Source organism: Lepisma saccharinum, chromosome 2 (genome assembly GCF_977018435.1).
Source record: "Lepisma saccharinum chromosome 2, izLepSacc3.1, whole genome shotgun sequence".
Classification (NCBI taxonomy): Eukaryota; Metazoa; Arthropoda; class Insecta; order Zygentoma; family Lepismatidae; genus Lepisma; species Lepisma saccharinum.
The window spans coordinates 156,050,319-156,122,407 of NC_139230.1; positions in this window are offsets into that span (position 1 = coordinate 156,050,319).

A 72,089-nucleotide genomic window follows, 5' to 3' on the forward strand; every position below is an offset into this window, starting at 1 on the left:
ACTTTAAACAAATACAAAGGAGCACAAACAACAATGAATTTAAGATCATAAAAAAATATCACAAGGAATAAGAAAAATTTACCTGAGACGAATAGATTACAAATGACAAGCGCGACGGGAGTTTGGTATGAAGTTCGAGTTGAGTGGGCGTTTTCAAAATGTCGACGAATTTCAAGGGCGTTCTCTAAATCAATCGGGCCGTCACGTGTTAAGGTTCACACAGATGAATACTTTACTATCTCTCAGCTTCCGGGGTGCATCCTGGCGTCTTTATGGGCGATTGAAAACACATAGTATCCACACGAAAGGTTTCCTTGGTCGCGACGATGAAGATGCAGAAAGCATTCATACACCTAGTTAACCGGCTCCTCTTCCTCTCGGGATCGGTGGATCTCCGTGGTATGGCGCGGTTCGGACGTCGCATCTGAGCGGTCGTTGTAGGCGTCGTCGGCGTCGTCGGGGCGTCAACATCCCTCTCTACATCTCTCTGTCGCGGCTGGTAGGCGTCGTCGGCGTGGCTCGTCGTCCCTCTCTCTTTCTCCGTGGCGGGTAGGCATCGTCGGCGTAGCTCATCTTTCTCTCTCTCTCTCCGTGGCGGGTAGGCATCATCGGCGTAGTCTCGTCTGACATCGGGCGAATCGACGTAACGCCCTCATCTCTCTTCTTCCTCTAGCCCGCCATAGTTTTCGGTGTTCCTCGTTTCTCAAAAATTATAAATGGCGTAAGGTAATCACGGAAACACGGTTTCGCTTCAACTTCCCCCAGCGGTTGAGGTAGGCGCACTCGTGTAGACTTACTTCCTATCACACACACTGGTGTTCGCACAACACAACAAAGTCCACTGTACACGAAAGGTAGCACGAAGGTGCTCTCGTTCCAAGAATCGCGGCAAAACTGTATATGGAGAGGTAGCACGGAGCTGCTCTCGCTACAAGGATCGCGGTAAGACTGTGTATCGAAAAACCATGTCCTTCGTTTTATTTGGATTTTGAAAAAGGACGCTAGGCGCACGTTGGAGTGACGCTTCCGGAGAGGTTATTCCACCACGCTCTATTGTCTCCAAACTAGAACGGACCGTGTCCGAAGTTTACTTGTGCGGATTAAGCTTCCGCCTGGCTGTCGCCCATAGCTCAATTGCAATCGCTGTCCACAAACTGATCAATTAGAACCGATTTGATCTGGCGTCCGTAATTGTCGCTTGATCGTGACGAAACTCCACACATCCGTCCTTGCACACATGCCGCTGCGCTGGTATAAGTTTCACATGGATCTGACCGTTGGAAACCGAGATATTTAAATGTTTGTCATTACGGTCGAATTTCCTAAGCTTTAGACGCATAGCGTGACCCTTCAGGTGCTCACTCTTAACACACGCGAACGTCTCGTTCCTCCCGTCGGCTTGGCAAAAATCAAATATGTAATCTTACAAATTAAAACACTCAACACTTTGAATCAACACGTCTTTTTACCGCTACATACATGAATAATAATGATAATAATAATAATGACGGTAAATCTGACTGTCACAAATTGGGTGTACTACGTGGAGGGGTCACCCCGTACACCCCCATGATTGCACTGTACTTGTAAATGTTGACATTCACAATTTAAGGAAAGTGCATTACTAACAATTTCTAAGTTTTACGAGAGGATTTACAGTTAACAGTTTTGATATCCTTATCCTTAAAAAGAATTAATACTCTTTAAGATACGAATTTATTTCATATGCGTATTTGCGTGACATTTGTAGTGCACTTATTGCATATATTGCAGAAATGTTTTAGACAAGTAATAAAATTAGCTTGAATTTGTACTTTACAGGGCCCCTCGTAGCTCATTTTTTAAAGCGCTCTCGTCCTTAGTGCAAGCGGTCTCAGGTTCGATTATAGGTGGGAACCATCAAAATGTCGGTGTTGACCCAGCAGCATAAGGACAATTGAAGAGCCACTTGAAAAACATGGCAGAGCGCTCCGTCCCCAGAACCCAGAAAATGTTGGTAATGAGTTTTATGCTTCTTCCTCCATTTCACACTTCTTGCCCATGCCTCTCTTCATCTTGGATCGAAAGAACACAACTATCTTGCTTATAACAGAAAATTGACTTACCTGTATTCTTCCCCTGACCCTTCGTTTAACATTTAAGCACTCTAGTACTAACTGTACAACATTTTTCTCCTTGAGAGATATTTAAGGGGTTCTTGTACTCGATACCTCTGGCGTAAAACATTCATGGTATTGCCTTTTTAGCAAAATTTCCATCTCATATTTATATTGACTGTAATACATTTTATATTCTTCATGATGGGAACAATTTAAAAAAGTAGCATTGCTAAAGAGCAACTACTTACACCACTCGGGGTAGACCAGTAAGTATGCACTATCAATATACCCTAGAAACAATTTTATGAATATATCTCTATCTCTATCCGTTGGTATGATCGTAAATCAATGACTCGATGGGGGCAGTAACCAAGACAGATAATCAGAGAAAGAACTCCTCATGTCCCTACAAAATATTCTATGATGAACGTTAACGGTATGGAGGTCTTTCAAGAGCAAGAAGTAAATAAGAATCGTAGTTTGTTCTCGTAATATTAGTGAATGGTGTGTAGTATTATGTAATAACTCATTACATAATATTTTCCGTAAAAAGTAAATTGCCACAATAAACAAAGTGTGGCGTGTCATTTTATACTGGTCCATCTGAATACAGGTTGCAAATATCTTTACGACTTCATGCTACATATTTAACATATATTTTAGCTGCAGTAAATAAAAAAAGTTTAAAACCTAATTTCAGAATACCATTTTTATAACAAATCCACAACACTTCTGTGCTTGTCTGCATCGGAGGCAATGAAGTTGATTTGCTCCTTGACCAAAATGCAAACCATGTATTCAATTTTTTGCTTACACGTTTCATAATTATTAATTAGTGATAGCCTATTGAATCGATATATGTTTTAATTTGCTTTTTAATAATGTGAAGAAAATTAATTGTACAAGTGAACAAAAAACAAACTTTTTTTTAAACAGTGTAACCTTAATTGTTTGCTTTTGTCAAAGACTTGAAAAAAAAAAAGCCTATGAATTCGGGAAACGTGATACTTGTGGGTGCTTATATGACGTCAATGCAACGTTATCGTATTTCTAAATCCATATGAATTTATTAATCAAACAGCTCCACATGATAACAAAAAAGTTCTAATTAATTTGTTTCATATTCAAGCAAATTATACACTGTTAATTGCAAGGATAATTTTCCTTTTCATTTCGTGAACATATAGGGTGTCGCCTTAAAATATCGAAAAATCTTTCACTGTGTTTAGAAGACATTAAGATAAATAACTTCTTGAGGTCTCGCTTGTTGAGGCATCATGTGGACACTAAAATCCCTCGGAGTGTCAACAAACACTTTCCTTGCATATATGCAACCAGGTAGCGCAGATTCAAGGTTACAACGTATGTGTATATTATCCTTATATTTACTTTTAATGGGATCATTACAACGCAGAAGTGTGTGTCTGTGACTGTACAGACAAATTGCTCATCTAATATAAAGAAAACGCTTGAGACCGAAGGAAGTTCGGCTGTAAACAAGATCTCGGTTACATTTTTCCTTTCTTACAGGGAAGTTGCACTCTTCTTCTTAGACGGATTCGAAGTCAGAATGTTGTAGGTGCGCCGTCCACTACGAACGGTTGCTAAACCTTGATCGATCGGTCCTGTAAGAGTCACTCGTCAACAACATTTCGCATGAACTTCCCCTCGCTTTCGAACTCGATCCCATTCAGGCTTACATGGCGCCCGTGCGCGGAGAGCTTACTTGAGGCTGTAATCTCAAATTTCATTCCTGTAGCGGAACTTTTTGGTGGAGATGGTGGTGTTTATGACTAGAAAACTGAATATCGCTGTGGCATTTTTATTTTTATGTAAACTTTGGATGAAAATGCAAGGAAGTGGTGTTGCTACCTTGCTTCCTTACAGCCCTCAATAATAGTGGAGACTAAAGAAGCTTTTGAGGACAGTTCCACAACCCTGGCGTTCTACCGCTTCCATTTCAATTCGTACTTTTGTTTTTAAATTACTATTATTTCTTATTGTACAGTCAAGACTAGTTTACTTCAGCAAACAAAAGGGCCACACGTAATCTATGCTTTAGTAGCAAGACCTTCGATGTGAATCTATTACTAGTTAGTGGGGGAAATTACATTTATTGTAATCATTTAAAATATCAAGTTTTTATTGTCTGTTCGAGGGAGAGAGCTTTACAAAAACAGCTACTTGCTCTCTGACACCACTGGTATACATGTTTTAAAATGTTACATATGTCTACACAACAACAGCATAAAAGTAAATAGAACCACACAAGGTAATAAATAAAGAAGGAAATTTAATCACTACAAAGTGTATAACATAAATAATCACAAGAAATATTGCTCAAGGGCAATTTATAACTGACAAGTAGCATTACACACCATAAAAGAATGACACTCCAGATTAATTCTTAGAAGACGGAATGAAGAAAATGTCCCTGTTACTCTTCCAACACCAACTCTTTACATATATAATGCACAAAAGATACTCCCAGCGCTGGGCATAATTAAGGATAGGCCCAAAAGATTCCTCCATGACTGAATGTTTACTTTTCCTGGTATTGCTTCAGTAAGACTTCCTGATCTGCCAAATTAGCACGTAAAATATGTTAAGTAATAAAAATAATTCAGATCAACTTTGGTGTTAGTTATTAAGCGTGAACGTTAATGGGTTTTACTAATCAGAGAAAAATTTTGACACTAATTTTAAAATTTCCTATGGAGCTTTCGTCGAAGATTCATTTCTGCATTTCAGCAAGTTTATAATAATCAGCACGATTTATATAAGGGGATTGATTCTAAATTACAAGGGAAAAAATCACACAATTTGTAGATAATTGGCAATATAATACAATATAAAGCGTCACATCGTTCAGCAGCATGATTGTGCTTTCTCGTCGTCACTTTCTCTTATGCTTGAGCAGACCTCCGTGGCGGAATGGTTAACACAGTGCACTACGACTCCAGGGGTCTCGATTTTGAATCCCGGCCTGGGCATGTGTGTTCTCTGTGAGTGTACCTTCATCAGTTTCACCATATCGTAAATCATCCTCATCTTCGCCAATAACTAAAAGTGGTAGAAAAGCGAAGTAAGATAAACTAAATCAATCAATCAATCAATTGATTCTTTACTTGCCATTGGATTTAATTTGCTACTTCGAATTAAAACTTAATTGTATTGATACTTATCTCTACTCATTCAACGTTCCAACCTCATACATTTTGGCTTCATTTCAGTAATACGTGAGGGATCGATCATCTATCTAGATTTACAACATAATATTTCCATTTCTCTTTCATTCTGAATTATTATCTTAACACGATACCAAATTATCAATTCAATTTACCTGCATCTTATTCATTTTACACTCACATGCACATATAGCAACGTGCGTGGGGTGTAAAATATTATGATGTTAGGTCCACCCTTTTCTATAATTTCTTAATGCATCGCTCCAACTACGTGCTTTGTCTTGCCTATTTTTATGTGAAAATATGAAACTTCTGCCAAGTTGTTTTTTTTTTCCTTCATATTTTAGACTCTTATAAATTGCATTTTTCCCTCACCATCCTTGCTACAGTCGACCTTTCCAAGGATGGGATATCAAGATACTCTAGTCATAATTCATGCAGGTGGAGACAGGGTCGGGACTGTAAGAACTGTTGTGAATAATGCAGTTTTCTTGAATTCGACATTGTTGAGGAATTGGGAAACTCCGACATTGGTCGTGCGAGGAACATTGCCAAATTGCGTCGTTTGTCGGGTCAACTTTACACAGGCCACTGTCTCATGCAGACTCAGCTACACCATATACCAAGGCTTTCTGCAATATTCTCTTCTCGAAGATAACGAACTTAAAAATCCGGATGGTTTCTGGAAGTAATTGATGGCGATCCCCCTAAGAAGCAATTTGGAAAGCTTCCACAACAACGACATTAGGAAGATTTATTTTACCATACTGAAAAGTACATGTTGACTGCGACATAAGAAAGCAACCTTTTGAAGTCTTCTTAATTTATTTCAGAATCTAATTTAGTTGTGGCCACAGTAGTTTTGCAATTGGAGGAACTACGGCAACAAGGATTCTGGATCCAAATTCCTGGTAAGGCAAGTAATATTCCTCCTCACCCCTTTGTTATCATAGGTCCTGTACCTATACCATTCACGGCAATGGTTAACCTATAGATATAAATATGAGGCTTAAAACTAACCTAAATTAATACATCTTTTTCATTCCGCCAATGGTTTTGCAAATGTAGCAACACCATTTAGTAATCCAGGCTCACTGTATATTGCGATATTCAACGGTACAGGCATTGAAGAAATGTCACTTTAAATCATACCATGTCTTGCAGTAACTGAACATTTACTCCGATAACTCAAATTCTTGTAAGTAGCATCTTGGTATTAGTTATAACGTGACGACACATATTTTAACAGTGCGTAATTTCTGTAAACACATTGACTACAGCATTTATTACCTTTTCTTGAACACCTTTCAGCCACACGACCCGAGCTTTAATGTTCCAAATTTTCTTTGGCTCTTCTCCAACATCCTCTGTGAAAGATGAACAATAGGTATTTGGAAGGAATGGTGAGTGTTTCGCAGCCCTAAGAGTGCTGATTGGAGTGCCAGTCTCCTCTCCCGATGTGAGTAGAATCTTGGAGATAAGCCAATAAAACATGGGTGTCTTTTTTTCTACCTCTCTCTATCTCGTATCTCATTTTCATTGTGTGTACGCCTTTAAGTTAAGGTCAAGAGTATTTCAGAATGTTGGACAGATCCATAAGCTGAAGCATAAACGTATACACTGTAACGGCATACTGAAGCCTGCTGGAAGTTTCTTTCGGAAATTTTGCATTCGAGGATTGGATGAGAAACTCTATATCAACTTCTTCTTCAATGACATCAGAACCTACTATAGTTATGGAAATAAGGGATTAGGTACCGACCACAAATAAACAACAAAAATTATCTCCCTGGTTACACTTGTATTGTCTTATTTTACTTTGGCAATCTCGACGATGAAAATGAATGATAATAAGAATTAATCAAGGCACACCCACGTGCAAAAAGGAACACTAACAAGGAATCGTCGGTAGCGAGATCGTGAGCTGTCTACTAAACCAGCTCACCCACTAAGGCGGCTCTTTAGTTATAGAATAATTAATTGTCAACATATATTAATGGTATATGAAGATAAAGTTGGCTGGTTTAAAGATTTGCCATATTCTAACCTAACACAATATATGCTTGTTTCTATTTACCATTTTATACAGCCGTAAAAATGATAAATTCATAGTAGCAAATGTCTCACTGAATTTTTGTACAATAAAATTCATATGTAACATATTAAAAACCGTCAATACTTTCATAACACATCCAATATGATTACCGTCGAGCAATTTGACATCTGCGCCACTATAGTTGCATTCAATACATTACTTTACTATGTGCTGCCAGAACCTTTGACATCCACATAATTATGTTTCCTCGCATGTGACTCTATTGACACTGATAGTCATATACTCTGTATCTGGAATCTGTGGAACAAGGCCGTGCATAACGGAAGAAAAGGGGAGAAAGCGAGTTAACGGAACAACGGAACGGAGTGCTAGCTGCACTCAATTATCCTCTAATAACGAGTTTATTGGTCGAGCCCCGTCAAGTCGCTACTTGCGCAGAGAGATTTCCGGGACAGTGTGTAGTGGATTCTGTTTTGTGCGATACAGTAAAAACTACATAATCTTTGTTGAGGTTCAATTTTCTTAGACTAACGCAATAATATATATATCCTCTCGTGCCTTCAAAAACAGCAGCATTTGCACTCCAAAAAAAGCTTGATTCGGAATTTATACAGAGACCCTATCATAATTTTCGATCTTGTTGCAAGATAATATTACCTGCAGATGAAAAGTAAAAACTGAATTTGTTGATAGTTGAAGAGAGGGCATAATATCTTCTTCATCTGTGAGAGAACCGACACATGCATGAGTGTGCATGTTGCATGCATAATGGCACCGCTACAGGCTTAACTACTAAATCACTTTTTAGTCTAACGCCTTGTTATTCTTTCGCAAACGATATCTCGACAGATTCTGAGTCAATGATAAATGAGTAAAAAGTGTCACAGAAGCAAATTCTAACATGAGCAGCATCGCTTTACACATTAAGGTGACCAGATTTTAATAGCAACAAAACGGGACATTTTTCATATTTTTTGAAGGAAAAACACATACGCACGCAAAGGGAGACAGACAGGAGAGAAAAGAAAACGAGAGAAATTATTTTCGAATTCTTGTAGTTTCCCAAATTCGATGAATTTAGAACAATTGCTCACTGAATTTCCAGTTGTAGTTTTATGAAAAGTAAATAAATTATTATTGAGTGTCCATTCATCAATTTAATGTAATCACCATTCATCATCACCACTCGTCATGGTTTGCCAAAAGCAAAATAATAAAAATGCAAATACAAAATACAGACTGAAGAATGAAACAAAAGTGCTTCGTCAGTTTTCGAGTTTTTTTGCGTGGCTGTATACATTTCTACAAAATCCGCATAATACAATTGTTCACTGCATTGCCAGCTGTAGTTTTATGGCAAGTAAATAAATTGATCAACTTAATCTATAATAGACAGACCTTAAAATATTTAATAGAAAGTTCAGTGTCTCCGCGTGAGCGTAGTCGTTAGCGTCATCGCCTTGTAATCAAGAGGTCCCGGGTTCGATACTCGGTGGAGGCACATAGTGGTTCGGATTCTACTTTAAACTATAGGTCCAGTCCCAATTAGCCTTATTGTGCATAAAGTGGAATTAAAACACCTACTCAATCAATCAATCAACTCAATTTAAGAGACATTTCATGACAATGGAATCTTTATTGCAAGAAAATTGTAACGCAGATTGAAGAATAATTCTCGCAGACCTTCCTCATAGTGTAGTGTGTAGTGACAATATCATGGATTCGATTCTCATTATGGCATATTTCAGAGGCTCGTATTCCACTTAACTGTAGGATAATATCTCATCTGTGCATAAAGGGGGCTTAAACTTTCAGAAACTTTTGCCCAAATTGGTCCTCTTTGCGTCCGATGCAACCAAGGCTGGTTTGAGAACTGGTTTATGCAACCCAACTAAATCCACCGTTAGCCTGGTTGCATAACAATCAAGGGGGTAAAAGCATTACGAATTTCTCTCAAGAGTTCGTTCACGCCACTGCTTCCTTCGCTTAAACCGCGTTGAGTGTAAAGTGTTGACCCTTCTGTGCTTGTCGAACATTATTAGCCTTCATAATAGAACGGCGCGGTGTTTCTGCTATAGACCGTGCCAGCTCCAATTTCCGACAAAGCAGGGATCGATTATACCAAACAAATGTACTAGTCTGAGGCTCACTTTTACCAGGAAAGCTTTGCAAAACAGCTCCTTCACTAAGACACGAAGCGCATCTTCAGTGGGGGAATTAGATTCAGGTAAACAGAAAATAAACTCCTATATTTTAAGAAATTATGAATATGGCATATTGTTGACATTGAAATGTGAAATCATTTCTACCCAACGATGCCAAGGTTGAAAGTCGACCACTTAACGCGCTCGACCAACGAGCTGACATAATAGGAATAAAAACTGTCACTCTTGTCTAGAACCGCAGTGGTATAGTCGGTAGGGAGTCTGACTACCACACGGGAGATCCGGGTTCGATTCCCGGGGTGGGTGATCTAAGGACGGAATTTTTCCGGGCTTGTCCCCGCATAAAGCAGATCTAGGGCTCACCCAGCCTCAAATCCATGGGTACAACCCTGGTGGGGGGTAAAGGCGATGGAACGTGGTGCTGATCACATTACCTCCAAAATGGCCTAAATAGAGAATGTCAACATTAGGCCAATATCCCCAAAATATGCCTTTATGACACGGTGCTATATGCACTTTACTTTTACATTTATTCTTGTCACATCGAACGACTTGAGCTTGCATGAAAAAAGCAATTCACCAAAGAACTGTGCAAATTAATCCCTTGTTTAAAGAGTTGAGTTGAGTTGGTGTTTCATGTCCACTTTATGCACAGTAAGGCTAATCGGGACTGGACCTACAGTTTAAAGTGGGATCCAAACCACTTGTGCCTCCACCGGGTATCGAACCCGGGACCCCTTGATTACAAGGCGACGACGCTACCACTGCGCCATCGGGGAAGACCCTTGTTTAAAGACGTGAAGACTTCGAAGATTGTGGAGAAACTAGGTGTGTACTAATGTAAGACTATTCTGTATTTTACTGTATCGTGGGTATGCTGTAAATTAAACGAATTTGTGAAACTACAAGAATTCACAATATTATTTCTCTAATTTTCTTTCCTTTCTCACGTCCTGTCTGTCTCCCTCTGCGTGTATGTGGTGTGAGAGAGAGGGGCTAATGATTTGACGTAAACGTATCTTTACGGTTAGCTACTTTAGAAGCTTGTATCAAATCCATAACTATTGATACTTTTGTGCGGTATAGAATCACATAATTGGTGGCATGAAAATTCTGATAAGATTTCTTGAAGGAAATCTTCTCAACCGAACCATATTTGAGAGGTTTTGCTCATGAGATGGAAGATTTATTTCATTTGTGGTGAAAATGTAATGTGGAATGTCCCCGTTTTATGTTGTTTTTATTGTTTAATTGTATATGTCTTTGAATAGCATATATTAATATAATTTCGATGCCCTGAGTATTTATTGTTTCCGACTTTTTCCTACCGATTTAAAATCTTCACCATGAGGTACGCGGTGTTATGAAGTGGAGGAAAAATTGATCGAATTCTTCTACTCCCGTAGCGACATTTTCTCCCTCACGTAATCTTGTTAACTGCGGTGTTTTAGGGGTTGAAGTAGGAATCACTGAACTTTTGAGAGTTAGAGTCCTCAGAGAAAGAGAGAAGGTGGGGGGTGCTTATTGCCGTCTGTGTGTAAAACGTTTACAAAAACGTCAGTAAGTATGTCTCAAATGCATGTAGATCGTATATTTAGTTTTTCGTGTATGTCCAGTTTTATCGCATTGTGGAAAGACATATTATTTGTTACGAAAGATTCTAACATAAAATTGTAAATTCAAAGCAATATGATTAACATATTAACTTCCATTAATTCACTATGTAAATGATACGAAAGTTTGGACTTGATAGATATGTGGGTTTGTATATTTATGTACGTACGTAAATGTATTTAGAATATTTTTATGATTGTGGATATTTTCCCCGAAATTAAGGTATCGTTTACTGTAGAATTTTAATTAAAATTTTGTTTCCTCTATGCAATGATTCAAACACACACCATGCGTATAGCATGTACACTTTAACCATTAAAAGGCCCAAATCGCAGCTATGTTCACTTAATTTTACAGGCCGAATACGCGAGAAATCCACAGTATATGGATTATCCCTTTTATGTTCAATCGTAATGTATTCATTCAGAACGATATATGGGCTATACTATCACCAATTAACAGATAAAACAATTATTTCATATTATATAATTGAGAATATTATATAGTTTTTAATCACAAATAAAATATAACTGTTCAGAAATGGATAACATACCATCTCAAATTGAGTACAATTTTAATAGTTCTGTGATTTGTTATTACAGAAGCCAACGATAATTCATTTTTCAAACATAAGACTAGTAGTACAAGACGTTGCTACAAGCATACATTCACCAATATACAGGGTGTCCGGCTTAGACCTTTAACATTACAAAACAGTATAACTTTAGTTACATATAACTTCAAATGAAACATATTGTTTGTATGGGACTGGCAACTGTGGCCATTTGCGAGAATCACCAGTACTTCGAGTTGACGTAACGCGCATGCGCGTGTAACGCATAAATTCCAAGATGGCGGAGTTGACGGTTCAGCAGAAAGTGTTTTGTGTTCTTCCACTGGCAGCAAACAAATCTGTGAAGCTTGTTCAACGTGCTTTTCGGCGTGAATTCAATCTTCAACGTCACGACAATGTTCCTTCCTATTTGAGTATTGCTAAGTTGGATAAACAACTAAGAGAAACTGGAAGTGTTGTCTCGGTGCGCGGAAAGTGCGCGAAGCGGAAGGTATCAGAGGAAAACATTGAAGTGATTTGCACTGCATTCACAAGAAGTCCAAGAAAATCAATAAGACGTGCAAGTTTAGAGCTCAACATTCCTCGGTCTACTATCCATGACGGTGTGCACAAAAGGTTACGTCTACGGGCGTACAAGATCCAGTTAGATAAACGAAATTATCCTGATGATAAACCTAAAAGACAGGTGTCTTCGGGCAAAATGTTAACTGAAATTGACAACAACAATGCTTTTCTGGACAAGGTGTGCTTTTCTGATGAAGCTGCATTCCACACGTGTGGCAAAGTTAACAAGCAAAATTGCCGTATTTGGAGGAGTGACAATCCTCATGAGTTTCGTGAAATTATGAGAGACTCGCCAAAAGTTAATGTGTGGTGTGGGTTAATGAAAGAGAAGATAATAGGCCCGTTCTTCTTTACTGAAGAAACAGTGAGAGGAACGAATTATTTAGACATGCTTCAGCATTACGCTGTGCCTCAAATGCCTCCAGAAACAATTTTCCAACAAGACGGAGCCCGGGCACATTTTGCTATAATTGTACGAGAATTTCTCGATGAGCATTTTCCCAGAAGATGGATAGGAAGAGGATCTAAACCACTTGCTTGGCCTCCGCGCTCGCCGGATCTTTTCCCCCTAGACTTTTTCTCTTGAGGTTTCATCAAGGACCAAGTCTACAGTATGCCCGTCGAGAACTTGGAAGATCTGCATAACAGAATTCGTCAGGCGATTAACAATGTGACACCTCAAATGCTAGTGAATACCTGAACGGAATTGGAATATCGGTTCAACATCTGCCGTGATACAGGGGGGCTCATATCGAGGTTGTGTGAAGTGTTGGTGCTGGGACAAAAATGCATGAGTTTTTCTACCAAAATGTAAATTTTGGTAATAAAATTGGGTTTCTCTGCAAAATTATGCTCTTTTGTAATGTTAAAGGTCTAAGCCGGACACCCTGTATCTAATAGATCGCCTTTTTACGAATTACGTTGATCGTGTTCGTTTTATGAAAATGTATGACATTTCACACGAAACAGACCAAAATGTTCTACTTCATACAAATCATATACGCGTTGTTATAACACTGAAAATCTTGATAAATATAAATAATTGAAGTTCTGCGGTTGACTAGTAACACCAAGGAAGTGTCTAATTGATGTGCGTAATCTATGGATAACTGAAGCTAGATTATAAGTAGGTATGTTACGACTGTGTCTTAAAATGAACAATGTTACCAGCATTTCTTGAAACTAATATTTATCGTAATTTTCCTGTTTAATATCGTAATTTTAGAGTGCTTGTGTTTTATATTTACTGTATAGTCTCTCGTGTGAATCTGACAGTTAGAAGGTACTGGTTTTCATAACGACTGTTCAACAGGCTATGTATGTAGAAATAACAATGGAAACTAGATAGCAAGGTATTGTTAAGCTCTCCCGACTCTACGGAGCCTTTCGTTTAACGGTATATTTTGGTTTAAGCCATAGCTTATTTGCTGGGTTCAAGAACGGCAAGAAGCCAAGTTCTATACTTATCGTGGTCATAGTTATATAATTCCTGTGATAATGGCTTCGGATTTTGTCAAGTTTAGTCGGCTCGAGCTTTATCTCTGTATTTTGCCACAATTATGGGATAATGCCAAGTTCTCACACTATAAGTGGCTTGAGATTTTTGCTTATCAATAGGCGCCTCAAGTTACTATCTCAGGTGAAAAAGGATCTTAAATCTAATCACTACCCTCTTGAACAGTCGCCTTCCTGTAAAAGTAAGTAAATGTGAAATATATTGATTTATTGCTGAGACGTGCTCAATTCTAATTAAGAAAAGTATTCTACAAGTATTCTACAATCGGAAAGCAATATAACAACATATCCATAGAGCCAAGCGACTGAAGACCTAATCTGAGTCTTTCGACACACTTGGCATCAATAAGATGAAAAGGGAACTGAGATGATAACACTAATTATCCTTTAGATTAAACACTTAATTCGTAAGAGCCGCTGTACGCTACGCTGTAAGGTGTAAGACTCGCTCATTGGATACCCAAGTTCGATCCTGGGCTGGATGATTTTAGCCATGGAATTTTAATCGAGCTCATCCGTCCTCTCATCACTGCGTATCTTCAGGCGATCCTTTGGAATAAAGACGGTTAGAGCGTAGTTCTGACCACACCACCCCATCACTTGGTCAAAGTCGCCCTCAATCCAGGATATGCGTCCATAGCACGGTGCAGTGAACAGAGCACAGTTTCAACTTTTGTTTTAACCCTTAATGCTACCACTTTGTCAAACATAATTGAAATATCACTCCTCGTTGGAACTGGAAATTCTGTCCAAACACAGAGTATTAACTCCATGTATTATCTCCTAATTAAACCCTTACATTTAATTTTAAACAATTACTAATTTGTTTGAAATAACATTATGCATCAGTAAATATTGCATGCATAGCAAGTAATTAAATAAATATAAACAAGTGTTTGACGATATCCTTCAAATAAGTAATAGTTTAGATATTTCATGTATTTCATAATTCATGTATAGTTGTAAAAGAATACATATTTAAACCGAAGAAACGTTTTTGAAGTGTGAAAGTTCAATACGTTTGTATGATATAGTGATGTACAAATATATTTTTTAAAAAAATAATTTAGAATGTTGTCTCTTTTATAGCTTGTAAAAATTAAAATAATTCCTTATAATTTTAGATAAAAAAATTACATCAATTTCGTTAATTTTCTTGCTTTTATGCATTGGTACATTTATCTGGAAAATCTTAATTCCTGCTTTTCTATATGCCTGATCTACTTATGAATACCAAAGAAGTCCCAATTTGGAATATTTAAATTGAAAATATTGTTCAGTAATTTAAAAATAATACGTTGATGATTGTCACCTGAATGATCAAGTGCGCTGAGTGTGAGTGACGATATCGAGACCAACGCTCCCAGGTTAGAGTCCTGGCGTGTGCAGAATATTCTCTCTGTGAGTGTCACTTCACAAATTTTATCTAATCATCATTCAGTCTCGTCGTCGCGATTAGCCTGAAGAGGAAGAAAAGCGATCTTAAATTTTAAAAAAGAATAAAATTACAAAATAAAAATATGCGTCCTTAACCGTTGCAGAACCACATGAAATAATATTATTTATATATCGTTATTCCAATAGCAATTTAAGATGGACAGTTACCCAAATACAGCATGCGAGGAAAATAGATTAAATATTGTAAATGGAAGAAAGTTTCTGTTTTCGCTCATGTTTTCCAAATGTAAAGTCCTTTCATATCCACTAGACGAGTTTGGTTTGAGTTAGATATAAAAGTCCGTTCTGTGCACAGTTAGGCTAATCGGGACAGAACCTACAGTTTAAAGTGGAACCAAAACCACTATGTGCATCCACAAGGTATTGAACCCTGGACCTCTTTATTACAAGGTGACGACAGGTCCCAAGACAAATAGTAAGAACTACTGTCTACAGTCTGCGACGAGATAAAGACAAATAATGCCAGGGTTTATATAACAACAACAGCTGTAAATTATTGCATTTTCTTTGCTAGTCAACTCAATTTTTCCCATAATTGTCCAAGCCTTGGTGCACAGCGTCAAATATACACTTGTTATTTTGTTTCAAAATTCTGTATGAAACTATGCATCCGTGGGAAAAAATTCAAATTCGGATGCGTTCCCAATCATTGTTCTCAACGAAGAATAATGAGGAAGTTGTTAACGCTCGGTCTCCCTTTATAAAATGCATCGAACTAAGAAATAGATCTTTTCTCAGATGCGGGGAAAAATCACGGAATTCCAAGACCAATGTTTTCAACGTCGTTAAACAGTTAGTAAAAGTTACTGCAAGGAAATAAAATTGGGAGTTGTTTTCTGCCTCAGTGGATGGTGTGTTTAAGATAGTCCAAAACTGCTTCCTGATTGTTCTCAAAAGAGATAGGAAATTGGTTTCACACACGACTTCCCATCGTTCATCCTTTAACCTCGTAATTCCATTTCAAGCATTTCCTTTTGTTCCTTTTCTACATTAAAAATTTTCTATATTCAGAGCTTTAATTGGAGAACATATTTGCACCAAAGCAGACAGTCACAAAACACAATCACACATGTATGTATTATGTCTGTATACATGTATGTATGAGGCATTCCATGTAAAAGTGCCTCTGAATCTCAATTTCTAAAAATAAATGAAATGTTCAGACTTTATCCTATCTTGTGAGTGAGCAATCTAAAATTGTCACTTGCATAAACATTCAAGTATTATACATAATTAAGATAAAAGGTATTTTACACATTGTTCGCTTATTTTAACATTTTGATTTACTTTTGTTTTCTATTGTGTCCCACCCGTGACACCAAGAAAACAATTAATTTCTCCTTTAACTGTTACATTTCCCCTCAACTACACTACAATATACAAAGGTCAATTATCTTCTCTCTTTGTCTTAAAAAAATATTTTACATCATTTGATAATTCATAGAGATTAAAATAAATTTATTATTGAATGAAGAGGCAGGGTTTCCTCTGTCCTACCCGTAATACAAAATTGTTCACTTGTAGCTACAAATCTGGGAAAGTATTTTAAGGGTAGTTATGTTTAATCAACAGTGTTAAGTTTCATATTTGATTGGACAGAAACTGTAGGAAAAATGTTGCTTAGCTATCAGTAGAATAGTTACTTTAATATCAAAAGTGTAGTCTGCGTGTCCCACCCATGACAATGGAATGGCCCATATATATATATATATATATATATATATATATATATATATGTGTGTGTGTGTGTGTGTGTGTGTGTGTGTGTGTGTGTTTTCTTCAACTGATTTGAAGTATTGATTCCTTTCCTCCGTATTTGCATTTTTCATTCATACGACAGTTGTTTGACCATTGAGGCTAAGAAACAACCATGTCTGCATAGTTACCACATAATTAAATGACTAATTAAACAATGAAGTGCTAGCCTCCATGGAGTAAGTTGCTTCATAATCCTTCAAGTCCTATTTTATATAGAGCTAACCATCTAAGATGGCCGTTGGCTACGCAGGCAGAGAAACACTGCGGAGACAAGTCACAAGTCAACGACGTTGCCAGAATTCCTTGTGGGCACGCCTTCGCCAGAAGAAACTTCAATACAATGGACGCGGATTGGCTGTTTCTGGCTATCAGCGGCTACTGAAGAAATTTTATTCACTATTGTACTTTTGAACTTTAGACTGTGTAGCAACTGAATCCAATGATAACTCAACATTGAACTGGGTGTGGGTTATCATGTTTTACTCCCAATCCGCTTATAATTATGTTAGTATTTATAAATATCTGATAAATGTAACACAAAATGAATCCATTATAACAATTTAATGATAAAAATTAATGAATTTAAAATATCGCAACCAAAAAGCAATATAGGTACAAAATGTCCTATAAGTCCAGCCTCCTTCATAGCTTACCGGTTAAATATTGAAGATAAGGGGTTCTTTATTCAGTCCCCTTTAAAGCTTATAGGTTTAGAACTTAAGTGTAACAGTAGGTCTGTAGAATGCAAATATTGAAGAATTGGTGTCCATTCAAGATAACTTTGCCTTTTATCTATTATCGAGCACGTTTATGTTACTCTTGATGCAAGCTCGTGGTTATAATAATCTTAGTCCTTTGGTCCAGCCATAGAAATTTTACGTCACAAACGTAAACAAATCCATTAGAGACTTCCTTTGAGGTGCCTTCAATGGAACTCCTCCTGTGAATCAAAATGGTCCTGGTAATTGTTATGAAAGACTCCGGAGATGCCCTTCCCGCCCGTTTCTTCTCAATGTAAAAGGCTTATTAGGTAAAGCAAATCGAGGCAAAATCCTTTGAAAATGGGATGCTTCCCTGTTAAATGGATTTCCCAATCAACTCCGAAGGAGTACAGCGAGAGACTGAAAACTCGACTGGGTTATCTGTCGCTCAGCATTCAATTCCCTAACTTGATTTTGTCATTAAGAAGATTTCATTGTTATCGGCTTAATTGAGAGGTTTGTTGGATTTTGCATAGCCTTGCCCTGACTTGGAATTTTGCAATTGAAGCGTTCGAACATTTCAGCGATATCGACCTTTACAAGGGAAAGCAGGAGGTTTCTGTTGTCTCACGCACTTTAGGGCTATTCAAATCTAAGTATAAAGGACCTCAATTTCAGCATTATGCGTCCATTGCTTGCTAAAGAATTTCGCATTACTTACTCCTATTCGTTTTCAAGTTATTCGAGCATGGAGCTTTAATTAAAATATACTATCCATGAGCAACAGACGCGAATAGATGTTCTAACAAATACAACGTTTGTAGAGATATAACAATTGATCATTTAAATTCCTGCTTTTTCTCTAAGAAGCAAATTTGATAATTTCCGCTAATTCATACCTCTCGTAAAATTAGTAAAATTATATTTTCTTATATAATTAGGACGAATGTTGTCTGATTTTCTTGTCTATTTTTAATTTAGAATTGGAGTTTATTTAAGTACACAAAAACTGGATATCAGAACTTAATTTATGTAAATATTACTTTATTGCATTAACGTTTGAAAATTTAATTGAAAACTGCAGTTGATTACAACTTAGAATTTAAATGTTTTGTACCAAGCAAATACGAAAATATAAGCTTATCTGGAGCAGAATGATGAAGATAGTCTCTGAAATTATCATCTAGGTGAGTTTTGGTAAGAATTCCTAGGTTTCTGTAAGCTAACATCACTCTCATCTTAAAAGATTGAACTCGTCTTGTGGATAACCAAGTGACGATTATGTTAGATCAGTGGTTCTCAAAGTGGGGCGCCGTGGCTGGCTTACAGGGCGCCGGGAAATGTTCCAATATTTTCAGTGAAATTATATGATTGTTCCAAATATCTGCTTATTTAGTGATTTTTAAACTATAAATGTCTCTGAATTTGAAATATGTGTTTATTTTTTTAACTTCAGGCAAGCAACCTAACATCGCTAACTGAACGTTACAAGCGTTAGATAAATAGGCCTACATTCTGACTTGGGTGCCGCGGAAATGTCTTAAAACACTAAGGGCGCCGTGAAACAGAAATGTCTGGGAACACCTGTGTTAGATTATTATTATTATTAGATATTAGTGTATCTTCAGTGTAATTTATTACTGAAGGCAAAGTTATGCTACCTATAAGCTCGGCCGAAATATCCAGTGGAATGTTATTTTCTATCTTTAGTACAATATTATACGAAGGATTAGTGAATTTCAATAATCTTTTGAAAAAAGAAAAACGTTTTCTTGTAGTGTTTACACTAAATATTTTTACATTATGAAATTAGACCACTGGGTTTACATTGACCAAAATTTCAAGCACAATGCTCTATGGAGTGAAGATTTTTCTCGTGATGTTGATCAGGTGAGTTCAAGGTAGGTTTCTGAAATTCCAGAATTCGCACACCTCCCATCTTCAGGGATTAAAATTCAGTGAAAAATTCAATTAATTTATATATGCATCTTATCTTGTAGATTAGCCAAAAGTGACAAAGAACGTCAATAAATATTTTAAAAAAACAATCAGTTTATGTATGTTTTGTGTGGGTTTCCTGTGTAGATGGCAGGAAAGTCGAGTGATATGTAGTTTACATTCACATTCGGCCTCCTGCATCGCCAAAGAAAGGCCGATCCCACTACGAACACAACCTTGTTTGAGACTTTTTCCTGCATGAATGACTATTGCAAGCCTAGTCAACTCACTTTATTCGTGGAAGAGCGCTCGGCTATGAAAACTGCAGAACGAGCAGCGGTGCTGTAGCTTCGCAAGAGGTGCTGAAAGAGGGAGCGAGGAAAGCAAGAAGCTTCGTCGGTCACGTTTGTACAGTGGAAAACCTCCCGTCATGTGATTCGTGAGTAACAGTGCAATGTATCATTGTAATTATGGCGGAAGAAATAAGAGGTGTTTCCACGGAAAGAAAAAGGAAATAAGGGTGCATTCTCCACAATTTTTACCTCTCCTACTCCTGCTCTACTGCATATTCGCCTTGAGGTTTAGTGTGCAGGCGGGAAACTCGCACCGCACGGAGCGCTCGCTGCCATCCACGTGCAAGCGAGATGCTCAAACCTGACCAATTGACTCCTTGATGACGCGATGAATTGGTGATGATTTCTATGCTGCTAAAATCAGTAATGTGACCTTCGTAAATGGTGTATTCTCTAAACTCCTATATAACTGAATACTAAAATTGGTAAACGCTGTAAGTGCCACAATAATTCAAACACCGTTTTCCACGTTAAACTGTGAAATGTGCCATACTCTATAATGTGGTAAACGTGAAATGTGGCTGATAGCCCTCTAAGTAGATCAAAGGGCGTGTAAAGAGGTCACTAGTGTGCACGTTCTTACGGGCTGATGTGCGAAACGATGCAATTTCCCAACACTTTCGCATTTGGCACTTACAACGTTTACCACTTTCAGTCCTCAACTCTTATGTCCTCTGACATGTTGTTCTATTGCTCTGCCAATTTGACCAATGTATCTACCCAAAATTCACCTAAACGCACGGCAATGAAAATAGGCGGCTGGGCAGAATTGCGCTAGTGCCACGCATGGGAAAAGCAAAGTCAATGGTTCCCCCGCACTGTGTGTCAACGTCAACCGGGCTGCGTTGCCTAGTTCGAGCGTGAGACCAACCTCTCTCCGTGGCATACAGTCATCATTCCTGACCTTTCGAGCAAATACTGTCAGTTTGTGTCACATGGATTACAAAAACCAACTTTACAACTCTACAACGAGATCTTTCATTCTCTTAAACATCCGAACACACGGAGTTGTGCTCCGAACTTCTTTCACCCGCCTAATTTCATGCCCGTGCGTTTAGTCAGCCTCATTACCAATGTTTATTTAAATCTTGAGAAACAAAATTTATCTGCAAGATCTCATTATTTTATGGTAATGTCAGATTGGGTAACTATAATTTATGTGTAAACTGAGAGAAAAATCTATTAAAAAATACACTGTAAAAATGGTACAAAATAAACCACTGTCTGTGAAGTTTTAGAGTATTCTTGTATCAGTGTCCTTAAAATTCATTGAACATTACACTTTCGTTCTGACTTAAAACTCTACTTAAGGCATGTGTTATTTTCCAATTTTTTAAATAAAATAGTTTAAACTGCAAATACACGAAAACAAAATTGATATCTTTCGTAATTTTTCACATTCAGCGTCATTGATTCATCACTTAGAAACACCAACATATCAATAAAATTATTATACTTATTGCATGTTGATAAACACATACTTTAATCTTACACATGTTCGTTTATTACCACTTAATTATCCAACAAGAGTATAGTATAAACAATGGAAATGGGGAAAAAGCCTTCGAGTTAAGCTTGTTGTTAGATTAATGGCAAACTTGACCATCGGTTCACTGCAGATTATTAAATTTGGAGCGTAGATAGGAAGATTGTTATGTCCAGAATAATGCTTGGAAACAAGGACCTCTGTAAAGCGCATACTTAAGGGCAACCTATTACGAGAGGATTAATGGATTTATGCAATTCTGGAAGAGAGGGTTATTAATTAAGTCAAGGGCTTGTGGGAGGCGATATAGAATGCCTATAACAAGATGAAACATCGATTTACTTACGTAATCTAAACTGTTCCGAAACAACATGACAAGCGCTTGAACCAATTAAGGGATAACACAGGGAAATCATGAAATATGTATATAACTCGCTTAGCACGATCAGTGTTGATGAAAACAGGCATTACTATTGATAATTTTGTACAAACATGAACAGTGACGGCGCCAGCCTGAAATAAGTGCGGGGGGGGGGGGGCTACAGATTTCGGAGTCAAATTCTCGGGGGGCTAACTAATACCGACTAAAATGTACTTACTTTATACTTTTGGGGTATAATTTTACCGCTTGCATATTTTACAATCAGAACTCAAGACAAATCAATGAGATGTTGCATTTTGTTCCATCATACCAAAACGTACTTTTAGGCACGAATCTTTTATGTCAAATAAAATGCAATAATTATATTGTTTCTTTTCCTAAGCCATTATTGAAAGGAATAATATCAGACTCTTACTATTCATGTAAAGAGTACAAATACACCATAGAAAGTACACTCATGGCATTTTCAGCTCGCTGGATATTCGTATAAATACTACACGTGACACTATTTCTATGTAAACAGTGTGAATAACTTGTGGCTAAAATGAGAAAATGAGCCACAACAAGAAACTACGATAAGATGCGTCTGTTTGTATGAGCAGCCACAACAGATTTTGCAAGTTCTGCAAAGGACAGAACACATAGAGCACTCAACCTCTCGTCACCAATTAGATTTCGAAGGTTTGTCGCAAGCAACCGTGCTGAAATGAACATTTCAATAACACAAAGCTTATAAAGTTGGTAAAAGGAAATTTTGAATGTTTCAATCATTGCAAGCAGCTGCTGGAGGTCTTTATTTTGGCTTCCACTCTGCCTCATAGTGTGCCATGACTCTAAACTGTCCAAATCACAACAGTAGGGAGCGTATGAATATTGTAGCTTTTCATGCTTCAGAAAATTGTCAAAAACTTAATAAAGTAGGCATCAAATAAGCAAAAACACCCTTGAATAGAAACTGTATTAATGATACCATTTTCTCTTCCATGATGAAATATCTTACTTTTCTTGTTCAACAACTTCAATTCAGAACTTAGTGTTAAAAATGGGGAGGATTTGAGAAATATCGTCCACTTAGGACGTGCCACTCTCAAGGAACAAAAATATTTTCACTACAAATCCACCTCCACTACGAGACAAATATATTGACATAAAATCAATGAATATATGTAGTTGCTACTCTTGCACTGGGCATTTTGGTTAGAGAAGTGACTGCTGAAGATTATAATTTTGTTTCAGAATATATTATGCTCTGAATATTGATCAGAATTGGATCAATAGTTTTAGGAGATGTGCTTCAAAGATTGATTCTTCTGCACATAATCAAATTTGGTCACTTTGTCGGTACTGCAGAAATTATTTTGTAACTTCGCAAATCGTATCGTTTAGGAGATTGATACGAAATAATAATTAATTAGCATGTAGGCCTCGGCCTGCGACGAATGAAACTTGCCCAAGCGTGCTGATTTTTGCATCGTATGCAAAAATGTTTACTTAATTGGATTTGTATTAAGATCCACTATATACACACAAGATAATTGGGACGAGACCTGCAGCTTATAGTGGAATCCGAGCCACTTAATGATATGTGCCTCCACCGGGGATCGAACCCGCTACCCCTTAATTTCAACGCAGCAGTATTGCTGCTAGATAACCAGGGCGGGGAGATCCAAATTTTAATATTTCCAATTCTTAACATTTAAGAATTAGTTAGTTTGTGTGCTCTTTGATTTCCTAACGTCCTATTTCTCCCTCTTGAATATTTGCAATGATAAGGATAGATATAACGATGAAAACAATGAGAGAACATCGATACTCGAATGAGGAACTAACAAACAGAAAAGAACATTGACGGCTCTTTAGATGTTGAACGTTGTTCTACTTAAAAAAATTGTTTTACACATTTGTTAGATTTATGCAGAAATATAGCAATACGATTTATGGAATCTAATATTGTACACGTTTAGCTGCATATGCCAACAATTAAAGAACAATCTCACAGCCACTGAATACGTCGTCCAACTACGAGGCAGGTAACAGATTTCGTAACAAGTTTGGCTGGCACTCATGATTGGCCCATTACGTAGTATCAAATGGTAGTCACTGCTAGCCAGGCATATCTGAATATACCCCCCTCTCCTTGATTTTAGAACACATCGTATTAAAAGTAACTCTGCGATCTAACTGAACTAGAAAATGTACTTGAACATTGTACTTGCCTCAATGGAATTTTAATAATGGAAAATGTAAACTTGACTTTTTAAGTTTTGAAATCACTCATTTTATCGCAACCGCAATGGATAGCGGAGCCCAAGTAGATGTAATATATACAGATTTTTCGAAAGCATTTGATACGGAAAATCATTCAGTCTTAATGGAAAAATTGAAATCTTACAATCTATCGAATCCGATGTTAGAACTATTTCAATCTTACTCAACAAACCGCAAACAGTACGTCACGTTTCAGGGGATTACTTCCGATGAATTTGAGGCTACATCCGGAGTTCCCCAATGCTCTAACCTTGGACCCTTATTCTTTCTTATGTATATAAACGATCTTCATGAACATTTCAATCAATCGGGTAAGCTACTATTCGCGGACGACTTAAAAATGTATAAAAAAAATATGCAGTTACAGTGACTGCACCGAGTTACAAGCAGACAATAACAACCTTGTGGAATGTTGCGAAAACAACAAACTGATCTTAAATAGCTAGAAATGTTACTAAATATCATATACTAGAAACACTGCCCCAATAAAATACGAATATTGCATAAAAAAGGAAAAATTAAAAAAAAATCAAAGATTTGGGAGTTCTGTTTGATTCTAAACTTACATTTCACGCGCACGTAACAAACGAGGCTTACAAACTTCTGGGATTTATAATGCGTACATGCAAGGAATTCAAAAGTGTCGAAAGCTTAATGATGCTCTATAATTCTTACGCCAGGTCCAAAATCGAATACGCATGTTTAGTATGGCACCCTCAAACTCAGCAAGACGTAAAAAAATAGAACGAATCCAGACTAAATTCTTGAGACTTGTAAAATACAAATTAGATGGCAGTTACCTTCAAATGGAATCCCGTTAGAGCTTTCTCAGATTTTTTAACTTAACAACACTTAGCAGCAGACGAATCATGCACCAGCTCATTCTCCTTCACAATATATTAAATACAGTAATCACATTGAAGCTCCATTCTCCCTGTCACAGCTGGATTTCTACGTCCTATCAAGTAAGTTACGACCAAGAAATCAACTGTTTAGCCTCCAACCCAGTAGAACCAGTGCACTTATCGCCAACTTGGAGGATGTGTATGGCACTTAACGAAATTGTTAAATGTGAAAACAATGTGGATCTATTTTCTTCGACCTCAAAACTGAAAAGGACAATTTTAAAACATATGGAAAACAATACAATATGAGAATTGCATATTTATTAAATGTGTGTGTGTCTGTTTCTATGTGTATATTTATGTATATATATATATATATATATATATATTGCATTAATTTGACTTAAATGCATTTCAACTATTGTACAATGAACGCCATAAATAGGTAATATACCTGTCGCGTTCAATTTCTTAAATAAATAAATATTGATGCAGCCGAACAACCACTGCCATACCACCCTACAAGTTTTTGAGTACCCAAGACATCCCAGGACATAGAAATGGTAGAAGACCCAAAGGAACTGGGCATATAAGAGCCAGCGGGTGCCGCACAGACGCTACTGGATACTCCGAAAACCACAGTTTCCTCAGAGAGAGCAGCAAAGGAAATTTTCCAATTGTCAACATTCGACATGGGCCGCACAAGTTGAACGCGAGGAACTTTCGAGCATCTACCACGTCACGCCTGAAGCCTCGATTAGTGATAAGATGGCACCTTCCCTACCCACAACCAGCTGTGTACCGGGAAGTGAAAGGAGCCAGACAGGCGATGAGCTATCAATGTGAGACGCTTCCTCGCCTAAAATGACCTTGAAACCAGCAGAAGGATGCGTGAGTGAACAACGTGACAAACTTCAACTTGTTGCCCTCCCTCCCTCTACACAATCGCAAAAGAAATGGTATCAGGAGATGACTCCCACACCGAAGAGGAATCCACAGATGATAAGCAAGTTATGGACAAACGTCAAATAAATAGGAGAAAACGCACCAGTTCACTACTCAAAGCGGTAACAGAAGGTAAGAAATGTACAAGGATGTCTTTAAGTCAGCAGTCCTTCATATCTAGTAAGAAAACCCAACAAAAGTAAAATGTTAATTAGATGTGGGTTCATGTCCCCCCCTCTAATTAGTATTGAGGGTAAGGAGAAGTGTTTGTTATGTTTTGAGATAAGAGTGATTAAAGTGTGTAGTGCTAGTCATAACTTGTACTATTGTTTTTTGATAGTGGTTTACAATGCATGTTTAATTCGTTAGTGGCTTATACACTTTTGAGAGTGAACATCCAACATATTAACTAGAGTATTTCATATGTTTTTCCCCCTAATGATAAATATTGTAATGAACACAACGGTTAGAGTAGCGACTATTAACATAAATAAGTTAAGTTCCACGATTAAACAACGCGCTTTAGGGGATTTTCTCGTACGATCCTCAGTGGGCATTGTCCTTCTGCAGGAAGTGTGTGTGACCCAGCTTGAATTACCAGCTCAGTATGTGTCATATTTAAACCGCACGTGTCACTCACAAGGTACCGGCTTAGTTGTCAAACAAAGACTGTCGATCTCTCACGTGATTCAACATCCATCTGGCCGTATAATAGGTACAAAAATAGCAAATATTTGGTTATTTAACATATATGCTCCGTCTGGGAATACAAATAGTCAATTGCGAAATGAGTTTTTTGGTACTGATGTAGCAGCGGAATTACAAGGGAGGAAGGAGCATATAATATGTCCAGGTGACTTTAATTGTGTCTTATATCCACAGGGTCAATGACCTGGGTTCTCCACGTCAAATACATTACAAAAATTAGTTCATTGTTTTAATTTTGTGGATGTTTGGATCGCTAAACATAATCGGGAAATAGGATATACTTATTTCCGAGACAACTGTGCTTCACGTTTAGATCGTTTCTATGTCACTTCCCAAATTAAGTCAAAATGTGACATCAATACAATTCACCCCACGTGTTTCTCTGACCATGCAGCCGTAATTATGGGGATACATTTGAATATCCGTCAGGTTTCGAAAGCATACGGTTATTGGAAATTAAATACTTCTATTCTCGTAGAGCCAAATTTCAAACACGCCTTTCATGAACAATGGAAAAATTGGGAAAAAGATTTAGAGAAAAATACCGATATTTTGGGTTGGTGGGAAAAGTTTTTAAAACCTGGTATTAAAAAAGATTGTATTCAATTTTGCAAAGAACGATCGAAAGATTGGAACGTCAAATATAACTTATATTAAAGTGTGTTGCGTGAGCTTACTAAGGATGTAATGAATAGTAAAACAGTGCAAACTGAGATAAAGCAAATTCAAGCCACATTATTAAATATGCATTCTCAGAAACGTAAAGGTGTGAAAATTAGGAGCAGACTTCCCATTTAGATCGCCATGAAACAGTATCTCTCGCTCATGTTATCCAAGAGAGTAAAAACGCGACGAGGCAACAAATTGGAATAGTTCAAATGGATGATGGACGGGAGTATACAAAACTTTCGGATATTAGGAAAGTACTATATGACTATTATAGTAATGTTTATTCGGACAAAAGAACGAACAGTAACGCAAATGCTGATTAATTTTATGGAAATATTGCTCCAGTGTTTCATGATACTGATAGAGATCGTTTAGACAATATATTCACTATGGAAGAAGTACATAAAGCTGTCATGGTGGGGAAACCCTTTTCCTCTCCTGGAATTGATGGACTTCCCACTGTTCTATTCCAAACCTTTTGGAATTTGATCTGGGAAAACAATAACAAAATGGGTAAATGCAGTTTTTAGGAACCACATCACAGACAAAACGTTAAATACCGGTGTTATAGTACTAGTACCTAAAATAGCGCAACCAAAGAAAGTTTCTCATTACCGTCCCATAACTCTACTGTGTGCGGACTACAAAATATTGTCTAGGTGTACGATGCTAGGTGTATGGCTCCTTATGCTGAACAATTAGTTGGTAAGATGCAATATTGTTACGGTGAAAACAAAAATATATATAGGGTGTGTTGCAAACACTCCGTGAAGTAATTGCTAGTTCCAATACCAACCCTGTAAATGTAATTTAGGTAATTTTAGCCGTTGATTTCCAACATGCTTTCGACTCTGTTCATCATGACCATATGTTCAATGTTTCTGGTAAACTTGGACTAGGTGGAAATTGTTAAAATGCCTTACATGGTCTGTACAAATACGCAGAATCCAAAATCCAAATAAATGGTTTCTTATCGAACCCCTTCCCAGTATGTGTAGGGGTTCGACAGGGAGATACTTTCTCCATATTTTTTGTCTCGCTCATGCCATTTTTAATATATTTAGAAAAGGAAATATCTGGTATTACAATTTCCAATCAAAATATTATGATATGCAGATGATGTCAGTATTTTAGTTCAGTCCCAGACTGACACAAAACTTATATATCAGCTAATGGAGAAAAACAAATTGCTCTCAGGTTTAACGATAAATTATGAAAAATCTCGTGTGATGTATTTAAATTCAAAACAGATCTCACGGAAATTTTCAAGTTGTTCCAAAACTTAAAATACTTGGAATAATGTTTACTATGTCAATTAAAAAGATGCAGGAATTAAATTATAATCTGGTAATAGGAGCTATTAAAGCTGTTTTACGTAGACATAAACTTAGGAATTTAAGCTAAATATCACGTGGAGCTTTTGTAAATATTTTAGCGCTCTCCAAGGTCTGGTATGTGGCGAAAATTCTTCCACCACGAAAAATTGACCTTGCGAAACTGAAGAGTGCTGTAAATTGGTTTATGTGGTCTGGACATATCCTTCAAGTTAGCCATGAAACAATATGTCTCCCTGTGGAATGCAGCGGATTAAAGTTGGTTCATGTGGAAACTAAAAGCCAAGCAATAATGATTCAGGCTAACATTGCCGCAATGATAAATCACTCTGATGGTCTTTACAGGTATACAGGGTGTTTCTAAAGGTCGTTTACAACGCTTGGGGGGTGATTCCTCACACGAAAACAAGCAAAAAGTCTAAGTTCCATTTTTACGACTGAGGCTTCGTTTCCGAGATAGGAGCCTCGCAAAAGGTGACAAAGTGAACGTCACACCTGACTGGGACGAATACTATCACAGATAGAGAGGCGGTTCCAAGGGAATCATAAAGGAATCGTATGTGCTCAGTCCGGAAGTCACTATGAAAAGTTCACTGCACGCATGCGCAATGGAGTCCTCAAAGGAATTGGGGATTTCCAGCAAGAACAATACATGGAAAGGGTATGTAACGCAGCAAGAAGGACCGTGACAATGAGAAATGCGTTCAAGACAACACATCCCGACCTCAAACATCAAAACATGAGCACCGAACACAAAATCCGAGAAGTTGAGCACGGTTGCATACCCCAGTTACACGCGCGGAATGAACGAATCATGTCATGTGGCATACGAGAGACACATTACTCCACCAGGAGGAGGGAAAGAAAAACACAATATCAGATGATTGCGACAACGTGTATTTTTACACGCGACAACTACGTAATATCCCCCCCCCCCACACACACACAACAAACAACAAATGCTACAATGTCTTATGCACAGACAGTCCGTGTCACTGTACACCAACTGAAGATGTCACAAAGGGGGTGGGGAGCAATACCAAAAGTGTTCGCACGCGATCATTGTGACGTAAAAGAGACCAGTTTTGGAAGCGCTGCACAGGCAAGTCTGGCTCTCGTAGGCTACGTTAACCTTCATGACTGCTGATCCCGCGAGAGGAGCTCGAAGGGTTGGTTCTCTTCGGCAGTCGTTCCAGTCCGGTTGCAGGTGCTGGGATATGATCAGCAGTTCGCTCTAGGTTGTCATACGCATTGAAGAGTACTAGTATGTTGTATTGAAAGAAGTTGACGTGGTGGAGTGGGCAAGTCAAGTATCACAACAATTGGTCTGTGGTGTTCGTACGGTGATACGGCCAATTTGTTCAGTGTGCCAGTGTTAAACAAAAACAATACTTTGCAGTTCCAGCTCCCTATTACACAGATGGCTGCGTATACGACCCAGCAGCTAGCAGACATGCATCTCATGTATGGGGAGGCACGTGGTAATAGCCGTGAGGCAAGGCGTCTTTATGGAGAACGCTTTCCACATAGACGTTTACCATCTCACACCTTATTTCAGGTAGTGGACAGTCGACTGCGTGAAACAGGGTCAGTGTTACCACCGCGGCAAGAAGTTGGAAGACCTCGAAGTGTTCGCACACATCAGTTTGCAGAAGATGTGTTAACAGCGGTCGCAGAACATCCTGGCACCAGTACGCGAGTGTTCGCTCGGGCACGAAACACGTCTCATGTGAATGTTTGGCGAGTGTTGTCAGAGGAAGGAATGCATCATTTTAAACTGCAGAAAGTACAAGAACTGTTACCTCGTGACTTTCGCCCTCGTATGGAGTTTTGCCAATGGCTGTTGCATCAGTTGGACACAAACCCTCACTTCGGGGCCAACGTATTGTGGACAGATGAAGCCATTTTCACCAGGATGGATGTCTTCAATAGTAGAAACAGTCATGTATGGGACTTTGACAACCCACATGCACTTTGTGTGGCCCATCACCAGCACAGGTTTTCAGTGAATGTGTGGTGCGGGATAGTACATGATAATTTAATTGGACCATACATTCTCCCTGTTCGCCTGAATGGTCGCACGTATCATGCATTTCTTAGTGAGGTTCTGCCTGAACTGTTGGAGACCGTACCTTTGGCACTGCAGCAAGAAATGTGGTACCAACACGATGGTGCACCAGCTCATTTCGATTGTAATGTACGACATTTCCTGCATGACGTGTTTCGCAATAGGTTCATTGGTAGGGATGAGCCTGTGCCTTGGCCACCGAGGTCGCCAGATCTCAACCCTCTCGATTTTTTCTTCTGGGGAGAAATGAAAACCCTCGTATACGACACACCTGTCACATCAGCTGAGGACCTCGTTGCTCGCATCAACGTCGCCGCCGCGACGGTAGCAGATACACCTGGCTTGTTTGCTCGTACTCGACAATCCATGATTCGTCGCTGTCATCTCTGCGTAGAAGTAAACGGCAGACATTTTGAAAACCGTCTGTGATTATTGCCCTCGGCAAATCTCAGTGAGAACACTTTTGGTATTGCTCCCCACCCCCTTTGTGTGGTGAAAGTGACATCTTCAGTTGGTGTACAGTCACACGGACTATCTGTGCGTACGATATTGTAGCATTTGTTGTTTGTTGTGTGTGTGTGTGGGGGGATATTACGTAGTTGTCGCGTGTAAAAATACACGTTGTCGCAATCATCTGATATTGTGTTTTTCTTTCCCTCCTCCTGGTGGAGTAATGTGTCTCTAGTATGCCACATGATATGATTCGTTCATTCCTCGCGTGTAACTGGGGTATGCAACCGTGCTCAACTTCTCGGATTTTGTGTTCGGTGCTCATGTTTTGATGTTTGAGGTCGGGATGTGTTGTCTTGAACGCATTTCTCATTGTCACGGTCCTTCTTGCTGCGTTACATACCCTTTCCATGTATTGTTCTTGCTGGAAATCCCCAATTCCTTTGAGGACTCCATTGCGCATGCGTGCAGTGAACTTTTCATAGTGACTTCCGGACTGAGCACATACGATTCCTTTATGATTCCCTTGGAACCGCCTCTCTATCTGTTATAGTATTCGTCCCAGTCAGGTGTGACGTTCACTTTGTCACCTTTTGCGAGGCTCCTATCTCGGAAACGAAGCCTCAGTCGTAAAAATGGAACTTAGACTTTTTGCTTGTTTTCGTGTGAGGAATCACCTCCCAAGCGTTGTAAACGACCTTTAGAAACACCCTGTATACAATGTTGTATTAGAATATCCAATAGATATAAGCACAATTCCCATACAGTTTCAATATTTGGTAAATTCTATTGTGGAAATATGTTATACTTTGCTATTATCGGACAACCTTCAAATATCCACTGTAAAAACATATACAAAATTATATGTAAGTCTATTCACCATAAATGTAAAATAATGTTGAAGTACCTTAGTGTGCTGTGGAACAGAGTTTGGACAAATGTACATGCAACACACTTATCAACAAAGATAAGGTCTGCATGGTATTGCATTGTTCACCAAATCTTGATAACTGAAACAAAACCTCATAGATTCAGACTAGCGGAAAATCCATTGTGTAAATGGTGTAATGTAGAAGAAAGTGTAATATTACAAAATCAATCAACATGTATATCACGAAAATGATCAGTATAATATGCAGAACAAGCCAGAGGCAAATCACGATTGATCACCTTTTGTATCCAAGTTTTACATATTACCAGAAAATAAAGTTAAATAGTGTATAATGGATATTAGGGAATTATGCTTGGTTTATTAGTACCTATCAGAAACATGGTTTTCGTGAGAGATTTGAAATATATATGCATCAAGAATATCAACATATTTCTTCATATGTTATGCAGCATACTACGTATGTAATTTTTTTAACTGTCATGCTTACAATGTAAATATCACATAAAATAGTTGTTTTGGATATACATACCTTGTATTCTGAAAATGTAAAAAGGAAATAAATAAATAATACATATATATATACTTATATATATATAAGAAAAAAGTCAGTAGAGCATGAGACTCTTAATCTCAGGGTAGTGGGTTCGAGCCCCACGCTGGGCGACTTTCCTTTTGTCGGCCCCTGTGGCGGAGTGGTTAGCACATCACGCCGCGACTCCAAGGGTCCCGGGTTCGAATCACGGCTCGGACGTGGATGTTTGTTATTGTCTGTCCTGAAAGTCCTGAAATAGAGATTGAGTGAAATTATATGAGTAAATGAAGTGCGATTTGGGAAGATTCCCCTTAGGGGCTTCCCTTTAAAAAAAAGAAAAGAAAAGAGTGGTCAGAATAAAGCACTACGATGCCAGAGGTTCCAGGTTCGAACCTTGTTTAAGGTATGTGTTTTTCCAAGCATTGGACTTCGTCAGTTCATCATTCATCCTCATCGTCGTGATTAACCCAAGAGGTAATACCTAAATGGAAATACATAAAGAGACTAGAATGATGACACGTGGTGAATTGAGACTATATTAAATTCATTCTTCATGTGGATGACACAGTAGTAGTGTTAACAAAAGCAACACTTCATTTTTACATGTCATATTTAACTCTTCCTACACTTGCAGGTAATCTGATCATGTAAATATACCATGCCAGGTATACATAATAGATGAAATGGCAGAAACGCAATAATTTGTGTGGATTATACAGGGTGTAACAAAAATATGGGGCAATACTAGAGAAATGTATACCTCATGACATGATTAGAGAAGAAAAAGTTTATATCTACATGAGCCTGTAAATGCGTGATTTCTGACTAATAAGACCTACAAGTACATTGTGGTTATAATTAAAGTTTCCCTACTCGTAGCCCTCTGGAGCCCTTTGGAATCGTCGATTGTGGTGAAACTTGGTACATTTATATATTTTACTAAATCCTTTCATGTGTACTGTAACAACATTACAAAGAACCTTGATTGTGGGCATCTAAAAGCGTGTTATGAAGCCTTATATGCCTAATTTAGTCGTTATCGGGTTAACAGTTAGCTTTAATCTCTTCAAAACAAGAGTCCGTGGGTTTGATCAGTTTTTGCTCTTGTTATGGTGCTATCTTGAAGTGTCTGAAATCCAATACGAACCACACAGTTAACTGATTTATATTTCCACTGATAAGAAAAAAATGTAGAAAGGAATGAGATCTGGAAATGTTTTTACAATTTAATTTAAATTATGTAAGTATTATAATATATATTTGTCACAATAAATTGTATCCCTAATAGACTTTGACTCTGAGTATGTTTTTATGTCCGCCTTATGCACAGAAATACTAACCAGGACAGGACCTATAATTTAAAGTGGGATCGAAACCACTTTGTACTTCCAACGGTTATGGAACCCGCGATCCCTTGATTATATGGCGGTGACATTGCGGTATCCCTAAATGGAATCGTACCTTTGAACCAGTGAAAATTACGGTAGGTATTTTTAGAATCAGAATTGAGTAAAAGAGAAAAAGGAGCTTTATCATTGCACTTTTGCTTAGTAGCAGAAAAGCAAACATTATTTTCATTTCACAGATCAATAGATGCGATTTACGTTGATGAGAAGACTCTAATTACATCGCTGTGAAGGCAGCGTGGAGGATAACGAATCCCACAAAAGGTATAAAGAGCACAGAGTGAAAAAAGAGATAGCCACTAGACTGGGAATTAATTCTTCTGAAAATTAAATTCCCTATTTTCAGTGCTCATTTTGTAACAAAAGTAACTGGTTTTCTCATTAACTTTAAGAGATTTACTTGCATTAGCATAAAAAGGTTGCGCAGCAATGGCATCAAAGTAGATCACCGCCCTTCATAATGTTGTTTAACATAGAGAAATGGAATTCATGTTGCGTACAGAAATCAAGTAAAAGTATGTGAACATTTTTTAACGTTGCGTACTAAAATTTGTAAAGAATATACAGTATTTTGCATTTTTCTTACCTAACGTTGCTTTTCCGCCACTTTGGCTAGTAGCAACAATGAGAATGAATGGTGATTGATGAAATTCACGAAGGGATCCACAAATAAACACCCACTCCAGGACTCTAACCTGGTACCGTCAGTGGCGAGACCGTGAATCCAACAATCAACATGATCATTCGAAGACCTATACCTTTGTTGGCAACGTGTACAAGAATTGAAGGACACCTAGCTGCTGCATATTTAAGCTTAAATCCACTTCCTGTGGCAATGTATAATGACACATAGTATCTGAAGACATTCTTTTCAGAAAATTCCCACCTTTGCTTTTCAAGGTTGTCCGTCATCAGCAATAGTGTTACTGGAGATTTTACTTTCCATTATCTTCGTTACCTTATTTCAACTTAACTTTTATGTCATGTGGAAGACCAGTGGACAAATATTGTTTTCTGTAACATATCACCCCCCCCTCCCCGATGCTACACATACACTGGGGAAAATTATACTGCAGCTAAGTATTTCAATTAAACTATGAATTATTCAATAACATAATCCGCATTAGTCAACATATCGGCCATTAGGGCTAAAAATAACCTACTTAAAATGGGAAGTTTATTTTATATATTTTTTTCTCAAATTAAACTTCCATGGCTTTTTTTTATGGCCGATAATATGACGTGTGTGGTAATATAAAGAATTAATATCGTCCTATTTCAACATATACAGGGGGGTGAACACTCAATTTAGGTGCCAAGTCAAGGTTATTTACTGATCGTTTATCTAAACGTTAGTGATATTAGAATTCTTGTTATTGGTAATTGCTAGTTACTTGGTAATGCTTTGGTTGTAACAAACTTGAAATTTAAAAGATATACATGTATTTGCTTGTAATTTATAATTATTTACTAAGGTCTATTGTTCTCACTGCTACGTACATAGTTGTATGGCTCTAAAAAAATTGGGACCCAGTCTAACTATGCACTGCGTGGTACGATTTTTGCACGTAATTTCCTTCCTATATAGAGGCAAAATACGTGGGGATGTCGTAACCATTGTGCATTTTGTGAGTTTACCGTTAATCTGTAGAACATGTCAATGTATATTGTTAATGTAACATGAATATTCTATTAGGCAAACACTTTGCATGTATCCAAACGAAATCAGGCCTGTATGTTTTCCTGATTCATTCTGTAGCGTTTTCAAACTTCAAACTAAACTTCTGAAAAAGCTAAAAAGTGGACTTTGATTCCTTTTTCCCTCTTCTCATCACATGTGAAAGAAATTATGTTTTGAGAAAACTATTTTTAAAGCTTAGATCAAAATTTAAGTTATTTACAATTAGAAAAATCTTTCTAGATTCTTAAAATTTTATGTGATAATATATCGATTAAAACCCTGAAGAATACTGTTAGGTAAAACAGCCAAAAATACACAAACGTGCTTTTTTACGATAGTGCTTCGTGACGAATTCTCGCCTGAAATGTGTCCCACGACTTAAAACGTTTGGGACGTTTTGATGTACAGTCAGATGCAATAAAAAAAGGACCTGCTTGGCGTTGTGTATGTTGCCTAACTCCCCGGCGATGAGCGAATTTCGATTGCAACTTTTTCCAAAGCAAGTTCTACTTTCGCTGTAGAAGTCGGCAACATGCGTAATGCATTCCTGGGAATGCGTAGGCCGTCTGCCTGCCACGCGGGAGACTCTGTTCGATTCTTGGGATGGGTAACCTGATGTGAGAACTTTTCTGACAGTGTCTAGGCATGGAGCGGCTCTGTGGCAAACCTAACAAGGGCAACCTTGAGAAGTAAAGACTGTCAGAACGTTTACCTGATTACATCACCTCCCTCCACTACGTCCGAGATGTACAGGCCCTACCTGTACATCTCCTATATGCAATCAATGCACGTGTAATGCACAGGTGTTAGTTTTACTTATCATACCTCTACTCTACCTGTCAAGAATGATTTTCTACATATCAATTAACCGAATTTTCTTGATACCCTTCAACCCGATCATTACGATGTGGATTATGATCATCTGAATTATCAGGATACATATAATCCTGAAATGGACTTCCTTTTGTGGTTCTTTCACAAAACTGACTACGGGAAGCGCGCAGGTTCGAGTCTCCTGGGGAAGCGTAACAACCTTTCTCCTGAGATCTCGCCCTGGGTATGGGTCCTGTGGCAAACCACCATATTGAGGAAATTGGGGAGCTACGAATGAGTAGCGTAACCCGGTCAAGGAAACTTACAACGACTGGAGGTTCATCGTGCTGACTTGTTTGGTCATCTCCCAACTCGCCAGGTGGGAGTGAGGTCGGCAGTCAGTAGCTAGCCCCTGGCTCTCACGAGTTCTTGCACCAATGGTTATTATTTTTATATATGTACATATCACAAAATAAGCCATATTGTTTAAACATTGGAACATTGTAAGACATCAATAGTGACTAGTCAAGTGTCTTCTCTTATTGTCGTTTGCAGTTGGTTCATATGATAACAAATCCATTATATCCTATATAGCATATAAAGTTCAAAAATTCAATGTCAGAAACCAAACTTGTATCACAATCAGTTCTAGTAGACACTTTTCCTCTCTAGTTGGTAAAAATATATAATCGTAACATGTTTAATTTAAAACTTATATTGTAAATCATTAAATGTTATTTAGGCCATTAGTTCTTAGTTCCATGTGCGTTATTGAAAGCGTTATAAATTTTTAACTCATGCCAAATAAATTTGTGGTTTGGTTTAAATCTTGTACTATATAATCAACTATATACTCTTTCTTTTAATGTCCCTAATGTATTTCCAGTGTTGTATAATGGACATATTGTTGACAACACTAAGATTAACATATTTCTGTTTCTGAATTGCACAACTATTACCTCATTTGCCGACAACGAAATTACCAACAATAAGGTATCAATTAATTACTAATCGTTTAGAGAATGTTCCATAATAAATGTTAGAAATTATCAAAAAATTATTTCATGAAATAACAGAGTTACGAACAGAAAACCTGCTCTTAGGTCAGTAGCTGGCCTCTCTCTTTTCACGTAGTTAATAGATTCATGGTGTTGGATGCCTATGCTATTTTTGACAAAATAAACCGACTTTGACTTAGGTTTTAAGCTAGGCTAACGGGGCAGTTTATTTCGACAGTGTAAATGATTTGTTTTTATTTTGCACTTTTAATCTACGTTCCGATATGCATTTTGTTACTTGGAGTCATTTTCGGAAATGTTTAAAATGCTCGATACTCTGTTGAGTTCTGCCAAGGGAAAAATAACAGTTTTATAGGTTTGTTGATTCTGGTTGATTTGATGTTTTAAGTCCACTTTATGCACAGTAAGGCTAATCGGGACTGGACCTACTTGTGCCTCCACCGGGTATCGAACCAACAGTTTCATAGGGATACGCTGTATGCTTAATGCATAATTTGGCTTAGCATGCATACATATACAAAATCCGGTGAAATAAAATTTTAATTTGTGGGTTTTCTGCTTTACTTTACCACTTACATCGAAGAAATGTTCTATTTTGAACGTATCTGACCACTAGCGTACGCATGATTTTTTCTGGAGGTGACTGGAATTGTAAAGGTAGAAATTACATATCTGCCTTCTAGGGGCCACAAAATAAAAATTTGTATGGCCAAGGCACGGAAATTTGTGACTGTCCATTCATGAATTTCATCAAATCATCACTCATCCCCATCTTCGCAAATTAGCCAAAAGTGGCACAAAAAGCGAAGTAAAGTAAAGCAGATCAATCAATCAATCAAATTATACATATAGTACACACACACACACAAACACACACACACATACACTATATTGCTCCAAGAATATTCATTTACTCTAAAAAACATCCTGTTCCATCATAGACGCCCGCAGGATTTTTTCCAGGGAGGGGCAAGCAAGGTAATTTTCTCCAGGGGGAGCACACGAGGCATATTTCCCCACATAATAGTAATGTGCCCTCAAAAAAACACTGCTTCAGTCTGAAATTATCATGTTCCTTCAACACCCTTATAATAATTAACATAAATTACTGTGACTGAAATGAAATTATGTGTGAAATATATACTCTTTTGATGCCCACCCCCCTTTCGGACGTCCATGTGTTCCTTTATCTCTGCAGTTCTTTTATTTTTTATTTTTTACTTTTTACCCTCACTCGGAGATAGGAGGTGAATATTTCCGGCGTTTGTTAAAGAGACGCATCCCGTGCAAAGCTATGTCGAGTGTTTGTTTGAGGTCGATTGTCGAAGTGCTAGCTCACTGGAATGCGGAAAGATAGGATTCTGGAAACCGCATATATTCACGCTTCCATGCGTTTGATCGATCACACACATAAAGATTCACATATGCATGCGAATTTTTACCGAAGCCCAAAGTACATAAATGCGTAAATCGTTGCGATAGCATAAATGCCTTCGCAGTTAAAAGATGTACTGACACTTTAACAACGGCCCCTTTGTGAAAGCACTATGAAAATAGTGAAGTCATTGAATTTGCTATCAGAGGACATTTCATTAATAAACTACTTTCTGTTTTGTGATTTCTAAAACAAGAACAAAATTTTTGAATGCAGTATATTTCACATTTTACCGAAATTATATATATACATATATATTGAACTATGCCCAACAATAGTAATCTTAAAACGTGTATTTAACATTGATATGCTGATAAGGATACATTGCTTTTCATTTTAATGCGATTTGGTCAAAAATCAAACTAGAATTTTTCGTTTCGAACTGATTGAGTCTTTTATATCACGTTGGTTTTGAAATGCTTCCTACCACAAGATGACATGGACGAGATGAATATTAACCATTGTGTATTAATTTATATTAATAATATATAGAATACGTAGTAAGCCATAAATGACCTAAGCCACATGACGCACATGTGGGAACTAATTTGATACATTTTTCGAAAATCTAACTTCTTATTCGAATATATAGAAAGAAGTTCATTTCCTCGTATCGACCTGGTTCAGCTTTCCCAAATGTCAGGGAGAGATGAGCCAGGCTGCTATATCCTCGTTGAGGCCAGCACCACTGAAGCGTTTTACTTGTCTTATTTTACTTCGTGTTCTGTAACTTTTTTGCTAATCGCAAATATAAGAATGATATGGATGTTATGATTTTGGAACTTTCAAAATTATTAGCATATAACATGTAAATGTATATTTAACAAACTTTGACACTCTTGCTTTGTATTAAACAGTTGCACAAGCTACCATACTTTCACAGAGAAAGCAAGACAAGCATAGACAACATTTAATTAGTTTAAATATAGTGAACAATTGTTCTAACTTCATATACGGACAACCGGAACTTCTTTGGCACAAATATTTATAGAATGACTAACTCATACAGGTCTCAGTGCATCCTATGAGTTGCTTGCATCAAATTTATTAATGTTTTTATCTTTCAATCAACAGCAGCGTGATGTTATTAGTATATGTTGTCGGTAGGTAGTTCAGTGTTTGAATTGTCGGCATTTGAGAGCACGGAAAGTTACTACCAATATAAACAGATATGAGTGGATGTTCCAATGGAAATCTTTGTGTTCAAAATGATAATTATGTTTTGAAGCTGGAAGAGGAATGATAAAATAATCTACTACAGGAATCATAAATGTAAGTTATAATTATAAATAATTATTGATTTTTCATTCATAGTCTGTCATTGGGGGGGATGGGTGAAATTCAAATTATTCTTCCGTGAATTCGCATCATGTTCATGCTTCGAGCCGGTGGATTATAAGGTGTTGGGTTAGTTTCCTGCGATTTTGGAACGTTTGGAAGCCTCTCACCCGTCGGAAACGTGAAACCTCTAATTTGTTCAACATTGTTTCTACTTTGCTGGTATCGAGTTGCTTTCCTGACGTTATGCTGGCGGTAACAGTGTTTTGTTTCTTTCTGTAGGAATATCACATTGTTCGTTTTTATCTTTCTCTCCATTTCGGGTATTTAACATCTCTTTTCTACGTCATGGGTCATTCGCAACGATGTAGATGAATAATGAATTGGATTATGGGACAAACAAAATGCCTTAACCAGGTTCGAACCTGGGGCATCTGACTTAGCAACTTGTGCTGACCACTGGGTCACGAAAGTCGCTTTATATATTGTTATAAGTTTAAGAAAAACATTACACAATTTCCGCTTATTTGTGTACATAAGTTAGCTTGCCATTCCAAACAATGAAAGGTTCATCTAGTCATATTGCGGATAAAATACCTAAATTTATACGTGCTTTGAAATTGTGCAATCAGATTTTAACTAATTTCAGCAGTTTTAGAGGTTTGGCCTTTGTTTCGTAATTAACTTGACGCGAGCCGACTGCTTCATATTATAATTCGTCAATAGTGTAAAAACAAGTTGTAGTAGCTATCGTACTTGTGTTTACTTATGCAGTGTAATATTTTAATGTTCCAATTCTTTAGATAATATACGTTGGTTAGTTGTTATTAAGTGGTTAAAACAATGAAAATGTATTCTTGACTCTTTACGGTTTCCGTCGCGCAGTATGTTATGTACCATTTTGTAGACTTGACATTTCATTAATATGTACGCGTGTTTGTACGAAGGGAAGTAAAACATTTTCTGTACTTTAATCATACCTTTTTTACGTTCAGCACTCGCATGCTGAAAGATGGTACTCTTGTGGTTACGTGGCCAAGGTTTCATATTAATCGCTTCATTTTTCATTCTTTTGTAACAGAGTAAACATGGCCGCTCTGCTGGCAGTGTGCGCTAAGGAAGAACGGAGATCAGTGATCCGTTTATCTAGTCTGAAGGTTTGTTAGGGGCTGCAATTCATTTCAGCACAAAACGGAAGCAGTGTTCTACTGCGTACAAGTTATAATTTCCCCCTTTGGTCCCCAAAAAATAACGCCAAAGGCAGGATAAGATAGCAAAACGAGGACAGACTACTAAAAAAATGTATTCATAACCTCCTCCTCTTTCGAAAATTCTGGGCGCGCTATTGTCATGGTTATGTGCGCGAGATCATCCACGACAAGTTTCAGATCACTGATCTCTGTTTTCCCTTGGTGCACACTGTCAGTGGAGTGGCCATGTTTACTCTGTAACAAATGAAAGAAAATAAAACTATTAAGATAAAATCTGGTCCACGTAACCACAAGAGTACCACCTTTCAGCACGCGAGTGCTTAGGACAGTGTGGCCAACCTAAAGAAAGTTATGGTAAAAGTGCGGATAATTTTTTACTTTAATTGTATTGTGAGTCCTTGACAAATATTAACTTTGTATATTGAAAAAAATAAGTGAAATGGAACTACACTACCATAGTATAGTTCGTTAAAAAGCATATGAGACGGATTAACCTTAACCACGGTTCCCCTGTCATCTTTATGTTTGAGTCTTCGTGTAGTATTTTTATCGTGTATATATATATTTATATATATATATAGTATATGCAACAAGCAGGACATGTGTTCATGGTTGCCACTGGCATTTCTTATGCTGACGAGCAATTGATTGATTCTACTTCTATTTCTAGCCACGTTTGCCTAACTGCGACGATAAGAATGAATGATGGTAAGATGAAATTGATGAATCAACAATCACAAACACATCTCGTCAGGAAGGACACAACACAAACCTCTCACAGGATTATACAAGCTCTGGGTCCAGACGCCAGAACCTCGTTAGTCTGCAAAGTTGCAATAAATGATGTACTGCGTGGACATGGGGTTGACACATGAATGTCCCCTGAAGATGACGCTAATTACATCCCGCTCTTGGACATTGCAGTATCACAATTTGGCAAGTTGCAAAAAAATTGTATCTGTGCCACACATTTCTTTCGTGCATAATTACAAAATCTTACCGTCTGCCTTCCTTAAAGATATGTTTTGCAGAAATGCAAGGTATGCGGGAGTATTGACTTCTCCGGGGGAAGAAAATGCTTCTTCGAGGAGCAGAATGGACCAGAGCACGAGAAAAGTAAGATGTTTATCGTTTGGCATTTTGTCTTCCCTTTCAGCGACTTACTCCGCATCCCCCCAAGGAAATTCGTGAGTCCGTTTGAGAAACACGCTTTGCTGGTTCTTCCATCGTGGGTGCAGGTGGCGTGAACAAGCGATGCGAGGGAGTTAAGTCAAAAGGAATCGAGGTCGTGGAGCATGGCCTCATCTCTCAAAAGCCTTTGTTGGATTTTCAGAAACTTTACAATCGGTTTCAGGGTCATGTACTTAACTTCAAAGGACATCGATTTGACTGAGGTTTCCCGTGACATTTTTCCACCTCCCTACAGGGAAATGATGATATAATGATTTAACAAGACCGTCTGAGCACTTCTTTCGTTCTTCCAGTAAGCCCCGCAATGCATAATTACACGTTGGATATATCCTCAAAGAGCACAATGCACATGACAAGTTTAAAATATATTTTTTTGAAGAATTGTGAGAAGATTTTCGGAAACCTGAAACCTTTAACTTCACATCATCAATATCGAATCTATCTTTTTAAAATGACAGAATGTGGTGAATTTTACAATTGCACAGATGAATGTTCTTGAGGTTTAAAATATGATTTCGTACATGCCCAAAGACCAAATTATCTTCTTCTCGCTTTTCCTCTGGAGACGGCCATTAGATCTACTGACAGAGTTCTGGCAACTTGAATGACAACAACTTGTGATCGTCTTCAACTGTTTCCTTCAAAGTGATCATCGTTTGTCTTTTGGGCACAATAAGGAGGAGTTAACACAAACATACACCCTTTCCTTACAAAGAGTTCTTACTTACTTGGGACTTCTGGCTTCGTAGGGAACTAGCTGATCACTTCGTCACGGAGGGCAGCTGCTTTCTTCACAAAATCATCTTTCAAAGTAAATATGCAAAGCATATTTGCATTGTCATGTATAACCTAACTAGGCAGAGTGCCTCCCCGATTTCATAGTGGTAAAGTCGTTTTCTTGTAACCAAGGGGTCCCTCTTTCTATACCCGGTAGGGGCACATAATGGTTTGATCCCCACTTGAGGTTCAGGCCTGATTAGCCTTTCTGGGCGTAAAGTGAACTTAAAAACAAAACTCAAACAAACTATACAGAGGAAACTTGTTCAATACCTGATATTCCAGGGCCATGAGGAGCCCCACAAAAACAAGTTAACGTAATTTGAGTATTATTTACTGCGAGATATGAATACTACTTCTCAAGAAGTCAATCGTTTTGAACCCTTAATTTCTGTTGGTTTTATCTTTTCTTTTTTTTTTTAAAAAAAAAGATAAATATAACCCCCTGCACACTTCAACATGTCTTGTAGGCATATGGGGGGATGCGGAGGTAGGGCCCCCACACAATCTCGGGTATTTGTGGTTGTGATATGATTAGCACAATGCTCCGGCCACTTGTACTCCAAAGTTTGCCCTCAAGTACCCATTTATTTGACTCTTGGTGAACCTAAGAACAGGGACAAGGGTAACCTCCTATATATACACATTTTATTAGAAAAATGAAAGCTGCTCCTCTATTTATCGTCAAAGGCACCATACGTATTTACTATTTCTAATCTTCAATAAATCACACTTTTACCAAAGTTGTGGTGAAATTAGAAAACTAGAAATTAGAAAACAATATCATAAGATATTAAAAACGTTTTAAATTACATCGTAGTATAACATCTTTTTTTAAAAAAAAAACATTGTACATAGGTATTGTCTGATTAATGTCTGATATTTGCATAGCAGCATACACCTTTTATAAACACACATACGTAGAAAACTACTGCTTAAAATGTCACTGTATATTATACGGAATATTCCTTTAAAAATGTCACTGTATATTATATGGAATATTCCTTTATACCAAAACTTCAAAACCTCGCAGCACGGAGCTCGTGCGTCTTATATGTAAGTAATGGAACTTACACTTAAATATAACACGGTGACGTTTCACATTGCACATATCTTAAAACCGAGCAATAAGAAATCACGGATGTAATGCTTCACACTTCTCCATTGTGGCAAGTAATTCTAAAAATTAATTTTCAAGAGAAGTTTCATTTTAATGAAGAAGTTCCGTGACATGTTCAATGCGGTGAGGAACTTGTGAAAACAGAAGCCCAGGTGAACCACGTTATAGAGGCTTTCCAACGGCGTCCTAGAAAATCAGACGGAACTGTCAAACCAAAGCGACTAAGAATGAAGCAGTATTGCCTTAACATCTCAAAATCACGACTGAAAGAAGGATTTCAGACATGCGTGTAGGTCAGTTATAACTGTCTAACTTTCAGAGAATTAGAGGAGGGCAAAAACGCGTTCTCACAGCCGTGATCCGCCATCTTGCAATAACTGCCTCTTGCGGCCAAATGCGTAACTACAGGACAGTGCCAATTACGAAAGAAAACTTTGAGAGTATCTTCATCAATTTCGTAGTTATAAATGTCATACGTTTCCTGGTCTGCCCAGAAAACATATTGAAACTTCGACAATCATTTTGAATGACCATGTACTTATAAAATGCATGTTATATAACGTGTTAAGTTCGACGTTTGTCTCCAGCAGAGTCCACAATACTGTTTATCAAAGAGCTTTCCTTTGTTTTGTGTTTGTACGTACAACTTTTCTTGCAGAAAAGAAGCTTGAGTTACTCGAATTTGTATTCTCTCCAAATATTTGTCTTTGCAATATAAAAATGTGTGCTTTGTATTGTATCAGAGGATAATGTTCGCTAACATCAGGCCTCATACATAATTCATGTAAACATTTGTAATGAAAGTTCAACATTGAATTGTGGTCACGTGCACTCTCTTTCCCTAGACATTGATTTAACTCTAGATTTTAAGTACTTTACCCACCACGTATTGTAATCACTATAATGTTTTTTGTTGCCGACACCAATACGTCCATTTTTCTTGAAACATATCGTTAACAGTATGATATTGAAGGAGGGCAGACTTCATTTTCCAATATGACGATCCCCAAACTAATTTATACTCTTGTAAATTAATAGACATTCTTATTGCTGTGCGATAGGAAAATGGCACTAGTAAGGTTTCAATTGATGTGTTGTGCTGAAGTTCATTACCTTGTGTGCGTATTCTATCGATTCTTGAAAATGCTTTATTATTAAAGTGAGTATAAATTATATCCAATCTTTTCTCTGTCCATGTGCCTTTTAATTGCAGATCACTAAGTAAGTTTGTTCCGAGCTACTCTGAAATTCTCCAATACACTCACAATGCGGATGTTCTTGATTAAAGTCACTCCCTAGGATATGCAAAGGTTAATTTGATGGATGTAAGTAAACTAAGTTGGACTGACAGAATTGTTCGCGCTTCTGTCTATTTTGATGTTTTGATGGAGCGTATACGAGTATGTTGATATTCACATTTCCAATTTCAAATCAATTTTTTTTAAATCAAAATTTCCGTTCCTCGTCCACTTGTGCTTAGGTTTACAATATTTTCGTATTCTTGTAAGAATAAGACGTCTACTCGACAAAAAATGGTAAGGCCTGCACTAAGGGTCCATTACTTTCTATTGTTACTGCTGGTAATGTTTGTTCCATTCGTTTATGTTGACTCACGGATCCCACAAGCCTTTCTTTGTTTTCTTGCTAGTCGTCGTTAAGAATCGTGAAGTGGAGCTTTCTTGTATTTTTGAACGTCGTTTTCATTTAATTTGGCTGATATTTGGAAATTCGTCCTCTGTTTTGGATTCGTACTCATATCCGTCTTCTTGGGCTGTGGGTGTTTCAAAGGGGATTGCAATCTTCTACAAAGCTGTGCTCTTTCCAGCGTCTTTCAAGAATTGTGATGCATTATCTGAAGTGTGTCGTTCCTTTTTCGTTGTGGCTGGCACTGTTTGTTAATGGGGCGGCAAGGGTGTGGAAGGATATATCCTTTCTTCATGTCCATATTGTTGTTCATCCTTCTTATTTTCAGCATCGTTGTTCTTGTATTTTCTTCAAAAACAGCATGTTGGTTTGTATACTGGTTGATTCTCATTTGCAGTGCCAGACCCTTACCCAGGATTTATTTGAGGGGGGGGACAGACCCATAGGCGAATTTTAAATAAATTTTCTCTCATATTATACACTGTATATACGTATATATATATATATATATATATATATATATATGTTTGCGTGTGGGAGGGGGTGTATAGGAGAGGGTGGGTAGAGAAATTTGCTCATTTTGTTACGAAATGTTGAAGAACAGCATGTTCTAACCTATATGTATGCAACAACGTGACAAATAATTGCGGTTGACACTGACATTTGTTTCTGTCAGAGAGCGAAAAAAATTGTATGATAGGGGTAGACTACATGTATGCATAATGCAAACAATTCAAATAGCCTAAAAAAAAGCAAAATACGTATGTGTGTGGGATTGATAGATGAGGGTTCACACCAATTTTACAAAGTCCCTGACTTTTCCAGGTATTTTACATAACTGTGTAATGATTTAACATGCTAAAAAATAAGAGTTACACTTCAACTTTGTAAGTTAATCAAATGAATCACGTTTGTTGAATATTTTTGAAAATAAATGAAAAAACCTTTTTATAAGCAATTTTACTTAAAAACGAAGATTGTTTGGGAAGATAAAACGAAACGTGTTTCCGGTTACAAATTCTGACTTTTCCAGGCTTTGAAAGCTTTTATAAAAATAATTTGTTTCCAATGACCTCAGTCTTAGCCTTGTTATCCTGACTCCTCCAGTTGTCCAGGACTTTGGAGTCAGTGCGAACCCTGTAAATAAATTATCTGAAGGGAACGACTAAGTGACTTCACCCTGGCAGTGTGTCTGGTGTCTGCTGGCATAATATTGTTTCTATTGTGAATTTTCGCTTTTAGAATTTTATACGACAGTAAAAATAAATGCCAGTGGCAACCAAAAAGCTGTTAAATGGGGATGCATACATGTGGGATAGAAAATACTATTATCAACGGCTCGTAGCATCAAATTTTTTGGTTTTTGGTCTTGATGTTCTCTGCACACTGTGAAAGTTGTCTGTTGTACTGTCACACCACAAATAACAATATATGTTAAAAGTACTTTAGACAATTTTTTCCCCAAAAGTCTAGCAAGGATTCTGCTGTGAAGTGGATTCACCTATTTACATAATATTAATTAGCCCTAAGCCATTGAGTGGCAGAATGGACATCAGTTGCAGAAAAGCTCTGATGTCGGAGAAAGAAAACAAAGTTTTTGTTATCCTTCTGCTCAGTGGTGGCGAAAAGGGATCACAGACCTTGCGGTTCGGATGGAGAGCCAAATGTCCCTTATATGGTTGGTTTTGTATTAAAGTCATTGAGGAACCTTTCTTCCATAATGCAAAGAGTATAGAAAATTCCCCTCTATTCTAATTATGTGAAACATTTGTGACCGAGCCGAGGCGAAAAGGTTGGGATATGGATTAAAAGGAATGGACTGTCCCGACTAAATCGGAACGTCTGATAGCTTTGTATCAATGGTTATAAAACTAAAATAGCCCAATATTGCAGAATGCAGACTACTAGAGCCTGCCTGCCTCTATCCAGAAACAACCTATTCATTTGTGCAAGGACAAAATCGAAATTCATGCAAAATTTGATAAAAACATCAACGTAATTTTTGTAGGTTTCTATACGTTCAAATTAAAAAAAAAAATCGTTGCTCGAAAGCGGGGGTTCTACAGGATGCTGCGTTTCTTATCGCGTTGGTTTGTTTGCTTCCACGCTCCCCACTTCTCTTGTCAGCATATAGAGCGCCCGGCGCAAGACTGGAAAAGAGCTACAACATACTACAGTGCCTTTCACTGTCAAGTCTTCCGTGAAGCGGCGGCTAACACGCCGGGCAGTGGGCATTTAGACTCACAGCTGTACTCTGACCTTAGCACTGGAAGCGTAAGTGCTTCAATATCCAGATACGTGGTGTCCAGTTTGCACGTGTTTGTGAAGTGTTAAGGTGTTAACAAGTGTTTTAGATTGTTTTAGTTTACGTATTACTGGTGTTTTCTGCGGTCTAATAATGCCACGTACAATTTAAAACAACGCGTTTTTATGTACGACTCTTAGGTCATTACGAATTCTTGTGGGGAAGTCAGAAGGCATTTTGCAGCAAAATTCCCAGATGTTCCTGTTCCACACAGAGAAATATTCGAGAACTTATGAGCGCTCTCGCTGCCCGGTGGAATAGCAGCCGCTCCGCGGAAGACTCGACCGTGAAAGGCACTGTAGAACACTACTAATAAGAACCCTTCAGCACCGTAGTCGTTTAATATTATTTCACCCACAACTCTCGTTACAAATATCACGTACACACACTTTCGAAATAAATCAATTTCGAAACTTCGATGGAACACGATACGTGTCGTGAAACCATGCATGTAAATACAGCTGTGGGTCTGGATTTTATATTTTGAAAGACGAAGCTCAACGTATTCTGCCATTGTATCTCCTTTTTTATCTCGATTAACAATTACATACTCTTTACCGTTCTTGCTCTATTAGACTCAGGCTACTTTGCATTACCAAATACCTGCCACACGTAAACCGCGAACGGTATGCAAGCGTTTGAAGGTGCCGTTATGTTGCACATTAACTGCAAAAATCATTGAAGACAATTTATTTTGCAGTGCTGTGCAGAGCCAAATGTGACCAATGTAACAAGTTAGCATGAGAAAAAAATTAGTGCAATCCATGTATGCAACGTAAGAACCTCGAAATTAATAATGCTATGGGTCGAAAATACACATTATAAAATATATTTTAGAAGTTCTACACCGTGGGCCACAAGTAACATTCGGATACTACGTAACGAACCTTAAAGTTCGTGGGATCTTAAGAGTATCTAGCAGGTTAACCAGTTAATTGATGGGGTGATGTAAACTACTCATCATTCATCCTCTTGATGAGACCACTCGTCATTGACATGACGAGTTATCGCTTGGCATGCGAAAGGTACAAATTACACAAAGGAATTAAACTACTGAAAAGACAATGGTCACTCGTTGGGTTTTGCGAACCGTTGAACCTGTCATGGCTAGGTGTAGGATAATTACCTGTCTAACTGAAGTCTCTTAGCTGAATGAAAATAGCGAAGTCCTCTGTAAGCTTCTCTCTTATGCTGACCAAAGCGTGCTTCCACTATCGACCTCCTGCCTTGCTGACCACCTCTCTCTACCAACTCAATGCCCAAAGTCCAGTCACCTCCCAGCTTGTCTCACCTCTATATTCCCTGGCCATCGAGCTCTTCCTCGATGCCGAATCGCCGAATCGTGTGATTATCATAATTGCTACCATGCAAACCGCTGACTCTAAAACCAGAAGTGTTACCTGTTCCTGAATGCTCAGGGGGTTTGCATGGCACAACACAATGCATTGTAAACATGCCTAAGAGGCTTGAGACAGCTGAGAAAAACAAGTGAATGCCCTGGTCAACATGAAGCGTTCAGAGAGACTTAATAAAATAAACATACAATCTTATGGATTGATACGATTATTTACAGTGCAAGAACGTATTCTTCGCAACCTAAATTTACGAGTACATAAAATCTTGCTCACATACATTGTGTGGTAATAATTTGCTCTTTTGCCCTGTAGAAACCAGTCAACCCCAATGCTGTGGTTAGGACTCAGGTGTCCGGTCGAACACTGCAGTTAAAAGGCACTCATATGTTTGGTTTTACGCCTTGTACTGCTTACGAAGTGACTATTGTTTTTATCGAACCAATGAAGAATGTTTTCCCTGATTTATTTATGCGTTTCACCTGTTCGTCGCTTTTCACGTACGTACCCTTACTCTAACAGCGAGATGATCCTCAATAGTGTATCAGCCATTTTTATAACACACAAAGCAACAACGATTTCATTCAATCGTCTTTTTATTCCTTAAGAAAGGGATATTGTACCGTTATATTTAAATCAGTACGACAATTGGAAGCTAGAATTACACTTTATTAATTAGATCGTGTATAATCTGTTTTATTCTAGTAAATACTGTAACGTTTTGTAAATAACTACACAATATGATAATAAGTTGCGCCTCAACTGATAATGCAATATTTTGTGCCTTAACTGGTCATGGTTACAAATTAAACCCATTTAAAGTAATATTGAAATTGTTTGTGAGGATTTGTTTCGGTTATGCACAGATAACAACAAGAATTCAAAGTGGCGTCTGGAGAAATAAAATGAGTATTCATCGAAACTAGAACAATGTAGCAGTTCCTTGCAAAATGCATAATTTTATATATTTTTTGCGTCTATTAAATTCCATGTTTGGTTAATTGCGACGATCATAATACATGATGATGATTAGGTAAAATTGATTAAATTACAAACGAACTCCCATGGCAAGGCTGAGATTTGACCATAGAAATTTCAGTGGCGAAATAGTGAGTCTACAACTTAAAAGACAAGTTAACGAGATGTATCATTCCAAATCGGTTTTTAGAGCCGAAAACTCACTGTAAGAAGTAAAAATATACGAGCTCGAAAATTTGCTCAACCTAACAAGAAATACGCCTAGGCTTGAGTAACTATACTCCTTCTCGGTAATCTCTTGAGCAAGAGAACGAAAGTAAGTATCTGCTCCAGTAGTGACGTGCGAGGGAACTAGAGTGTGCGTCAAATCTCCTGCATATGGCCTTGAACGGCTGACCAGCACCAGCGAATCACAGACGTGCAGCGTTGCCGTGCTCTCCGTAACAAGGAGTTTCGCTCAACCACGCTGTCTCTTTTCCGTGAGATTTCGACATGGCACCGCTGCAGTGCACTGATATTGGCTATCGCTATATGCAGGAGATTTGACGCGCACTCTAGATTGCGTGGAGTGGAGAAAAGAGACTGTACTTACCAGCCTTATCAACAGCGTGTACTGCTTTGTTTCGCCCACTTGCTTTCTTCCTTTCATGCACGACCTTGCTCCAGAGATTCCCGGGATAGGGTATAGCGCTTGTGAACGCCGTCGAGCACTCCTATCCTATGCTTTACGAGCCTCCCGCCTGCACACTACACTTCGATCGACGAAGCTTCCTGCCTTGCTGCCGCCATCCTTTCCGCCCCTCTTAAAACGCTCCAGTACCGCTGTTCGCTCTGCAGTTCACGAGTGCATAGGAGAGCACTCTTCCACAATTACAACGGGTTAACCAGGCCTGCTCTAACCTCTATTCTATCAGGTAGACAAAAGCTGTTATGGACCTTAAAACCGTGACTTGTACTTAATATGAAGAGTTGCTTATTGAACACATTCTCCTAGTAACTTTGTCTTTTTCATTGGTTTGTAATTGTCCTCCGAATACTATGACGCACACACAAACACATTTGAAGAAATCGAATAACAAATTAAATTTTGAATATTCATCATTCATAACTACTTAACGATAATGAACGATACACAATATAATCTTCTTGGGTAGTCTAATGTGGTTGTGCCTTCAACCACTACATGAGGTTCCAGAGTTTCTGATGACCTAAGCGGTTGCTAAATACAGCATTATTAATGAAATTAGTCTCCTAAGTGTCGGACATGTTTTTCGTTGATTGATAAATTTGTCGATCATTTCATGAAACAGGTAATTAACTAGCAGGAAATATTCCCAACGTAACCACAAGTTCATAAATATTTAAGTTAATCAATAACTCTTTGAAATGTGTCTGAATTTGTGACACATAATTTCAAGATTTTTATGTAAATCTCTTCATGAAGTCTAGAAACTTCACATAAACTAATACTACATTTCTATAGTTGTTTTTTTTGGGGGGGGTAAATCGATCGTGCAGATAGCACATCGGTAGAAAGGTGAAGGATATTATGTTATTAAGGTGCTTGACGAGCTCAACTAGGTGAACCATGATAAATTGAGCGGCTAGGTAGTAAAACTTGATAACCCACACTCGGTTCGAAATTGAGTTAACATTGAATACAGTTGCTGCACAGTCTAAAGTTGCTGTACAATAGTGAATAAAGTTCCTTCAGTAGCCGTTGATAACCAGAAACACCTGGGAATATCTGGGTAACATATAAGCCACAATGCAATGGACGAACTTTTACCTTCGTTTTTCTAGGTTTCATACTTTTAGTTGTGGGATATCAACTTTAATTCCCGATCCGCTTAATTGATAACGTATTATACATGGTGTATCATAAGTGATGGTCATAAATGAAACCAGAGATACATCGCGTCAAACCCAGACGAAAGTTCCTCTTCCACTTTTCTGAGAGATGCTCAGTGTCGGAGCTAGACACCACCGAAAGTGTGGGAAAGTACAGTTCACACCTCTGTAGGACGAGTACTATGGCAGTTAGAAAGGCGGTTCCAAAGAAATTATAAAGGAATCTTATGCGCTCTACCAGAAACGCACCGTGGGAGATCTGTAGGACCTAATGCGGAAGGGACTCCCCATAGAAAATGGGGTTCCCCGTAGAAAGAATACCTACGTAAAATTGGTATCTGAGGAAGCAGGTGAACGTCAATTACATGATATTCAGATACCATTCACAATTACGGAAACGCTATAGACGAAACCGCGATAATTTTAGCATGGTTGCGTTGCCAGAGGGGCAATGGGCATAGCAACACTGACAGTAAATGTCAGCAAAATGCTCGTTGGCTGACGAATGTCATTAGGAAAACAGTGTTTAGCTGTGGTTGGTAGTTTGTAAAAGATGGAAAGAGTATCATGTGTGAAGGGAGTCGACGAGGGCCTATGAAAAAACTCCATCCCACCTTTGTGACGGAAGAAACACCCGCACAAAAAAGATAATACGTAAGATGAAATAAACAATACCAATACCTACAGTGGTAAAATGAATTGTGTTTTCCGATGGTCACGGGAGTTGAACCCTCAACCTACTGAATGTAAGCCGAACACTTTACCACTTGGACACTGTGACACAGTAGTGTTGTGGTTTGAATGCAGAATTAGGCACGATACCTACGTACATACGTACGTATTGTTAATCGAAACTAGGGATGGTACCGAGCCCGAGATCAGTCTCGGTCTTGTCTCGGTCTCGTCTTGAATTCGAGAACGAGACCGCCTCTCTGCAGACGAGACAAGAACGAGACCACCACCTTTGAGATGTGTTCGAGACGAGACCGATACGGCCACCTAGTACACGAGACGAGAACGAGATCACCCTTTTGAACTCGAAACAAGACCGAGACCGAGACCAAGGAAAGTCTCGTCTCGTCTCGTCTCGTCTCGAAACCATCTCTAATCGAAACGTACTTGACGTTATTGGAAATCATTGTACTTTATGCTGTAGGTGCATTTGAATCACGTAAAAGGTACGACGTGTTCTACTAGTATTACGTAATACGTAATTTGCGTAGTTCCTATCCTTACCGTCAGGGGGGAGCGTGTCTTGCGTTAAGGCTAGAAGGCACACTGAGAGACGTAGTTCAGTAAGTGTGTCTGTTCGAGTCGGAATACGTACAACAGTGTCTGTCAGTGAAGTGCATGTACTTCGCGGTTCAAATGGAACGTGTGTACGCGTCTAGGGCTTGTGAGCCCCGGCGCGACGCACAACTTTCACTTCTGGGTTTAGTGGCACCGGTTCATAGTCTTTCTGAGGCACACTACAGGGAAAGGTATGTAAAAATATCGGTATTTTTCCCACCGGGGAAGAAAACAACAATTTGGAACAAGTGGTCCATTTAATTAAATTTAATTATGTCCAATACAACACGATACTCTACAGTCTTTCAGCTCGAGAACCAGAGTGAGAGTGTGTACACAGCACATGTTCGACCGCCATTTTTTCGATTGTTCTTAAGTAGAATTTTCTATTATTTCGTGTAATTAGTTTTTATCTCTTCTTAGTGAAGTGAAAACTTTTCTAATCAATGTTACAAGTTCGTACAAGAAGCCACACATGTACGAGTTACGAATGTCTCTTTCAACATCTTGTGCCTTAAAGTCCAGTACTTTACCTTCATATTGTGATGTAGTGTACTACTACAGACTTACTCGTCCAGAATTGGATGGGGGGGGGGTTAAAGAAATAGATGCATTTGTGAAAAAAGTGGCAAGAAAGTTGGAAGAAGTGTAGTATTTTTTTTTCAGTTCCCAGGTTTCGTTATATTGGATTATTCGTATGAGATATAAAAACAACAACTAAAATAGAGAATATCAAAGGCGATTCAAGCCTCTCGGTGGACTCGGTACATCTGTGGGCTGTTGGTTGCGATGGAACTAATATTAAATTCGGATCTCGAGGGCGCTCATAAAATTCTTCTAGAATCGTGCTGGAAGATCTTTACAAGGGTTGATTTGTCTTCTGCATTTCATTGAGCTACCACTTCGACACCTGCTGAAATCTGTTGATGGACACACAACAGGACCTTTTTCATTTCGGATCCTACAGGTAAAATGCTCCTAACTGTGAGGACCGACCAGTTACAGACATTGAGGCTATCCCTGTGGAAATTCCAACCTTTACATACACAATATTTAGCTCAGATCAGTACTACCTTCAGCAAATATTCCAGGCTGTCATCAATGACGTGCGATACACGTCTGAGAAACAAGAAGCCCGGAAAATTATCTCTAGCTCGATGGCTCACTCCTACCTGTCACCTGCTTCGGCTTTGCAACCCAAGAGAAGAACTAAAGATTCTTGATAAATGTGTTGTGTGTGTGACTGTGTATTTTATGTGTGCCCTTGGTTGTTTCTCTGTAAAATCGATTCCAATGTGCAAATATGGTTCTAGGTACTTGTTTCTGGCAATTATGCTCTCATGATACCTCGAGGAACCTTTGAAAATTGAAGTGGACAAGGTGTTTGCCAGGATTTCATTTTCTGCTCATCCAGAGAATTATCTATTCACTATGTTGAGAGTGGTAGACGTGAAGTCAGAGTCATGATGGTGAGAAGAATTTTAGATGCTCGGGCAAGAAAAATATTTGTTGAAGTGCCGATAAGTATGCTGAAAGTGCTAGACATAACTCTCATGGCAAAGGAATGCATTCACATGATAGACTGATAGACTGCCATGTGCGCATTGGAACAGAACCTCCTGTAGTTACCCATTTGAATTCTGATGATATTTAGAAACTGGTGAATGACCGAAATATTCTGAAAGAGCAATTGCTCGCCTCCCACGTAACACCTAATCAGTTGAGAGATTGGTTAGAATAATGGGCGATACACCACATTCTGTTTGTGGTGGAAGAGAAAGAGGTGCTTATATGAAATCTAAACTTGATGCAAGAAAGCAAATACAATCCTATGAGAAGCAATCTCCTTTATTTTGCATAAAAAAGAAGTAGAATAACAGGGAGGGGGAGAGACAAGTGGATGGTGGATGGAACTCGCTGGCAGCCACCACCACGTAACGAGTCCGGGTTGATGCACTCTGGAGCATTACACCACTCACATGCGCTCATGCACACGCATACATATTGGTCTTATTTCTATATTAATTTTTGGCTAGAACTACTCTAACTTTTGCAACGTTCGTGGCATCTCGTCATAAAAGTTGCAGTTTGCATGAAGCGAAGGCCTTCATATTCTTTTATTTTCATGCAAAATAGAGAGCCCTCTTCAGGCGTGGCTAGAAATCCTTCAAGAGCTTTATCTTTTTGTGAAATGTTTTGTACGCAACTTTTGCACAATTTATGTTTTTTTAATTTCTAAAACAATTTTTTGGGTCTACTTGTTCTTTAAGAGTAACACTTAAAGTATTTCGTCATTAAAATCGTAAATATAATCTGTATAATATGGACAAGGTTTTTAATGGGGGTGGGCCTGGGTAGATAGTTCTGGAGTAGATTGAAAAGTAAAGAGGCGTCAAAAATTCTCCTCGCCCGGGTGGAAAATTTATCTTGGGCCGTCCCTGAACAAAATCATTTAAGAATTAAATGCGAAATACACAAAATCGAATATTTCTGTCATAAAATATCCCGCATATTAACTAATTACCATAAGGAGAGACGAAGAGTAGCGGTGGTCTAGTTGGAGTCGATTTCCGTGGCGGAGCGGTTAGCACAATGCGCTACATGCCAGGTCGCCCGGTTCGAATCCCTGTTCAGACATGGATATTTGTGTTTGTCTAAATGAAATTACAGAGAATTTAGAGAAAATTGATAAAAATTTGAAAAAAGATGGATATTACCGCTTAGGGGTATTCATTTATGTTAAAAAAGTCGGTAGGGCGTCTGACTTCCACGCGGGAACCCAGGTTCGATTCCCGGGGTGGGTGATCTAAGGTCGGATGTTTTCCGACTTTGTCCCCACATAAAGCGACTCTGTGGCTCGCCCAGCCTCAAATCAATGGATATCTGGGGGTAAAGGCGACCGGAGCGTGGTGCTGATCACATCAACTCTAAAATGACCGAGATCGATAATGTGTTGGACCCTACCCCCACATCCCCTAAATGTGCCTTCATAGTACAGTGCTACATGCAAAGGGAACTTTCCTTTTTTACAAGGAGAGACACGATAGAAATGTTAAAACACGCAATCAAGAGTTCTAGTTTTTACAAATTATTATTTGCGCTGAATTTACTATCGTTACTTATTTCTTGAATCTTGATTCTTCCAGTCTTCGAATTTGTAATGAAACATGTTGTGATGTGGTTTGTGATTAATTTGTGTGTGAAAATGGCTGGAGGAAAGTAATAAGTGGTCAGTTAAGTACAAAGAACTGTATCGATATTTATTTCTAGGTTGTTCACCCAGAAGATCAACATCACAGCGCTGTTTAAAAAGTTGATGGAGAAGTGAAATGCAAAAATTGTATGTGGATATGCGATCTGTGCAGTCTGTCGTTTGTGATACGTACCATATTTCATTCATGAAATTGCTCCCACCTATTGGTTTTATTTTCTCTCCCACTGTAGAGAAAAATTTTTGTGTTGACTGTGACTCTTCATATAACGTATTTTTATTACCGAACTATTTTGAGAACATAATTCTTCTTTGGCTTGTATTATGGAGTCTTCCAAACTAGAACTGAAGGCATTAATCAGAGTTCATTACGCGCGTTTTCTTTCAACAGAATGTAGCTATCATTTCAATCTCAATCTGAGCAGTTACAAATATATCTGTCTCAGAAATTTTAATTTTGTTCACGGCAACAAGAATGTGTTACTCAGAGTAGAACGAGAAATAAAATATATAAATCAAATACAAAATTAGTTGAGTAGAATGGAGAAATTGCAATGTGGAAAATATAGATGAAGATTGTGCCTTGCACGGAAGTAAAACTCCATTAATACTGATACAAGTTTTAAAACCAATCGTAAGTTTAGGTTGTCAATTGAATCGTTACAAGCCGGCAGTGTCCGTGACTGTACAGTGCGTTTGATTTGGCTCTGGGCCAATATAGCGCGTGCCATGGTGTGACATGGCTCAGATGCCAACATTTTGGTCCCGTAACGTATCGCTTATTTACGCACATATCTTTATCATGTAGACAATTATATTTATATTGCATATACGAGTACTAACCTGTGTTATAAGAGTTGCTCAAAGTTGTTCACGCGCTATCTCGGCCCAGATCCAAAACGAACGCACTGTAGAAAGTATAGTGAAAATATAAATCGTCAATTACAATAGTTCCTTTTGTACATGATGTACATTCACATCATCAGCAGAACTTAGGAATTAAGTTCCCTCTTGAAGTTTTGTCTGAATAACGTGTTCTTACAATTTGTCGAATCCTTGCACAACTTGTTCAGAGAGCATACACTTCTCATGTGGCGATATGTATAATTATGCTGATATAAATTACAGGGGAGAATTCCCTTGCACACAAACAATCATTTATTTTGCCATGCTGATTGCTACATGTATGATAGGCCATTTGTTGCTTCTCACATGGAAGTAAAGGTAATGGTGAAAATACCAATGTTAGATAATAGAGAACTCTTGTTAAAGATGGACAAAGAGGAGAAGGAACAAACGGTGGAAACACGTCTGGTAACTGTAGAACTCCAAAAAACAGTGAAATATCTTAATTGCCAAGTTTTCGGGGAACACAGAGAAACAGTACATCAGAGATTATTTAGATGAGTTGAAATTTATGTTGATCTTCTTGGCTTATCTCCAAATCAGAGTTTCTAAGCATTCATAATTGTTTCGCTCGATGTGCAGGGCCCTGCTATAAGAAGAATTTTGTTATCGAACTTATACAAGTTACTGAAATCTAGTGGAAAACCCCAATGAGAATAAAATTATTCAATTAATTATCAAGCAACATAAATTATGTTGCCAATAGCATAGTTTGCTACTACATTTCTACAATTAATGAACTAATGATTATGGTAAAACGATTTAATATTATTAGAACAAGAGGACGAATTTTACTCCCAGATGATAATGTTAATAATGACAAATCATCTGCGAGGTTCAAGAAATCTGAAGGCAAGAGTAGACTCAGTGTAAAGCAAGTTGAAAAAATGGTAATTCTGTTTCTCACTCAGATGTCGAACTACTAGTTTGAACACAAGTGATACGTCTCGATTTTTGAATGTCAGGAACATGGTGGCTATTCTTCTCAAGCTAGAAGACTCCATAGAAACTTTGATGGAATATGCTCAACTAGTTACAATCCCATGTCTAGAACGTTTTAAAAAAAAACAATTTGAACTTGAACCGTTCAGGAGATTTGGGTGGTAGTAATGGTGGGATGGTGGTTTCAGGAATAAAATTAGAAACTTGGAATACTTCCAACCTGTAAATAGTAGAGAATGGGCCACATTACATGTTATGCTCTCATTTATTTTAACCTTTACCGAAATATCAAGGTTATGTATAAATTTTGAAGACTCTTTATGTAATGCCTAAGTATGCTACGGCCACGTAAGGTAAGGCTACTTCTGAAGATATAATACATTTTCTTGTTAATATTTCTGTCATTATCCAGCTTTTAGTGTCATGCTAATTGCTAATGGAACTCAATATAAGTTGAAGTAATGAGAAAATTTGTTAAGCAACGAAAAATTAAACATGTTTTGGCCTTTCGCTATGCTCCTTTCGCTAACCCTATAGAGTTATATATAAAACAATTCTCGGTCTGCTAAGATTATTCGTTTCAAAACAACATTTATTAATGAATAAAAACAGTGTTCATAGATAGCAATTAGAGAAATTGGAGAGATGGCAAAGGTTATGCAACATACTGCCAAGGGAGATTATCTAAGTGTCCCTCTCCGATTTCCATGAAACTTTGCAGGTGTATAGAGGGGCCCAAAGGAAGAAATACGTGTTTTTTTTGTTTCGGCTAAAAAACGGTTTTAGGGGGCAAAACATCCCCTCTAATGTCAAGATGAGGACAAATTTAAATGGGGATCTGACCCCTGTGTCCCCCTCCGATTTCCATTAAACTTGGCAGGTGTATAGAGGTGCCCAAAGGAAGAAATACGTGTTTTTTTTTTTGTTTTGGCTAAAAGAACTGTTTTAGGGAACAAAACCTCCCTTCTACTGTCAAGATGAGGACAAATTGAAGTGGGGATCTGACCCCTGTGTCCCCCTCCGATTTCCATGAAACTTGGCAGATGCATACAGGAGCCCAAAGGAAGAAATACGTATTTTTTTGTTTCGGCTAAAAAACAGTTTTAGTGGGCAAAACCCTCCCTCAAATGTAAAAATGAAGTGGGGATCTGACCCCTATGCCCAACTCCAATTTCCATTTAACTTGGCAGGTGTATTTGAGGGGGGGGGTTGCCAAATAAAAACTATTTTTTAGCCTAAACAAAAAACACGTATTTCTTCCTTTGGGCCCCTCTATACATCTGCCACGTTTCATGGAAATCGGAGGGGGACACAGGGGTCAGATCCCCATTTCAATTTGTCCTCATCTTGACATTAGAGGGGAGGTTTTTGCCCCCTAAAACAGTTTTTTAGTCGAAACAAAAAAAAGACGTATTTCTTCCTTTGGGCCCCTCTATACACCTGCCAGGGGGCCTCCCCCATGGCGTAGTGGTAGCGTCATTGCCTTGTAATCAAGGGGTCCCGGGTTCGATACCCGGTGGAGGCACAAGTGGTTCGGATTCCACTTTAAACTGTAGGTCCAGTCCCGATTAGCCTTACTGCGCATAAAGTGGACTTAAAACACCAAATAAAACCAAACTATACACCTGCCAAGTTTAACGGAAATCGTAGGGGGACACAGGGGTCAGATCTCCATTTAAATTTGTCCTCATCTTGACATTAGTGGGGAGGTTTTGCCCCCTAAAACCGTTTTTTAGCCAAAACAAAAAGACACGTATTTCTTCCTTTGGGCCCCTCTATACACCTGCCAAGTTTCATGGAAATCGGAGGGGGACACTTAGATAACCTCCGTTGTGAGTAAAAGTCATTCTTCGCCAGAAGCCAATGCAGAAAATACAGAAGAAAGGGATAAGCCTTTATTATTTTTTATAAGCAATAATAATGAAAGTTATGGTTTAATGGCTCATAATCAGATTTTTAAATATTTTTTTCTTTTGGCTGAGTGTAAGGAAAATAATTAACATTGATGTAACTATCCCTAAGGTATTCAGAAATTTATCTAACATTTGCAATTGTTCACAAGATCTGAAAGTATTATGGTCAGCCGAAATGGAAATCAGCAATACAAATTTATTCAACATAGTATTGTTATAGTGACGATTATCTACTGCCACTGGCAATTCTGATATGTAATTAATTACCTCATTGTTTTTCAAAAGCTTTGGCTCAAAAGTATCTGTGGAGGTACCAATTGCAAAATCGATAACGAAAATAGCATATCTAACATACTGCAAAGAGTAATTTGAGGGAATACTGTAGAATTTCTTGCGCCAACCTCCCTGGCAGAGTGGTTATCACAGTGCGCTACGACGCTACAGGTTTTGGGGTGTTCTTTGTGAGCGGTCCCTTCATCAATTTCATCATATCATCACTCATCCCCATATTCGAGATTAGCCAAAAGTTCTAGAATTTCTTACGCTTTTTTGAAAGAAATTTTGTCAGTAGATGCTCTATAAAACAACATAGTAACGCTTGTTTTTTCATTAAATTTGATTTAGCTTGTGTGAATTAAACTTACTTATGAGCTTAGGTCATTCGAAGTGACCGATTCACATGACAGTGATTTTTGAGGAATGGGTATATCCTATAATCCTTGTCAATCCACAATCTGTTTGCTGTAGTGGAAAATAAACAGACTATGTACAGTCTAGAAAGCTTAAGCAAGCAAAATCCAAATGACATGAAAACACGTGATTGCAGGCGGTTACACCATTTGTTTGAGTTCGATTTGTGAGGATAGCACACAAGAAAACCAGGAGTAACGTGTCAATAGCTCTACACCATCAGAAAATTCTTGAACGCTTGACAGCGTGGTGTCGATCCGAGTGTTAATTTATTTGCAGATGATTGCCTCCTCATTTACCACGGAAGAAACTTCAAAAACATTAAACGAAAAATAGATTCCCACCGTCCATTCGTGGTTCTGTAGCCACGCATACTTAAACTGAATGTTTCAAAAACGAAAGCTGTCTTTCTTCAAATGAAGCATCGACTAGAAACTAACACCCCGAACATCTTCTTAGTCAAATCATTCCATTATACCCTTTCCCAACAATCTCTGGAACAGGCGAATGAGAACAAGTCTCTGCGCAAGTAGTGACCCGAGAGGACTTTACCAATGAACACGTATTTGTATTAAAATGTTCTTTATTCAAAATAATAAATATTAAATAATAAATATACACCGTAGTTTTGGAAAGTTGTGCAAGGGTATGAAAATGAAAATTTCAACGGTTTTGTCTACATCAACTATCGTCAAAAATGAACAGGTTTTCAAACACTGAAATCTTGTCCACTCGATTTGATTTAAATTTAAAATTTTGGGTGCGTCAGCACTAAGGCTATTTTGCACCCGTCAAATTATACGGGGTCCAGCCCCTTATCGTTACACATAACAACTCTAACGTTGCAGAACTAAAGTCATAAAATATTAAAATCTTCTGACTTTCGTTAAAAGCTGAAGCTGTAAAGGAGCACTCAGCACAAATAAGGACAAAACACAGGACAACACAAACAAAATTATACTGGCTATGGTGCCAGTCGCCAGAGCCTCGTCAGTCTGCAGTCCAGGGTGTACTACGTGGAAGTGAGGTTGACTATTGGGTGCACTACGTGGAAGAAGCACCCCTTACACCCCGCTTGTCCACTCGACGCAGCCACATTGATCACAGATTACTCAAAGACACTGATATTTTGATCAATGAGCATACAGCGTGAAGTAAATGATCTGTCTGTTCAACGAGCAAAAATTTTGCTCAGAGAGCATCGCTCAGATACTTGACGCGCCCCAGCATTCGCAGCAGCGTGTACTCCTTTGCTCTACCCACTCGATTTCCTCCCCTTCTCTGGCGCTATGCTCGGCCTTGCTCCAGAGAGAACTGGGACCGGGTAGAGTTCATGAGCTAAAATATCTAGGAGTAATAATAGATCAAAATCTGAATTTTAATGCACACGCTGTCTGAATATATTCGCAGAATTAAACCTACCCTACACTTGTTTCGCTCAATACGTAAATTTCTTGACGAAGAATTTAGTCGAGTCTTTTTTATCTGTCATTCATACAACCACGTTTGGAATAATCTTGTAGTCTTCATGGTTGCTAACATAAGGCTCTAAGAAGCTAAAAAATATTCAGAACATCCTTGATTGATTGATTGATTTAGTTTATTTTACTTCGCGTTTTGTGCCTCTTGGCTAATTTGCGAAGATGGGGATGAGTGATGAAATGTTGAAATGGATGAAAATGGACATTCACAAACAACCATACCCGACCGGGATTCGAACCCGGGACCCTTGGCGTCGCAGCGCGATGTGCTAACCACTTTTTTTTTTTTTTTTAACAAAATTTTATTTTATCAGCATATATACAAAATAGGTCTGTTTTCTTACATAAATTCTGTTAAAGTATTGTATAGAATTTTTAACATAGTAAGTATTATAGTAAGAGTCCCATTTTTGGCTATCTGATACAATATTTTTGGCGTAAACATGCATTTGTACCTGTAATATAAATATACATTTCTTCATATATTAAATACCTGTTTACACTTTCACACCACAAGTACATAATTATTGTTTTCTAAACAACACTGAGGTAGTTTCCAAAATACTCATACATTTTTGGATATTGTAACATTTTCCATCTAGTTCTTTTTAAATACTGTGTGAACAAAATGCTATTGCTCTCATACTTTTTACAAAATACATAATATATTGTATTAGCTATTAACCAAATTACTGCATTGTTTTTCTTTTCTGGAAAATATTTGAAATCTGGTCTTGTACACATCGACGGTTGAAAGTATTGGGGTGATGTTCGACATATTTGTCCTAGATATGTCGTTAGGCATTTCCAAATTTCCTGTACTTCATTACATGTTACTATTCTATGCTCAGTGGTGTCTATCTCTCCACATATGTGGCATTTATTAGTTGTTTGTCTCTTGATATTATGTAAGCGTTCATTAGTTGGTATAATATCATGTATTACATTGTACCAAACACTATACACTGATGTATCCAAAAATTTCTTATTTAAATTTTTCCAAATATTTTGCCATCTGTTATTGGGAAAATGTTTTTCAATGCGGTGAGTCGGTATCTGCAACTGTTTGTGAAACAGTGTATATAAGTATTGAGAGAGTTTTACATCTTCACCTTTTGGCGGAAGCACCACATAACTGAATTCTTGCATCAAACTTCGTAGATATATCGGTCCGTTTTGCAATCTGCGTAGATCTGGCGGATTTTGGGGTGGAAATTCCTCCGTCCATAACTGTATCCATAATGATGTAATGGAATCTTCAATGCCATAGAGCGTATAGGATCTTGCCAGGAATAGGGATTTGCATTTGATCTCAATATTTGTGAGCTCCAATCCTCCTTTTAGTTTCATTTGCCATAGATTAGATAGTGGTATTCGAAAAAAATGGCCATACCACATAAACCAACCAATTGCTGAATTCATTATTCTGAGGTATTTTTGATTGATTGGGATCACTTGGGCCGTATAGTTTAATTTACTAAACATATATGTTTGCAAAAACCACACTCGTTGTATCATGTTCAACTGTCTGCTTCGCATTTTATAACATTGTATGCGAATGTCTCTCGCTATCTTTTGCCAATTGGATTCTAACATTTGTTCCTCGTCCCTGTGAAAAATTATTCCTAATATTTTAATTTCCTGTACATATGGGATCCCTATATCTGGATATTTTTGATCCCATGTGCCAAAGGGTAGCGCCTTTGATTTCTCCATATTTATTTTGGCCCCACTAGCACGGCAGTATATATGTATCGCTGCCATCATTTTTTGCATTTGCTCGTTTGTGGTGATACAAGCGGATAAATCATCTGCAAAAGCAAAAACTTGGTTTTCCTTAAAGGCGTGTATCGCGTCGGGAGTAGTTTTCCTGATATATTGCAGCAAAGGATCCAGGGTTAAAGCAAACAATAGCATACTTAGTGGACATCCTTGCCGAATTGATCTTGTTATATTTATTGGGGACGACAGGAATCCATTGACCATTATCCGAGATGTTGCCTGTTGATAGAAACCTTTCAAAATATTAATAAATTTATCACTGAATCTATATGCCTTTAGCACCTCAAACAGGTAGTCATGCGACACTAAATCAAACGCTGTTTTGAAATCAAAAGCAAGCATACATGCATCAAGTTTCTGCACCAGATAATAGGATATCAGATCGCGAATCCCTCCAACTGCACTGAATATGGTATGCTGTTTGCCAATGCATGTTTGTTTCTCGCTGAGTATCCGTGGTAAAATTAACTTTAACCTATTTGCTAAGATCTTTGCCATTATTTTATAGTCACAATTTAGTAATGTTATTGGTCTGTAGTCGTCTACTTGTTTTGCATGTGTTTTTTTCGGTATCAATATGATGATGCCTTCATTTTGTAAAACTTTTCCATTTTTAAAGGCATCTTGTATGATTTTGATTAGTTCATATTTTATAATCTCAAAAAAATGCAAATAAAAATTGTAACCAATACCATCTTTTCCTGGTGCTCCTTTAAGATTGCATGTTTGTAACGCTTCATATACTTCTTCTATTGTTACTTCAGTATCTAAATGTTGTCTATCCTCTTCTTGCAAACCATTAGTTAAAGAATTCAGGATTGTCTCTCTTGCTTCTGATTCCCCCTCCCCGGTTTGATAAAGCTCCCCATAATAGTCATAAAATATTTGCATGATTCCTGGCTGACTCGCATGCGATTCTCCACCTGAATCCACAAGATTGTTTATCATGAGTGTTTTTTGTTGTTTTTGCATCTGTACATAGTGATACATCGAAGTTCTTTCATCTTGAATTAAATTCTTGGAATTGGTTCTTATTATTATGCCTTCCATTTGTTGCCTCTGGAGTGTTAAGATTTTGGCTTTATACTGCTGTATGGCTTGGTAATTTTTGGTGACATCTCTCCCTTGACATGCCTCGTGTAAACACTGATAATAAAAGTTGATCAATCCGTTTCTGTCTTTTGCATTTCCTTTTCCATACCAGCAGAAAAATGTTTTTAATTTTGGTTTTACATATCGAACCCACCAGTCATTATGATTACTGTAATGCTTTTGTTGTTTACACCATTCGGCCCATTTTTGTGCAAATATTTCATTGATATGTGGAAGCTCTAATAACTGTATATTTAGCTTCCAATATGAAGGACCCCTGACTAGTTTTGTTTCTTCCAGGTTAATTGCCATTTTTACTGCCATATGGTCAGTAAAGGGCGCTGGCAATGCTTCTATGGATGTTATATTTTTTATTTGATCTGTATTTGTATATAACCTATCGATTCTCGATCCAGATTTATTATTAAAATATGTAAATATTATATCCTGTCTCTTCTGTAACCAAATATCTTTCAAATGCAATTCTTCAATTAATGTTGCAAGGGCTGGACTCTTTTGATAAGCTCCTAAACAATCGCTGGGATTTAATACCTGATTAAAATCACCCCCAAATATTATTTTAGATTCATTTAACGGTAGCAAATATAAAATGTCCTGATTATAAAATTGTTCACGTGACTGTCTATTTTGATTGCCTGATGGGGCATAAATATTCACAAAAGTATAGTTCTTACTTTGAAAGCTAATGCCTCTCCCATCTACTAACTTTTTACATTAGTAATGGTTAGGCCGTTTCTAACAAGTGTTGCTGTCCCACGGCCATTGATACCAGTATTAACTATCGCTTCGTAACCATATATTGATGGAAAGTCACACATACAAACTTCCTGCAAAAACAATACGTCTATGGAGTGTACCCGTACAAATTCTTCTAACATTTTACATTTTACAGGCGAAAAGATTCCATTAATATTAATAGTACATATTCTAGTGGTATATACCATTAATAAATGAATAATATAGCACACAGTTAATAGTACTTTCCGATCGTCCCTCATAACGTTGAAAAAAATACAAACAACAAATGAAATATCAAATTAAATTTCCCTTTTTAGGGTTTACTTCTTCTGTTCATTACTCTATTCATACCTCCTACCTCTCTCACTGATCTCCTCTTCGCTACTGTGTTTTCGCTACCTTTCGAAGTATTTTTCGTCCGTTTTTTTGCACCCACCTGCTGAGATGTTTTCCACTTTGACACTGAAGCGACACTTTCGTCACTTTCTTCTTCTGTATTCAATTCACTTTCCAACTCAGTCTTTCGATGGTCCCTTGTCCTCCTCTTTTGGGACGTTGTCCTTTGCAGCTGGGATGGGAGGAAGATCAACTGAGTTCCCTTCGTCCTGCATCTGGTCATCCTGCATTTCTTCACTTCCTTTTTCCTCTTGTCTGTCTAAGTGGGAAGTTCCCGGTTGTTTTGTGTCCATCGGTAATATTTTCTGGTTGTGTTCTTCCTTTGTGGTCTCCTTATTTACCGGTGGGAACATTTCCACCGGGCGGGTGTCACTTGGCACATTCTTTATCCCCTTACCTTTCATTTGTTCTTTTATCACATTTTGTAGACCTTCCAACCTGTTTTGATTATTATCTGGTTGGAACTGATTTTTCACGTTCGAGGAACTCCCCCTTTCCACTACTATATCACTATAATTTCTCTCTCGGTTTTTATTCACACGAAGCGTTGTTATCTGACGACTATCACATTGCCAGCTATCGTGTCCTTCTTTTCCACACACCCTGCACGTTCTCGGCTGTCCGTCGTATATCACATGGCATTGATGAGATTTTACTGTAATGAACGACGGAATCGGTTTTTTCAATTCCATTTTTACTATTCTCACCCCGTTGTAAACTTGATATTTAAAGTTTTCAGACCACGTTTCTTTGTCTATACATTCCACCTTCCCAAATTCCGTCATTTTTTCTTTCACACAGTCATCATCTAGTTCTAGTGGTAAGTTAAACACTCTTACCGCTTTTCTTTCCCTCCCCGCATCACTCAAAAGCACTTTTACAGTTTCACCATTATCATAACAAAAGTTTGTTTCCGGACCACATTTCTCTAATATTCGCGTCATTATAACTTCTCTGATACATTTTACAAAAACACATCGAAAATGCGTAGGTATTTGTATTCCCAAGATCTCATCTACGTGGAGTTGAAATTGTCCATGAATAAAGTCATGAATTTCTCGCGCCGACGGCCTCGGTGCGCCGAACGGAAAACGTATCTGGATGGTATTTTGTCTAATAATATTCATCTTTTTACTATTCTAAAGTACTTTTCCAATTCTACTTACTCGCCAGCCAACTGCACCAAACGCCACAAGCAACACGCACACGGCACTCCCGCTCGTTGTTTCCTGAAGGCAACTTTTCACTGACCTTCACGGAGCAACTAGTTTCCGCGTCCGCTCTCTCTGAAGGCTTCCACGGAACTCACCACTCGGCCACAGGGTCGGGCAGAACATCCTTGAGAATTATTGGTAAATGTTCATATGATACCCGTTCTCAGGCTCTCCGTACAATATAATCAAGAATTGATTACACTTTCTTGCTAAACGTTTTTCAAGCATTGCACATCAGATCTTCCCCTCTCCCTGGTAAATTAAAACGTAAACACCCGACATCGCCTAATGATCTGGAAGTTCCCAAGCCCAACAAAACCTGGTACGGCCAAAGAACACTTGGTTATCTGGCAACAAAAACAAGTAATATTAAAACATGCACCAATAATTTCCGATTTTCCCGCCTTCTGCGTGCTCACATTCTACAGTACTAAGCTGTTGTTAGCCTAAAACTAAGGTAAATTGATAAAAAGTGTACTGGGCACATTTCATTTTCTTCATTGCTGCATATGTGGTTACTTATGAACAAATCTGAAAAATGGTATACCTTTGTTATAAATAAAATATTCTCCAATTCCAAAGTATGACTGTGTTAAATTTTTCGAAGAATTAAATTACAAAACCTTCTGAATTTTATTTTCACTTAAACGTATCTGTTTTATCTGTTACTGGAGCACTTATACAGATTGATTTATAATTGCGTGATCATTTTTTTTAAAACAATGGTAATGAGTAGGAAACGGATAGTTAAGCATTTTGCATGTTCATATGCAAATGCATATTTTAAACGTTTTTGGATAAATGCATTTTGCATATGAAAAAGCATATATGAATCATGTATATAAGCTTCTTGAATATCTTGAGCCAACTACCAGTATTAAATTGTATTTTACGTCTGCGTGTTGAACTTACTATTTATTTCCGTCACTACTGTTTATTCTCCACTTTCATTTAAAATATAAGGAGATAAGACTTTTTTCGTTTTCGCGGAAACATTCAACAACTGCTCGTTTTGAGAGAGAAATGACAACAATACAATGAAGAGTCAATAGATGATCCTTCTTGAACTTGTCGTGTCAGATACTTTTGCCTTGAAATATTGTCCACTTGTATCTTGTAAAGTAGAGCGAGTAATTTGTGAGTATGAAAATATTCTTGCCGAAAGCAGGTGGGGTGTAAGGTGTAACCTCACTTCCACGTAGTACACTCTGGACTGCATTTTGCAGACTAACAAGGCTTTGGCGTCTGTGTTTTGTCCTTAGGTGTGCTGAGTGCCCCTTTACAGCCTCATACTTTAACAGAAGTCAGAATGTTTTAATATTTTAGTTAACAACATTACAGTTAATTTAGGTAAGGTAAGGGGTCCCGTATAACGTGACGGGTGTAAAATAGCCTTTAAGTGCTGACGAACCCAAAAATTCAAATTCAAATCAGTCAAGGCAGGTGTTTCAATGTTGAAAATTTTAGATATCATCCTGTAATCAAGTGCAATGATGAAGTTTTAGAAATCATCTTTCATTTATAAAACAGCAGTGTAAACAAGAGTGCGTGGAAGAATTCAGAAAACTGCAAGTTTTACATTTATTACATGTTAGATCGTATGATCTGAAAAAAAGAACAAATATTTGTTTATGTGTCGGGTTTTTGCGGCAAAAAAAGTAAAGTGTTTGTCTAAAATGCATATTTATTTGCATAGTTTGCACCTTTATAGTGCATATTTGCATGCATCCATTGTTGTTAACAAGATCTGTGACAATGCAGAGCATAAACATTTTCTTAAGAAGAAAAAAAGATTAATATTTCGAATTCGACATTCAGTATGAAAATAACATATCAAATATTAGACTGTATTTACACTTACTGTTAACAAATAGTGAAAAATATTAGCGAAACATGAACATAGTAATCTATTTTTCACTCAATTAATATATAAAAATTATAAACAGTGAAGTTTCACAAATGCATAATAATGATGATGATGATAATAATAATAATAATAATAATAATAATAATAATAATAATGTGTCATTCTATGTGTATATTTCTATATCAAGAAATAATCCACGAATGCTTCTATATAATCCTGAACAGAATAATTATAATAATAATAATAATAATAATAATAATAATCAAATAAAATAAAAAAATATATAAAAGTACCTACACATGCATTGAGCCTTGAGGTTCATATCAATATCACACTTTGTTTTTTGCTGCAGTAATGATTATGAAACAGTGGATGATGATGAAGTACGAATTATGAGAAATGCATTGTAATAAGAATAAACTTGTTTACGCATGAATTCTGAATTATTCTTGAACATCTTATCATATTTTCAAGCATCAAAGGAAAGGCAAATGAAAGAATAATATACTAAGTGATAGCCATATAATTATATCGGCAAACTAAGTTCTGTGAAAGCGCCGAAAACAAAGATAAGACCAAATGCTAAAAACTCGAACATAAAATAGGTGTTTACTTGAGTTAAAGAGCAAAGGAATGGAATCGCCCGTCTGACGCAACAATATATAGCCTATTAACGTGAGTAATAAAAGAGAAATACTGAACACCCAAGCATCCCTAGAGACATAACATTTAGGGAATTTCCTTTAAGATGCAGAAAACACAAATACCTTTGGCTCAACTTGAAAGAGAACCTCATTTAATAGGTTTGCATGCAAAAACTTTCTTACGTCTGAGACCACTCAACTGCTAAATATTGAAATTAAGCACGGAACTTACCTAGAGAGAAAAAATATGTAATGTGAGAAATTGGTATTGCAATTGGATTTAGCTTAGATATTTTTTACAATGCCATGTGATTATGCTAAATTTTACAATCTTCAAATCAGACTTTAGTAAATTCCAAGGAACATAACGTAATAGGATAGAAATCAAATTCTATCAGAAGTCGCAAACATCTGGTTGAAAGTATGGTCTTTCTATTTAGGTTATCTTACCCCTGTTTTATATCTGTTTGGATAATCACGACGATAAGGACGAATGATGATGTTATGAACTTAAGACCTCTCGCTTCGTAGCGCGTTACCCTAATCACTACTCCAAGGAGCAAGGTAAAAGTGTGTGTATCAATGGATAAGAAATTTAAGAATTTAAACGTAAATTTATACAATTTAAAAATCTATTTTATTGAATACATAGAAAAAGATAAAAGCAGAGTGGAACACATTTACACTATATCTGAAAACAATCTTTAGCAAATTTGTATTTATTTTACAAAAAAATATTGTACAGTCACGAACACTTCTGGGTTGTAACAACCTATTTGACTTTCAATGGAATCATTACAACCAATAAATGTCCGTGACTGTACCAACCACAGTTTTTCATATTAGGCTGTTCGGAAAAAAATCACTTAAGTCAAAAAACGCAATATTAGAGCAGACAATTATTTGTTTATTCTTTTAATAACAAATATTACAGACATGTTAGATCATCACTGTTTAGAAACTTTACACAAGCTATAATCCTTCTTATAATCCTCTACGTCTCTTGTTTCCCCTTTAATACCAAAGAAGTGAGACGAGGATTGTCTTATCGGCGCAGTGGATGATCATATATTAGATACTTAAAGTATACAATTGGAACTTAATATTCGTTAACCCAATATTTATTACAATACATATTAGTACTTATACTTTCCAAATACAATTAATTCAACAGAAATGTCTATGGATTATCTCCCAGTTAACCTAGTTTAATTTGCCCCATTTGATAGTCAGCAGTCAGTAAGTAAAGGCTACACGAGTCAGAGCAAATCGCAACCCA